General features: G+C 46.0%; 2 protein-coding genes, 1 non-coding gene and 1 pseudogene across 4 annotated transcripts; 1 reads left to right on the top strand and 3 right to left on the bottom strand.

Moving 5' to 3' along the window:
• Window positions 1-3,427: 3,427 nt before the first annotated feature.
• Window positions 3,428-29,065, bottom strand: cep152 (centrosomal protein 152). The gene is made up of 27 exons (XM_038998566.1): window positions 29,060-29,065; window positions 28,827-28,988; window positions 28,346-28,570; window positions 27,975-28,131; window positions 27,626-27,766; window positions 27,162-27,301; window positions 25,868-26,068; window positions 25,401-25,548; window positions 24,114-24,205; window positions 23,287-23,456; window positions 22,683-22,851; window positions 22,350-22,496; window positions 21,523-21,653; window positions 20,925-21,053; window positions 20,434-20,572; window positions 19,567-19,752; window positions 16,017-16,195; window positions 15,693-15,819; window positions 11,544-11,675; window positions 10,406-11,116; window positions 10,144-10,219; window positions 9,187-9,351; window positions 7,169-7,259; window positions 6,965-7,047; window positions 5,488-5,644; window positions 5,253-5,356; window positions 3,428-5,094 (listed from the first exon to the last, which is right to left on the bottom strand). Exons 1-27 carry the CDS (start codon window positions 29,063-29,065, stop codon window positions 4,106-4,108), a joined length of 5,157 nt encoding a protein of 1,718 aa, XP_038854494.1. The 3' UTR covers window positions 3,428-4,105.
• trnat-ugu lies at window positions 22,961-23,035 on the bottom strand. Its single transcript has one exon. It is a non-coding gene; the product is annotated as a tRNA-Thr (tRNA).
• Window positions 29,066-46,676: 17,611 nt separating the features above from the next.
• LOC120052333 (COP9 signalosome complex subunit 2) lies at window positions 46,677-52,221 on the bottom strand. 2 transcript variants are annotated; one of them, XM_038999182.1, is made up of 13 exons: window positions 51,963-52,221; window positions 51,444-51,557; window positions 51,277-51,354; window positions 50,905-51,030; window positions 50,679-50,768; window positions 50,407-50,484; window positions 49,678-49,852; window positions 48,805-48,983; window positions 48,539-48,591; window positions 48,271-48,368; window positions 47,995-48,077; window positions 47,836-47,894; window positions 46,677-47,518 (listed from the first exon to the last, which is right to left on the bottom strand). In XM_038999182.1, the coding sequence occupies exons 1-13, from the start codon at window positions 52,014-52,016 to the stop codon at window positions 47,374-47,376; spliced, it is 1,332 nt and encodes a 443-aa protein (XP_038855110.1). In that variant the 5' UTR covers window positions 52,017-52,221; the 3' UTR covers window positions 46,677-47,373. The 2 variants fall into 2 exon arrangements, with proteins under 2 accessions (XP_038855110.1, XP_038855109.1); XM_038999181.1 differs by having other exon boundaries at window positions 51,948-52,221.
• A 1,250-nt stretch (window positions 52,222-53,471) lies between these two features.
• Window positions 53,472-56,236, top strand: LOC120051676 (annotated as a pseudogene).
• Window positions 56,237-65,559: the final 9,323 nt, after the last annotated feature.

The raw sequence follows: 65,559 nt of genomic DNA on the forward strand, positions 1-65,559 counted from the left end.
TGACCATCCATCTTCCTCTTGATCACATTCCAGAGGTTTTCAATGGGGTTCAGGTCTGGAGATTGGGCTGGCCATGACAGGGTCTTGATCTGGTGGTCCTCCATCCACACCTTGATTGACCTGGCTGTGTGGCATGGAGCATTGTCCTGCTGGAAAAACCACTTCTCAGAGTTGGGGAACATTGTCAGAGCAGAAGGAAGCACATTTTCTTCCAGGACAACCTTGTATGGTGGCTTCCTTCATGCATCCTTCACAAAGACAAATCTGGCCGATTCCAGCCTTGCTGAAGCACCCCCCAGATCATCCCCGATCCTCCATTAGTAGAACACTGGTGAGAGACAGTTCCAGGAAGTCAGATATGCCAATAATCAGTTATGATGATCCAGTTCAAAAAGGTAAAGGAAAGGACACATGACCGCTTCACACACTTATCAGGCTGACATGTTCTGTTCTGGCTCACAATGTCTTTTCAGCTCAGATTTCTTATTGAAAACTGCAACTGGTCCGACAAATACATCTGGTGCCAGCTAACAGAGTTAGAAAAGCTAGAGGCAGGCTGGAGTTACCTGGATCATGATCAAGTTTGTTCTGACATAGGCAGGTAGGTAGTTTGAGTGTGTCGGTATAGTATTTCTATTTATTATGGATCCCCATTAGTTCCTGCTAAGGCAGCGGCTACTCTTCCTGGGGGTTTATTATGGATCCCCATTAGTTCCTGTCAAGGCAGCAGCTACTCTTCCTGGGGGTTTATTATGGATCCCCATTAGTTCCTGTCAAGGCAGCAGCTACTCTTCCTGGGGGTTTATTATGGATCCCCATTAGTTCCTGCTAAGGCAGCGGCTACTCTTCCTGGGGGTTTATTATGGATCCCCATTAGTTCCTGTCAAGGCAGCAGCTACTCTTCCTGGGGGTTTATTATGGATCCCCATTAGTTCCTGTCAAGGCAGCAGCTACTCTTCCTGGTGTCCAGCAAAATTAAAGGCAGTTACACTAGTTTACATTTCACAACATATTAAGTGCTCTACTCTAGTACTCTAGTACTCTACTAGCACATATCTACAACACAAAATATACAGTATGTACTGCTTATGAATGTGTTATGTATGTAAAGTACTTTATGTAGGTAGCCTTCGCATAGGTGTAACAACAGTTTTCATTATGTGCTTTTCAAAAAATACCATGTGCTGTTCCAACTACATTAACAATGAGATGCTGCGGGCGGTGGCCTGCCTCTTATGCCTGATGTGTAGCTGTACACTGCAGGACTATTCAATGTTCTTCCAACCCTTTTGCTGTCTACTACATATAATAGTAAATTATATCTTTACATTAAAAATCAAAAGTCTATCAGTCATTCCAATAAATGTAATACCCCTTTATCTTCAAGAACAGGACTTGGAAATATGGAAGTATAGATTAGACAAATTGTTTTACCTGAGCATAACCCCAAAACGAAGGACTAATTAGCCAGCCCTACTCTGTTGTTTATGGTTGGGTTGTCATGGAGGACTGATTGGGCTCGTTGATTCAAGATGGAAAAAATAATTGCTGCGCTCATGAAATGGCATGCTTTGAGCACTCCTGAAAAGTGCTCTTTACATGTGAAAAATGAATGCCATATGCTGCATTTGCTATTGGCCTATTGTTTACCTTTTTGTTTTGGTGACACTTTGATATCTTGATAATATGCAGCTGTTTAAAAAGACAAATCCACAGATGAAACAATAATTAAACGGCAGCCCCGCCTCTGTTTTGGTAGAAAGCTGATGGATGGACCTGGAGAAATGTAACCCCTCTCAAATGAATAGACAGAGAGATGGATGGAAGGACTGACCATCCATGATATCAACATGATAGTTTTAATCATGTTTTGAGGCTATACAGTGTTTTGTTAACATTTACATTGTTTATAAACATTGGAGAAAAACAAGCTTATATTTGGGTTTCTCATGGAGTGTGACAGGTGAACTAAACTCATGAGGCATTTCTAAGTTATATTCTTCAAGAAATCAATGGATATATAATTTATAAGTCCAAAAATGGATGTAGCAACTACAGATTACCCCTATCAAAAGTGTGTGAGTTTGAGCATGTGTCCATTAGGCCTATGGATTTATATTTTTTTTATCAGCATCAATTAAATTGAGCAATAAAAGCCTCACTTTAATTCCATAGGCTGGGATCAGCAGCGGTTTACATGTAAAACCCAGTTACTACATTTGAATATTAAAATGGATTTTATCAAACAAAACTATTCTACATTTTATCTCTGGGACCCTCAGGATGACAAATCAGAGCAAGATTACTGAATGTAAGTACATTATTTACCTTCAGAGGTGCATGTATCAAACCAGTTGCCATGATAAAAGTGTTTTGTTGTTGTGCACTATCCTCAAACAATAGCATGGTATTTTTTTGCTGTAATAGCTACTGTAAATTGGACACTGCAGTTAGATTTACAATAATTTAAGCTTTCTGCCCATATAAGACATGTCTATATCCCGGAAAGTTGGCCATTTACAACATCATTCTAGTCACATTATCGCATATTGAGCAACAACTGTTCCGGTTTAGGGACACCGATCCCGTACAGCAGGGGTGGGCAACTCCAGTCCTCGAAGGCCTGATTGGTGACACACTTTTTCTCCATCCCTAGAAAAACACATCTGATTAATCAACTTGGATTCTAAACTGAATATCGTGATTATTGGAGTCAGGTGTGTTAGCTGGGGCTGGGGAAAAACTATGACACCAATCAGGCCCCCAAAGGACTGGAATAGCCCACCCCTGCTGTAGAGGGTAAGTCATTTTTTAGGTATTTATCTTTAAAAAAAAATATATATATAACTTTTACTTTAATACATACCTAAAGAAAATGTCCTTTTTACTCCATATATTTTCCCTGACACCCAAAAGTACATTTTGAATGCGTAGCAGGACAAGAAAATTGTCTAATTCACACACTTATCAAGAGAACATCCCTGGTCATCCCTACTGCCTCTGATCTGGCAGACTCACTAAACACATGCTTTGTTTGTTAATTATGTCTGGTTTAGTTTATATAAAGGAATTTGAAATGTATACTTTTACTTTTGATACTAAAGTATATTTTAGTAACTACAGTTACTTTTGATACTTAAGTATCAAATACTTTTAGATTTTTACTTAAGTAGTATTTTACTGGTTGACTTTCACTGGAGTCATTTTCTATGAAAGTTTCTTTATACTTTTACTCAAGTATGAGTATCGAGTACTTCCCCCCCCCCCCCCCCCCCCACCACCACCACTGACAGTAGGCATGTCGAAGACACCAGGATGTGCAATATGCCTTTCATTGGCATTTTTTAAATGGGAAATAGAGACTTTGAACTGTTGATGAGTTAATAGAACCCTTTTTATTACAGTCCACATCATTAAGATCTAAACGAAAAGTTATTATAAATTAGATTAAAGCAACATCATTTGTATTATAAAGAAGTGTATTTTGTTACATGCACAGCATCTCTCACAACCTTGATATAAAAAATAGTTTAATTTAGAAAAACAAAAATAAAATAAATCCTTCAGTACAGATAAAAATCCATTAAAAGAACACAAGACAGAAGAAGTGTAACGTTTTAGAAATGTGGAAATCATTGACTAGAAAGAAGCCAGGGTCACACAAGGCTTGTATCCTACTACGTATCCATCCGTTCTTGAAGGCACATTCACTGCACACCACAACCTAAGATTGCTATTGGTCCTAACACACATGAACACGACGTTTACTTGTACACGTTTGTGGCAATTTAGAATTACCTCGGAGTAATGATTACCTCAGTCATTTCCCACATCATATCATGTGGGGCGGTAGGTAGCCTAGCGGTTGACCGTTCCAATCGCCGAGCCGACGAGGTGAAAAATCTGTCGATGTGCCCTTGAGCAAGTCACTTAAACTTAACTGCTCCTGTAAGTCACTCTGGATAAGAGCGTCTGCTAAATGACTCAAATACTAATGTAAATGTAAAGCTAAAATACAAAATTCAAGACTCACTGAAATCTCCACTTGCTCCATTTCCTCCCTTTATAAGAACAGGGTCATACAGAGTCTTAGGACTGTTAGCTCTTATTTCCGATGAGAGAATGGACCGTCAAAACCACCGTCCTGCTGTTGACTCCGCTTCAGCTCAGAGAACAGACTCGTAGAACACAGCCTGTTCTGGAGCTGGTTCTGATTCTGCCAGTCCCCCTCAGAGCCAGGGACAGGCTCTCTATGACCTGATCTACTACTACCAGTCTTCATAGAGGGGACAGACTGAGTTAAAGCTTTGGTCTGAGGCGGGACACTGGGGAAAGTCGAGGATTTGGCGCAAGACTGAACATTGACAAAGTCTTTGTAAACTGTCACGTCAGAGTTGTCAGTGGCGAGGTTATCGAAATCACCCAGGTCATCAGCTGAAGAAGATCCACGCAAAGGGAACGGTTTCACAGTTTCCATTTTTCTGCCTGGGTGAGAGGAAACTGCGAGGACGTGGCGGCCATCTTGGGACCCATTACTGGACAAACTCCAATCGCTCGATCCTCCTTCGTCTCTAACGGGAAGCTCCTCCTGGACCAGGAAGGGTTTAGCGTTACTACGGTGACACAGGAAGTTGTCATCGTCTGATCTCCCCGACTCCGCCCCCTGCAGGTACAGCTCCCTGCTGGTCTGGGTCCTCAGAGTAACGTTAGTAAAATCACCACGGTAACAGTCGAGGGAGGTTTTACCAATTTGATGAGAGGATTTGTGAGGAGGAAGTGAGAGGAAGAGTCCTGAAGAGACATGGGGTTTCCCAAGCATGTTTGCAGGGGCTCCGTTCTCCTTTCCATTGGTCAGGAGGTTCAGGTGGGTGGGTTTACTCACAGGCCTAGTATTCCAGGTGGTGTTGACTGCAGCTGAGGTGGTTTTGGAGTCAAGGTCAGAGTACGTCTTGGCCTTCAGGATCCTCCCCTCATCACCACTGGACATGGTGAACTCAGGGAAGTGGCTTCCTGGACATTGGGTTTTATTAGAAGGGGAACCTGAAGCATTGCCTGGATGGTTGTCAGTAGCGGCCTCTGTCTTTGATGACGAGCCTGTTGATACAAGAGATAATTTGGAACAATCAAATCAGATTATTTTTTTTATTTTTTTTACATCAACAGTTGTCACAAACTCCCTAGAAGTACGATTCCATTTGACGATCCTGTACCCTATTTATTTTCATCTTATATTAAAATCAACACGGTCTTACCCGGTAAGCTGTGGCTCTTTCCCGTTTTCCTCTTGGTAGGGGTCTCCAACACTTTGGCCATGGCTGCCAGCTTACTCGCAGCGTGAATTATTTTCTTCTCAGCCCTGAAGGGGAAGGAAAGAAAAGGGAGGATACACTTAGCCCTACTATAAACCTTTAATCCCAAATCACCCCCCTGGACACTAGTAGAGATCGGAGAGGATTGGACAGGTGTATGCAGGTGTACGCAGCATACCCTGTGGCCTGCCCCCCGTCCTCTAGAAGTTCCTGTAGACAGGTGAGGTAGTAGCGTCTCATCTTCCTGGCTGTGTCCTGCCTCTCTCTCAGCACCTCGACACGGATCATCTCCGCTGCTCGCTCCTTACTCTCCTTGAGGTAGCGTAGCATGTCACCTGGTCAAATGAAACAGCATGGTACATAAGGAGACCTGTAGCATGTCACCTGGAGAATGAAACATCACGGTACATAAGGAGAGACCTGTAGCATGTCACCTGGTCAAATGAAACATCATGGTACATAAGGAGAGACCTGTAGCATGTCACCTGGAGAATGAAACATCACGGTACATAAGGAGAGACCTGTAGCATGTCACCTGGAGAATGAAACATCACGGTACATAAGGAGAGACCTGTAGCATGTCACCTGGTCAAATGAAACATCACGGTACATAAGGAGAGACCTGTAGCATGTCACCTGGTCAAATGAAACATCACGGTACATAAGGAGAGAGCTGCAGCATGTCACCTGGAGAATGAAACATCACGGTACATAAGGAGAGACCTGTAGCATGTCACCTGGTCAAATGAAACATCACGGTACATAAGGAGAGACCTGCAGCATGTCACCTGGTCAAATGAAACATCATGGTACATAAGGAGAGACCTGTAGCATGTCACCTGGAGAATGAAACATCACGGTACATAAGGAGAGACCTGCAGCATGTCACCTGGTCAAATGAAACATCATGGTACATAAGGAGAGACCTGTAGCATGTCACCTGGAGAATGAAACATCACGGTACATAAGGAGAGACCTGTAGCATGTCACCTGGAGAATGAAACATCACGGTACATAAGGAGAGACCTGCAGCATGTCACCTGGTCAAATGAAACATCACGGTACATAAGGAGAGACCTGTAGCATGTCACCTGGAGAATGAAACATCACGGTACATAAGGAGAGACCTGCAGCATGTCACCTGGAGAATGAAACATCACGGTACATAAGGAGAGACCTGCAGCATGTCACCTGGAGAATGAAACATCACGGTACATAAGGAGAGAGCTGCAGCATGTCACCTGGAGAATGAAACATCACGGTACATAAGGAGAGACCTGTAGCATGTCACCTGGAGAATGAAACATCATGGTACATAAGGAGAGACCTGCAGCATGTCACCTGGTCAAATGAAACATCATGGTACATAAGGAGAGACCTGTAGCATGTCACCTGGAGAATGAAACATCACGGTACATAAGGAGAGACCTGTAGCATGTCACCTGGAGAATGAAACATAAGGAGAGACCTGTAGCATGTCACCTGGAGAATGAAACATAAGGAGAGACCTGTAGCATGTCACCTGGAGAATGAAACATCACGGTACATAAGGAGAGACCTGCAGCATGTCCGTCGTCTAAGACCATTCACACTTCAACTGGGGTGGGTTTCCTTACAGCCTTTTGTAGGTAAAGTAGTACGTTCATTTCACTCACCTCTGATTTTCTCAACAGCCGTCATGTACTGCTCCCTCATCTCTTCAAGGCCAGCATGGAGACTCTGCTCCATGTCTGTACCCCTGCAGTGGACATTTATTCATTTAGAAATATTCATTTGGTTACCAGTGACTTCGCATCCGACTAGAGATATTCATTATGGATGAGTCAACAAAAAAAAAGATATATATATTGTTTACGTACACAGAGGATTCTTTGGCTACAGAGCTTTTCAATTCTTCACGTTTCAGCAGGTTGTCCTTTTTCTCTTTCCGTAGGGCCACCTCGTGCTCATCTACGAATAGAGGGAGGGAGGTGGGCAGGGGGGGGCAAGGAAGGACACGGAATTAGACTCAGGCAATCGATGATCAATTTATCACTTGATGTAATCCTTTTTGTGAGCCTTAACACTAGAACTGCCAAACAATCAATTTGACAGTTTTCAATTTTGTAATTTCAATAACTTAATTTCAATAAAAACCTTGAACCCGTCCCTGGCTTTTTCTAAATATGTAGAATACCCGGGCCTCGACGAGTACAAATAGCCACCAATCTAATAAATCCATTTAAAATACACAATCACATAGAAATCCATTTAAAATACACAATCACATAGAAATCCATTTAAAATACACAATCACATAGAAATCCATTTAAAATACACAATCACATAGAAATCCATTTAAAATACACAATCACATAGAAATCCATTAATAGTTTGTTTAGAATAGGTCATAAAAAAACATTAAAACAATACAATTTATTTCAAAAGAACCGAATAGCATGGTTTGGTTGTATTCATCTGTACTTAATATCAGAGGCTATAGCTGATCCATGCTAATGAAATTAACTTATTGATTTAGCAGTCATCACAGGCTTATATACCCGCTGCCCTACCACAGTAAACACATATTTTACAGTAAGACTATAATGGAATATAACAGAAAGGATATTTTTTCCCCAAATGGCTATTGCTGATTGTCGCCAGTACAGACTCGGGTATTTTAACAATGAGATATTTGACAGAGACCATCCAAGCAATTTGTAGAGTTGTTTGGTAAATAAAATAGGTTTATTAGAAACCTTGGAATCGGCTCCTTCAGATAGGGTATAGAAATCAGAACGTCTGGCCTGCGGGGACCTCTGATAGGGTATACCAATCAGAACGTCTGGCCTGCGGGGACCTCAGATAGGGTATACCAATCAGAACGTCTGGCCTGCGGGGACCTCTGATAGGGTATACCAATCAGAACGTCTGGCCTGCGGGGACCTCTGATAGGGTATACCAATCAGAACGTCTGGCCTGCGGGGACCTCTGATAGGGTATACCAATCAGAACGTCTGGCCTGCGGGGACCTCTGATAGGGTATACCAATCAGAACGTCTGGCCTACGGGGACCTCTGTAGGACGATATGGAAGAAGTGCTATTTCCTTAGCGCCGTACCCATCTCTGTTCATCAGTCTCTTCATTCTCTATTTGATTAGATTGTCTCCCATCACACTAGTGTCAATTTAAATGTTGTCCGTAGACCACAACTAATATTATTATTAGTTTCAATATAGTTTAGTGGGAGCATCTGTTGTCTTACAGCCCGAAAATACACCGTCTTATTTTAATAGTTACAGTCTACCCGCTTCTGGATCAAATCAATACATTTTCTGACTGATTGGAATACACATTTGGTTTCCAGAGGTTTCTTAGGACCTATTTTAACATAATAAATGCATTTATTTAGCCAGTTATTATGGAATATCAATGGAAATATCAAAACCGTTCAGAATGACCGTCATGGCCATTCTAGTAGTTTACCCCCTAGCTCCTATCACCTGAGCACGTCTAACCAATTCTTTCAGATCTGAATGATGCAAGCAATATGGTCATATTTCTCCTTTTCTCTTTGACAGGCGAAAGATTTTCCAAATAGTGTACACCTATCGAGTCTTGTTAGATCTCCAGACGACTCCCAAGTACCCAAGGCAGCGTTTCCCAAACTTGGTCCTGAGGCCCTTTAGGGGTGCACCTTTCGATTTTTACCCATAGCCCTACAGAGCTGATTCAAATAATCTTTATAATAAGTTGGTCATTTGAATCAGCGGTGTAGCGCTAGGGCAAAAACAAAAAATGTACACCCCTTTTAGTCCCCAAGTCCAGGATGAAGAACCACTGGACTAAGGAATAGGAGCCATGGGTAGATTTGGGATTCAACAGGGAGTTTGTTACCTTTGAGGCACTGCATTGAGGCCTTGTGGTCCTTGACGGTCATCTGTAGCTGTCTGCAGGCCTTCTCTAGATGCCTCTGGAGGTCCCGACTCTTCTTCTGCAGCTCGGACACGGTCTCAACACACTGCTTCCCACAACCACCCTCTTCCGTCTGAGCAGTGGAGCCTGAATAAGTGGAAAAACAACATATTAAAATCAGACTTTTCTTTTCCTTTTTCTCTCTCACTCAAATTGGGACTTCAATTCAGCATGGAATCATATACACACTGTACTGTAGGTTTCTGTGGATAACAGTGGGTTTCTGTGGATAACAGTGGGTTTCTGTGGATAACAGTGGATAACAGTGGGTTTCTGTGGATAACAGTGGGTTTCTGTGGATAACAGTGGGTTTCTGTGGATAACAGTGGGTTTCTGTGGATAACATTCTGTGGATAACAGTGGGTTTCTGTGGATAACAGTGGGTTTCTGTGGATAACATTCTGTGGATAACAGTGGGTTTCTGTGGATAACAGTGGGTTTCTGTGGATAACAGTGGGTTTCTGTGGATAACAGTGGATAACAGTGGGTTTCTGTGGATAACAGTGGGTTTCTGTGGATAACAGTGGATAACAGTGGGTTTCTGTGGATAACAGTGGGTTTCTGTGGATAACAGTGGGTTTCTGTGGATAACAGTGGGTTTCTGTGGATAACATTCTGTGGATAACAGTGGGTTTCTGTGGATAACAGTGGGTTTCTGTGGATAACAGTGGGTTTCTGTGGATAACAGTGGGTTTCTGTGGATAACAGTGGATAACAGTGGGTTTCTGTGGATAACAGTGGGTTTCTGTGGATAACAGTGGGTTTCTGTGGATAACAGTGGGTTTCTGTGGATAACAGTGGGTTTCTGTGGATAACAGTGTCTGCCACATTCCATTCACAGTACATCAGTGAATAGAAAAGACTTGAGAAGAAACATACTATGAATCTGGTTGAGTTCTTTCTCATGACGCTCCCGAGTTTCCTTCAGCACCCGGCCAAGCCTCTCCTCACTGATCTGGAGAACAACATGAAACGAGTATTAGTCAGACCGGGTCAGAGAGTCACCTCGAGATTAAACTATCAATGTCTTACACAATACAGAACCCCTGCTTCCATGTCACGGCTCTAAAGTCTAATGATACTAGTTATCACACTGTCGGTAGAATGTGAGAGAGAGAAGGAGAAAGAGAGAGACAGCCACCTTCTTCCACTCCTTCTTGGCCTGGGATACAGCTTTAAGGAGGAGGTCTTTACAGGTAGACATGAGGAGTTCCCTGACGCTCCCACTGGCTCTCCTCCTCCCCTCCACCTCTCCTCCGTTCTCCTTCTGTTTGTGGGCTCCTCCTCTGAGGAGCACAGACTGCACCTCCTTCAGCCCAGCCTTAAGCTCCTGGAGCACCTCCTCCCGTTCCTCCGCTCTGCCCTGCCTCCTCTCCTCCTTGCCCCTTCTATCCTCCTGCCTCTTCCAGTCCTCCTCTCGGTCCCTCAGAGCCTGCTGCAGCTCAGCTTCCTTCTGCAAAAGGAGCTCTTTCCTTTGGCGCTCCGCCTCCCCATTCGCCTCCTTCCGCACATCCTTCTGCGCCTGTTTCAGTTTCTCCTCCTGGAAGGCCTGCAGGGAGGAGATCTCCTGCTGTTTCTCTCTGTTCCAGGAGGCTCTGGCTGCAAGTAGCTCGGCTTTCAGCAGGGCAGCCTTCTCCTCCCTCTCATGGTCTAGCTGGCTTTGCAGATCATCCACCTGGCTCTGCAGATGTGCCACCTCCTCCACCTCGGTCTTCAGGTCCTCCTCCAGCTGCCTCCAACGCCGCACCTCCTCTTGGAGCTCCTCAACCCTCTGGTCTCCTCCTGCTCCTCCCTGCTCGTCCTCTTCCGAACTCCTCAGCCTCTCCTCTGCTTCCCTCAGGGCTAGGGACACCTGACACAATCAGAGAGAAAGTAGAACTACAAGATGCTTTGGAGTGAAGCAGAAGAAGTGCTACGTTTTGTTACCATCTGACTACTGGGATTAAGTTAGTTAAAAGGACCATTTGACCGCTAATCTTTCAATTCGTCCATTGTTTAGATGTTAAATACTGTATAACTTAGCGACAAAGATGAGATGTATTTGATCCAGGGATGATGTTAAATACTGTATAACTTAGCGATAAAGAGAGATGTATTTTATCCAGGATTGATGTTAAATACTGTATAACTTAGCAACGAAGAGAGATGTATTTTATCCAGGGGTGATGTTAAATACGGTATAACTTACAGACAAAGATGAATAGTATCCCCAATATTAGCAACATTCAAACTGATTCAGACAAGAACACAGTAAAACACAGTGAAACAGTCAATTGTACCTGTTGTTGAACGTGTTGCTCCTGTACTTTCTCCCACTTCTCTCGTTCTCTCTGGAGCGCTGCCTTGTACTCCGGCAGGGAGGGGAGGTCCTGGAGCCAGCGGCTGTAGGCTCTGCTTACTGCTCCTTCAACCTGTAGGAGACAATCAGAGACATTCACCAAGCGTCTTAGAGTAGAGGAGTGCTGATTTAGGATCAGTTTTGTCTTTTAGATCAGAATGAATAAGAAGACATGGACAGGAGGCATCTGATCCTAGATCAGGGGGTGTATTCACTAGGAACCAAAAAGGAAGCAAACTGGGAGGGACATACACACCATGAACAAAAGTATGTGGACACCTGCTCGTCGAACATTTAATTCCAAAATCATGGGCATTGATATGGAGTTGGTCCCGCCGTTACTGTTATAACAGCCTCCACTCTTTTCGGAAGGCTTTCCACTAGATTTGGGACTTGCTTCCATTCAGCCACATGAACATTAGTGAGGTCGGGCACTGATTTTGGACGATTAGGCCTGGATAGCAGTCGGCGTTCCAATTCATCCCAAAGGTGTTCGATGGGGTTGAAGTCAGGGCTCTGTGCAGGCCAGTCAAGTTCTTCCACATCGATCGACAAACCATTTCTATATGGACCTCGCTTTGTGCATGGGGCCATTGTCATGCTGAAACAGGAAAGGGCCTTCTCCAAACTGTTGCCACAAAGTTGGAAGCACAGAATCGTCTAGAATGTCATTGTATGCTGCAGTGTTAAGATCTCTCTTCACTGGAACTAAGGGGCCCGAACCATGAAAAACTGCCCCCAACACTCTGCTTAAAATCATTAGGAGCCATAAGTAGTCAGTTAACTAACTGGTCAGTCAAGTCATATAGGGAGGGATTTCATTGCCACCTTCTGGATCAGAAGTAATGTTGCCAACACCGGGTTTAAATTTATTAAGGAGCTATAAGGAATATGTCAACTCATCATTCTTCATTTTAGAGTAAGGCTGTAACATAACAAAATGGACGAAAAAGTCAAGGGGTCTGAATACTTTCCCGAATGCACCGTTTTTACTGTGTAAGTCTATGTAAGGGAGTGAGAACCATGAGCCTCCTAGGTTTTGTATTGAAGTCAATGTACCCAGAGGAGGACGGAAGCTAGCTGTCCGCCCAGACCATTATTCCTCCTCCACCAAACTTTTCAGTTGGCACTACGCATTCAGGCAAGTAGCGCACTCCTGGCTTCCGCCAAACACAGATCTGCCCGTCGGACTGCCAGATGAAGTGTGATTCGTCACTCCAGAGAACACGTTTCCACTGGTCCAGAGTCCAATGGTGACGAACAGTTCTTGTGTTGACGTTGCTTCCAGAGGCAGTTTAGAACTCAGTAGTGTGTGTTGCAAACCGAGGACAGATCATTTTTACTCGCTGCGTGATTCAGCACTCGGAGATCTGGTTCTGTGAGCTACCACAAATCACGGCTGAGACGTTGTTGCTCCTAGACGTTTCCACTTCACAATAACAAGCACTTACAGTTGACTGGGGAAGCTCTAGCAGGGCAGATATTTGACAAACTGACTTATTAGAAAGGTGACGTCCTGTGACGGTGCCACGTTGAAAGTCACTGGGCTCTTCAATAAGGGCCATTCTACTTCTAATGTTTGTCTATGGAGATCGCATGGCTGTGTGCTCGATTTTACACATCTGTCCGCAACGAGTGTGGCTGAAATAGCCGAATCCATTAATTTGAAAGGGTGTCCACATACTTTTGTATCTATAGCGTACCTGAATGTGTTCGAAGGAAACTTGTTTTCAGTTTGGAGTTAACGGTTTCATAGCAAAAGGTTTTGGGCTAATGATTACGCTGCAGAACTACTTTCCTGAGACGCTCTATGAATATGGAGCCAACTCTGTTATAGTCAGTTAGGGCCAATGTCCCTCCCTCCCCTCTGTCCCGACCTGGGCTCCCATGTTACAGAGTAGATCCCTCCCCTCTGTCCCGACCTGGGCTCCAATGTTACAGAGTAGATCCCTCCCCTCTGTCCCGACCTGGGCTCCAATGTTACAGAGTAGATCCCTCCCCTCTGTCCCGACCTGGGCTCCAATGTTACAGAGTAGATCCCTCCCCTCTGTCCCGACCTGGGCTCCCATGTTACAGAGTAGATCCCTCCCCTCTGTCCCGACCTGGGCTCCCATGTTACAGAGTAGATCCCTCCCCTCTGTCCCGACCTGGGCTCCAATGTTACAGAGTAGATCCCTCCCCTCTGTCCCGACCTGGGCTCCAATGTTACAGAGTAGATCCCTCCCCTCTGTCCCGACCTGGGCTCCAATGTTACAGAGTAGATCCCTCCCCTCTGTCCCGACCTGGGCTCCAATGTTACAGAGTAGATCCCTCCCCTCTGTCCCGACCTAGGCTCCAATGTTACAGAGTAGATCCCTCCCCTCTGTCCCGACCTGGGCTCCAATGTTACAGAGTAGATCCCTCCCTCCCTGTCCCGACCTAGTCTCCCATGTTACAGAGTAGATCCCTCCCCTCTGTCCCGACCTGGGCTCCAATGTTACAGAGTAGATCCCTCCCTCCCTGTCCCGACCTAGTCTCCCATGTTACAGAGTAGATCCCTCCCTCCCTGTCCCGACCTGGGCTCCCATGTTACAGAGTAGATCCCTCCCTCCCTGTCCCGACCTAGTCTCCCATGTTACAGAGTAGATCCCTCCCCTCTGTCCCGACCTAGTCTCCAATGTTACAGAGTAGATCCCTCCCTCCCTGTCCCGACCTAGTCTCCAATGTTACAGAGTAGATCCCTCCCCTCTGTCCCGACCTGGGCTCCAATGTTACAGAGTAGATCCCTCCCTCCCTGTCCCGACCTAGTCTCCCATGTTACAGAGTAGATCCCTCCCCTCTGTCCCGACCTAGTCTCCCATGTTACAGAGTAGATCCCTCCCCTCTGTCCCGACCTAGTCTCCCATGTTACAGAGTAGATCCCTCCCCTCTGTCCCGACCTAGTCTCCCATGTTACAGAGTAGATCCCTCCCCTCTGTCCCGACCTGGGCTCCAATGTTACAGAGTAGATCCCTCCCCTCTGTCCTGACCTAGTCTCCAATGTTACAGAGTAGATCCCTCCCTCCCTGTCCCGACCTGGGCTCCCATGTTACAGAGTAGATCCCTCCCTCCCTGTCCCGACCTGGGCTCCCATGTTACAGAGTAGATCCCTCCCTCCCTGTCCCGACCTGGGCTCCCATGTTACAGAGTAGATCCCTCCCCTCTGTCCCGACCTGGGCTCCCATGTTACAGAGTAGATCCCTCCCTCCCTGTCCCGACCTGGGCTCCCATGTTACAGAGTAGATCCCTCCCTCCCTGTCCCGACCTGGGCTCCCATGTTACAGAGTAGATCCCTCCCCTCTGTCCTGACCTGGGCTCCCATGTTACAGAGTAGATCCCTCCCTCCCTGTCCCGACCTGGGCTCCCATGTTACAGAGTAGATCCCTCCCTCCCTGTCCCGACCTGGGCTCCCATGTTACAGAGTAGATCCCTCCCCTCTGTCCCGACCTGGGCTCCCATGTTACAGAGTAGATCCCTCCCTCCCTGTCCCGACCTAGTCTCCCATGTTACAGAGTAGATCCCTCCCCTCTGTCCTGACCTGGGCTCCCATGTTACAGAGTAGATCCCTCCCTCCCTGTCCCGACCTGGGCTCCCATGTTACAGAGTAGATCCCTCCCTCCCTGTCCCGACCTGGGCTCCCATGTTACAGAGTAGATCCCTCCCTCCCTGTCCCGACCTGGGCTCCCATGTTACAGAGTAGATCCCTCCCTCCCTGTCCCGACCTGGGCTCCCATGTTACAGAGTAGATCCCTCCCCCCTGTCCCGACCTGGGCTCCCATGTTACAGAGTAGATCCCTCCCTCCCTGTCCTGACCTAGTCTCCCATGTTACAGAGTAGATCCCTCCCCTCTGTCCCAGGCTCCAACCAGGGATCACTCTACAACACCTCATACTCAAGAAGCACCATCAATACTACTGACCCAGAAAAGCCACGGCACAGGCATTTGATTTCACATTAACACACCTCACAAGTGGATAGGTCTCGCATGCAAAAACATGGCGATGTGATCACCTGTATAACTAAAAGATGAAAACATATGATTCAGAAGACTTGAATGGTCCCTCCCCCTGACCTGTTTGGACATGTCCTCCAAGTGTTTCTCCTGTAGTTCTTTCTGGACTCGTTTCCCAGCATCCTCCACTGCTCTGCGTCGTGCCGTGTCTGCCTCTCGCTGCAGCTGGAGCCTCTGTTCCCGGAGCCTGTGTAGTAGTAATGGTTATTGGTTGTTCACAGTCATATACATCCTATGCTTCTCATTGGAGCCAAGGGCTTAAGTCAAGCAAGTCAATCAATCATACTGATTTGTACACAATTTACAACCATAGATTATCATGAAGAAAATAAATCCTACAAAAAAAATCACAATCATTTCAACAGAATAGAATGTGTAAAATACCTGGTGTCCAGCTCCTCCATAGTGCAGCCTGGAGCAGCCTTGGTCCTCTCAGGGCTGGGTGTCTGACAGGCCTTCTCCTCCTCAGTTAGGTCCGTCTGAGACTCCTGGGTATCTGTGGGTCTTGGTCCTCTGGCGTCTGCTACGGCTGCCTCCAGCCTCTGAGTCCAGAACCTGTCCATCTTCACAGGGGGGAGGGGGGGGGGGGGGGGGGGAACCATAGAGATATATTATCCAGGAAGTGATCGGAACAATGAGTATGTTTACATGAACACTAATAATTAGACATAAAACTGATTACGGCAGAAGGCAGAGTATGCCATTACTCATGTAAACAGCATACAAAGCTTATCTGCGTAAAATCATAAAATTGGAAGAAAACATACACGGATTAAAAAGACCTGGTTTTCTAAGTAATCTTTCAAATTCTTAGGACACGTAAACAGCTTAGTAGGTGTTGGAGCGGGTTATTTCATCTGCGCATGTGCTAGCATCAGCAGCGCAAGCCTCCCGTTTACGTGCGAGTGAAGTGAGTTCGGGGGGGAAAAAACTGAAAGTATGTATCTTAGAAATAGTTCACATACAAAACTTTATACGTACGAACTCAAGACTCAAATCCCGCTTCCCCCAAAAAATAACACGGTCGCTTTGCTAGAACGGTTATTTAGATCGCCGATTTTCTACATGTATCTATGTGTCCCATAAAGTAGCTTGATTTCAGATGTGTACATTGTCGTATGCACAGGATACAGCCAAAGACAGTACAGTATGAAGATGGGCAGAGTGGCTTCACTATTGGTTTCATCAGACGAGAGAATCTTGTTTCTCATGGTCTAAGTGTCTTTAGGTGCCTTTTGGCAAACTCCAAGCGGGCCGTCATGTGCCTTTTACTGAGGAGTGGCTTCAGTCTGGCCACTCTACCATAAAGGTCTGATTGGTGGAGTGCTGCATAGATGGTTGTCCTTCTGGAAGGTTCTCCCATCTCCACTGAGGAACTCTAGAGCTCTGTCAGAGTGACCATCGGGTTCTTGGTCACCTCCCTGACCAAGGCCCTTCTCCCCCGATTGCTCAGTTTGGCCGGGCAGCCAGCTCTAGGAAGAGTCTTGGTGATTCCAAACTTCTCCCATTTAAGAATGGAGGCCACTGTGTTCTTGGGGACCTTCAATACTGCACAAATGTTTTTGGTACCCTTCCCCAGATCTGTGCCTCGGCACAATCCTGTCTCGGAGCTCTATGGACAATTCCTTCGATCTCATGGCTTGGTTTTTGCTCTGACATGCACTGTCAACTGTGGGACCTTATATAGACAGGTGTGTGCCTTTCCAAATCATGTCCAATCAATTGAATTTACTACAGGTGGACTCCAATCAAGTTGTAGAAACATCTCAAGGATGATCAATGGAAACAGGATGCACCTGAGCTCAATTTAAAGTCTCATAGCAAAGGGTCTGAATACTTATGTAAATAAAAGGTTATGTTTTTTATTTTTAATACATTTGCAAAAATTTCTAAAAACCTGTTTTCGCTTTGTCACGGGGTAATATGTGTACATTAAATGAGGATTTGTATTTTATCCAATTTAGAATAAAGCTGTAACGTAACAAAATGTGGAAAAAGTCAAGGGGTCTGAATACTTTGCGAAAGCATTGTGTGTGTGTGCGCACACCCAGAACAAAAATATAAACAATATGTAAAGGTGTTGGTCCCATGTTTCATGAGCTGAAATAAAAGATCCCAGAAATGTTCTATACACACAAAACGCTTATTTCCCTCCAATGTTTATGCACAAATTTGTTTACATCCCTGTTAGTGAACATTTCTCCTTTGTCAAGATAATCCATCCACCTGACAGGTGTGGCATATCAGGAAAGCTGATTAAACAGCATGATCAATTATACAGGCGCACCTTGTGCTGGGGACAATAAAAGGCCACTCTAAAATGTGCAGTTTTGTCACACAACACAATGTCTCAAGTTGAGGGAGCGGGCAATTGACCTTCTGACTGCAGGAATGTAAACCAGAGCGGTTGCCAGATAATTGAATGCTAATTTCTCTACCATAAGCCACCTCCAATGTCATTTTAGAGAATTTGGTAGTACATCCAACTGGCCACACAACCGCAGAACACGTGTATCCACGCCAGCCTAGGACCTCTACACCCGGGATCGTCTGAAACCAGCAACCCGGACAGCTAATGAAACTAAGGAGTATTTCTGTCTGTAATAAAGACCTTTTGTGGGGAGGGGGGACTCATTCTGATTGGCTGGGCCTGGCTCCGCAGTGGGTTGGCCTATGCCCTCCCAGGCCCAACCATGGCTGAGCCCCTGCCCAGTCATGTGAAATCCATAGATTAGGGTTTATTCATTTGTTTCAATTGACTGATTTCCTTATATGAACTGTAACTCAGTAAAATCGTTGAAATTGTTATATGTTGTGTTTATATTTTTGTTCAGTATATATACACACACTTCACAACACTGTTGTGGAGAGCTCGCAAGTAAGCATTTCATTGTATCTTTTACACCCCGCTGTGTCAGCGTTTTCAAACCCAGAGGTGCTACATCACGATACTTCCGGGAACGGGTCGCGAAGCAAACTCGACAGACAAGACCGAGGTTTAGGGTTTGGCAAGTCAACAGGAGAAGTCAAATATTATTCCTTAGGTTGTACAGATTAAAGGCACGCCCTACAGATTAAAGGCACGCCCTACAGATTAAAGGCACGCCCTACAGATTAAAGGCACGCCCTACAGATTAAAGGCACGCCCTACAGATTAAAGGCACGCCCTACAGATTAAAGGCACGCCCTACAGATTAAAGGCACGCCCTACAGATTAAAGGCACGCCCTACAGATTAAAGGCACGCCCTACAGATTAAAGGCACGCCCTACAGATTAAAGGCACGCCCTACAGATTAAAGGCACGCCCTACAGATTAAAGGCACGCCCTACAGATTAAAGGCACGCCCTACAGATTAAAGGCACGCCCTACAGAGGCACGCCCTACAGATTAAAGGCACGCCCTATAGATTAAAGGCACGCCCTATAGATTAAAGGCACGCCCTATAGATTAAAGGCACGCCCTACAGATTAAAGGCACGCCCTACAGATTAAAGGCACGCCCTACAGATTAAAGGCACGCCCTATAGATTAAAGGCACGCCCTACAGATTAAAGGCACGCCCTACAGATTAAAGGCACGCCCTACAGATTAAAGGCACGCCCTACAGATTGACTCCAATGTCTAAGTAGCTGAACCTGTTATTACTACAACTTTGTGAAAGTGACAAGCTGACACGTTTTCGCGACACGACCGCTAGACCAGATGACGTGTTTCTGCACATGAGTTTAGCTAGCTAACGTCGCCTAGAAAAGGTGATTGGGGATTTATATTGGAGAAGCAGTTTCTGCCCATCTTCATACTGTACCGTCTTTGGCTGTATCCTGTGCATACGACAAATAAACTTTGATTACATTTTTTTGTCCATGGGGTGGCAGTACTGATCCGTTCATAGAGCAAGACGAGCTCACAGATGGAACACAAGTCAACTCCTACCTCCTCCTTCTCCTCCCTCCAGGTAGCCTTGGCCTTGGTCAGCTGGGTTTGGACCTCTTGTCTGAGCTCCTTGTCCTTCTCTTCGGACCACAGGGCTCTGAGCTTGGTGACATTCTCCTGATGCTGGCTCTCCAGGTCTGACCTCAGCTTCTCCAGAGCAGCTCTGTTCTCCTCTAGAGTATCCAGCTGAGAAAAGGATACAAATCATCAAAATTACATTTTTCAATTAATTATTCGTTTGAGGTGGGAACTTTTCACAGACATCAGAAAACAGCCCTTATTTCCCTTCTAAAAATGGGTAAAGAGCCTCCGGGAACGCCCCAGCCGCGGGGCCCCTCCGGGAACGCCCCAGCCGCGGGGCCCCTCCGGGAACGCCCCAGCCGCGGGGCCCCTCCGGGAACGCCCCAGCCGCGGGGCACCTCCGGGAACGCCCCAGCCGCTGGCACCTCCGGGAACGCCCCAGCCGCGGGCCCCCCTGGGAACGTCCCAGCCGCAGGCCCCCCTGGGAACGTTCCATCTTCGGACAAGGTCTGTCATTAACTACATATTGACGCTGTTAAGCAGCAGCCCGGTGCAGTCTATTATTTGGATGCAGTCAGAGAAGGCCTTCGACTGTGTGGAGTGGGACTATCTATTCGTAGTTTTGAAGCGGTTTTCTCTCCTGGAGACTTCTTATCTGTTGTCTTATATAGAAAATAATTATAAAAATAATCCTTCGCAATAAATAAAAAGCCATTCTCTGCACCAGGGTTCCGAGCCCGTTTCCAGACCTGTTTGTGCTCTATAGCTAAATCCACATGACAACACAAACAGATCTGGGACCAGGCTATTGTTCATATAGCATCTTCATAAAATGTGTGTGTATACCTCATTCTCCCTCTTCATCTTCTGCTCCTCCTCCATTCTTCCCTGCAGGTTTTCCTCCAGCCTGTCTTTGTCCTTGCAGAGTGAGATGTAACACTCCTGTACTGCCACCATCTCTCCATTCACCTCACACAGCTTGGCTCTAACCAGAGAAGAAAGGATTGTCATTGTAGACGAGGTTATACAGGAGACCTCTTAAAAAAACGGTTCCTGACTGAGATGGCAGAGTATGGTTTATATGCTGCCTAGCAGATACTTTTACTCAAAGCGACTTACATGCAGGCGGCAGGTAGCGACTTATAGGCGGCAGGTAGCCTAGTGATTAAGAGCGAAAAGGTCGCTGGTGTTCAGATCCCCAAGCTGACTAGGTCAGAAATCTGTCGATGTGCCCTTGAGCGAGGCACTTAACCTCAATTGCCGTAAGTCGTATGCGATCACTGCGGGAATTGACCCCAGCGCCAAGCCGTTGTGAAGCCACACACAGGAGCCCTTACTGTAGCTGTTGTATCTGCAGCTGGTGGTCTGCCGTGATGTCATCTATCTGAGCTGTGTGTTCCAGGGTGAGTTCTGAACGAACACGGTTCACTACGTCGTCTCTGAACTGCTGCTGGGTCCGCTCATACCTGGAAAACACACACACACACACACACACACACACACACACACACACACACACACAGTAGTAGTCCAATGAGTCATTACACACCTGCACAGTCGCTCATTTTCCCATATGATGACTAGTATCCATTAGGAAATTATCTGTGTTATACAGCACACCAGCTATATATAGATACAACTATTATGTGTGTTATACAGTACACCAGCTACATATATATATATATATATATATATATAGATACAACTATTATCTGTGTTATACAGTACACCAGCTATATATATATATATATATATATATATATATATATAGATACAACTATTATGTGTGTTATACAGCACACCAGCTATATATAGATACAACTATTATGTGTGTTATACAGCACACCAGCTATATATAGATACAACTATTCTCTCTCTAGGGATGCCAGGACACAGACCTACACATATCTGCCAACCACAACACCCCAGACTAACCTCTGAGCAGCCTCCTGCTTCTCCTGGTCCAGCTCCTGGATCATCTCTCTCATCTTGGTACACAGCTCAGAGTTGGCTCCCTTCACTTTCTCCTCCCTCTGCCTCAGCTCCACGTTCTTCATCTCCAGCGTCTGGCAAGGGAGACAGACAACTACGAGAATGTAACACTGAGGGGTGTGCTGGAAAAAGCATGTTGATAAATCATAATATTAACGCCATTTAGGATACACTTTTATCCAAAGCAACTCAACTGCATACATAATTTTTTTTTATACATATGGCTGGTCCCGGGAATCGAACCCACTAAATCAAATCAAATTTTATTGGTCACAAACACATGGTTAGCAGATGTTAATGCGAGTGTAGCGAAATGCTTGTGCTTCTAGTTCCGACCGTGCAGTAATATCTAACAACTACCTCATACACACAAGTGTAAAGGAATGAATAAGAATATGTACATATAAATATAAGGATGAGCGATGGCCGAACGGCATAGGCAAGATGCAGTAGATGGTATAAAATACAGTATATACATGTGATGAGTAATGTAGGGTATGTAAACATTATATAAAGTGGCATTGTTTAAAGTGACTAGTGATACATTTATTACATCCAATGTTTTGTATCCTGTCGTTGCAAAAGCACCGTGCTCTACCAACTGAGTTGTCATGTATTGGGACTTCAGTTCAAACAGAGATACCATCTTCACACTAACGTGTCAAACCAGAACTACACTTTCTGGGCTCATCACAGATTGGTTGAGCTCAGCTTGGCACAGCTTAATAGTGTGAAAAGTCTTCTAGAATCTTTATCAAATGATGAATAACCTCGAGGCGTTCTTGCAGGCGCTGCCTGTCCTCCTGCAGCCTGGACAGCTCTTTCTGGGAAGCTACATCTGGATGTGTGTCCATTGGTCTGGTTTCTGCTGTGTTGCTGGTCTGTTCCTGGTCTAGCTTGGTCTGTAGCTGGTCCACCTGCAGGGATGGGATCCGGACAACAAAGAAAATAGGAACTTTGACTATGTGAGTTTTAACTATACACTCGAGGATGAAGCAGAAGAGGGAATTATTTTTTATTTCACGTTGATTTATCCAGGAAAGAGCCTTGAGTTTAGAAACCTATTTTGCAAGAGCGACCTGAAATAAAATCCCATCACTAACCCGTCCCTGTGAGTCCCGTAGCTGGTCCTGCAGCTGACCGATCCTTTGCCTCTTCCCCTTCAGACTGGCCAGACAGCGCTGTAACTCTGCCCGGAGCTCCTTCACAGCCCCGTCCTCCTTCTCTCTGGGCAGCTTTGAGTTGGGCTCAGACATTTCCACCAGAGGAGTACTACGGGACAGAAGGAAAACATTATACGTGAAATTATACACGTGCCACGTAGCAGACGCTTTTAATCCAAATCAATTTACAGACAGTGCAGACGTTTGTATTATGTTTGTGGTCCTGGCGGGATTTGAACCAACAACCCTGGCGTTACAAGCACCATACTCTACCAACTGAGCCATTCAGGACCACTAACAATACACCTGAAAAAAATCTGTTAATAGATAAGACTGGCAGTCTGGAGCTTAAACTGAACAGGGTCGGGGCCTCAATTCCTTTTCAATTCAGGAAAATAAACTGACATTTTAACTTCTCATTTAGTTAACTTCCTGAATTTGACTGAAATGAAATGGAATTGACCTCAACCGTGAAACTGAAACAAAAATAGATACAATGAAGTTCATGTCTAAGGGTACAACAGTCAATTGTTACATTGCGTACCTGTGAATTTGTCCGTTCTTACAGTGAGTCTTCTTGATCCCCAGGTCTACATAGGAGTCAGACAGCTGGTTCTCCCAGATATCTCCTCCGGTCACCTCAACAGAGAGGACTCCATGTTTCACAGCAGACTCATACAGACAGATCTGCTCCTTCAGCTCAGACAACTCCTCCTGAGGTGGAGAAAAAAAGGGGACATAACATAGTATAACTGCTATAATAAGGCATTATAAAGCCTTATATATATAAACAGGTATTAAATGGTTGATTTGCCCCGTCAGCTCCGGTAGACACCAAGAGGTGAGAGACGTGTTATAACCACTAAAGTAGGCATTATAAAGTCTCATGAATGCTTATAACAGGTATTAAAGGTTGATCTGCTGTAGAAACCAAAGAGAGCGGTTTTACATTACATTTTACATTACATTTTAGTCATTTAGCAGACGCTCTTATCCAGAGCGACTTACAGTAGAGTGCATACATTTTATTACATTTTACATACTGAGACAAGGATATCCCTACCGGCCAAACCCTCCCTAACCCGGACGACGCTATGCCAATTGTGCGTCGCCCCACGGACCTCCCGGTTGCGGCCGGCTGCGACAGAGCCTGGGCGCGAACCCAGAGACTCTGGTGGCGCAGCTAGCACTGCGATGCAGTGCCCTAGACCACTGCGCCACCCGGGAGACCCGGGTGATACGTTTTACATGATTCGTTTACATTATTTAGTTACATTTAACTCAACAAGTGAAATAGAAACAAGTAAAGTGTTTGCGTGATACACATTTTTTAAAATATTCTACATTTCTGGATACAAACCACGGGAATACCTGCAAGGCTTTGTTCATGTTGTCACTCATGGTCTTGGCTGACTGAGTCTGTTGTAGTTTCAGTTGCAGCTGGCCCATCTCCTGGACTGAACCTGAACGACAAACAGGTGATGGACAGAGGGGGCTTTGACAAACAAGTGATGGACAGAGGGGGCTTTGACAAACAAGTGATGGACAGAGGGGGCTTTGACAAACAAGTGATGGACAGAGGGGGCTTTGACAAACAAGTGATGGACAGAGGGGGCTTTGACAAACAAGTGATGGACAGAGGGGGCTTTGACAAACAAGTGATGGACAGAGGGGGCTTTGACAAACAAGTGATGGACAGAGGGGGCTTTGACAAACAAGTGATGGACAGAGGGGGCTTTGACAAACAAGTGATGGACAGAGGGGGCTTTGACAAACAAGTGATGGACAGAGGGGGCTTTGACAAACAAGTGATGGACAGAGGGGGCTTTGACAAACAAGTGATGGACAGAGGGGGCTTTGACAAACAAGTGATGGACAGAGGGGGCTTTGACAAACAAGTGATGGACAGAGGGGGCTTTGACAAACAAGTGATGGACAGAGGGGGCTTTGACAAACAAGTGATGGACAGAGGGGGCTTTGACAAACAAGTGATGGACAGAGGGGGCTTTGACAAACAAGTGATGGACAGAGGGGGCTTTGACAAACAAGTGATGGACAGAGGGGGCTTTGACAAACAAGTGATGGACAGAGGGGGCTTTGACAAACAAGTGATGGACAGAGGGGGCTTTGACAAACAAGTGATGGACAGAGGGGGCTTTGACAAACAAGTGATGGACAGAGGGGGCTTTGACAAACAAGTGATGGACAGAGGGGGCTTTGACAAACAAGTGATGGACAGAGGGGGCTTTGACAAACAAGTGATGGACAGAGGGGGCTTTGACAAACAAGTGATAGACAGAGGGGGCTTTGACAAACAAGTGATGGACAGAGGGGGCTTTGACAAACAGGTGATGGACAGAGGGGGCTTTGACAAACAGGTGATGGACAGAGGGGGCTTTGACAAACAAGTGATGGACAGAGGGGGCTTTGACAAACAAGTGATGGACAGAGGGGGCTTTGACAAACAAGTGATGGACAGAGGGGGCTTTGACAAACAAGTGATGGACAGAGGGGGCTTTGACAAACAAGTGATGGACAGAGGGGGCTTTGACAAACAAGTGATGGACAGAGGGGGCTTTGACAAATAGGTGATGGATATCAACAAGCATTTCGCAAGGTGGTGACACAGACACAGACCGGACACACACGGACACACACCAGTCTGTAGCAGTTTGGCACACTGCTGTTGGCTCTCCTGTAGGCGCTGTGTGAGAGTGTTGATGATTCCTGCTCTCTCCACCTGCTCCTCCTCTCTCCGTCTCTCCTGCTGCCTCACCTGGTCACGCAGACCCTGAACCACCTCCGCCTGGATGATACCACAGCCACTGAAGTGGTTAGTCTGGGATTCACTGACAGCAATGTGACAACTCTTAGGTTCACAGTCTATCGTGACCAGAGATTACCCAGGACCAACACAGCAAATTTCACCACGGATTCATTTAAAGCCTTCGGTTATAATACATTCATTACATTGTCATAAGCATGTATGAACCTCTTACAATGTCTCATTGGCTCAAGATAATCTAAATAATCAAGATAATCAAGTGTGATACCAAAGAACAAACGCTAAGTGATCATGTTTACTGGTTAATATGAGGTCAACGTCAATTCCACTGGGTCCTGACCTGTTCTTCCAGGGCCTGATTGCAGGTGTCCAGTCTCTGCTGTAACACCAACAGCTTGGCGTCGTGCTGCTCTCTGACCACTGTAAGGTCTCTGTCGTGTTGCTCTCGGAGTCTAGACAGACTGTCTGACCGACACAGTTCTGTCATCTGTTGCTGCATGCTGTCCACCGCCGCCTCCGCCACACGCTGCTTCTTGGTGTTCTAGAGGGAGACACACATACACTTGTATTCCGCAGGCTTTTCTCACCTCCTCTCCCAAAGTGTGCACTGCACACTCCCCATCGTGGCTCTACAAGCGTTGGCGAAAGCGTGAGTTAGGTAGGTTCCCAACATTGTTAAATCCATGAAAAGGAGCACATTTTGGGAGAAGGGTAGAGAATTGGGGGGGCAACCATAGTGTCTATAACAGGGCTCTCCAACCCTGTTCCTGGAGAGCTACCCTCCTGTAGGTTCGGAGTCAAAACCTACAGGAGGGTGTCTCTACTGTAAGTGTCTCTGGATAAGAGAGTCTGCTAAATGACTCACTACTGTTAGTGGCTCTGGATAAGAGAGTCTGCTAAATGACTCACTACTGTTAGTGGCTCTGGATAAGAGAGTCTGCTAAATGACTCACTACTGTTAGTGGCTCTGGATAAGAGAGTCTGCTAAATGACTCACTACTGTTAGTGGCTCTGGATAAGAGAGTCTGCTAAATGACTCACTACTGTTAGTGGCTCTGGATAAGAGAGTGCTAAATGACTCACTACTGTTAGTGGCTCTGGATAAGAGAGTCTGCTAAATGACTCACTACTGTTAGTGGCTCTGGATAAGAGAGTCTGCTAAATGACTCACTACTGTTAGTGGCTCTGGATAAGAGAGTCTGCTAAATGACTAAAATGTAAATAAAATACGGTAGGCCGACTCATTAGGTTCTTTCGAAATAAATGTTGATTCGTATCATGTTTCTTTTGACCTGCCTAAAATGAATAAACGATTTATGGTGAAGATGTAGACTATATTACAAGGATTTATTAGACTTGTTCAAATTTAGATGTTCCAAAGGTCTGCATTAGTGGCTTGTAGGCTGTGTGTGGAGGCCTGTAGATGCTAAATGTGTTTGTTAATTAACGGTCAATTACCGTGAGACCAGGACAATAACCGGCTGACAAAATGTCATGACAGCCACAGCCCTAATCCAACGGACTAGAATTTGAATACAGGTCTCCCATCAAGTGCAGGGTGTTCTACAACCCAGGTGTAATCCAACCCAAAAATACATGATCGTCATGGTAACATCAACAGACATAAACCGTACCTCATGATCTCGGTCGGTAAGAGCCTGAACCTGCAATTCCAGAGACGTAACGCTAGTCTGCAGCAGCACCTCTCTCTCCTTGGCCTCCTCCATCACTCTGCAGGACTCCTTCAGACTCACCGCCAGACCCTCCTTCTCATCTGGGAGGAGAGGGGGAAAACAGGAGAGAGAAACATCTAGGTGTAACAGAGTGCATTCAGTTCTGCCATGAGACGGCCTAGAGGTCACGACCTTCCGCACCAAAACACACCGCTCAAAGCCGACCCCATCTTAGCCAACAGAGCAAGAGACTAGTCCGTCACTCCGTTGAGCGTCAGTTGTCTTTTTAGGTTTCAGATCTAAGGGAAACATGTTACGGGTGAGTTTTCACTTCCACTTCACATGCTCGTGACAGTTCATGAAGTGGGTCAGTAGACTGAGCTAGCTAGCTAGCATGCTAGCATGTGATTTCAGTGTCCACACACCTCTCACGATGGCAAACTGATGCTCCAGGTATCTCATATTGCGTCTTGAATCCTCCAGTTTCTGCTCCAGGTCTTCGATCTGTCTCAGCTGGGCCTTGTTGAGGATCTGAAGCTGGGCTAGCTGCTGAGTGTCTGCAGTACCTGGGACACACGTAACAACAATTAAAATGTATCTCCTATCTTATCAATAAACAACAACAACAGAACCGGTCAAATTTTCCATATATCCAAGTAAAATATCAGAAACAACAACAAAAAATTTAAATAAAATGTAAATAATTCATGTAATTCTTTGGCCAACTGTCAAAAGATCATGAACATCCAACCAAGACGATGTGAAAAGACTTACTCTGTGCCGAGTCCAGGAAGTCTCTCTGCAGCTGGTCATAGTGGTCGTCGAGGTGCTGGTGGGGGACCTCCGAGTTGAACATCTTGGGCTGAACGGCAGGCTGGTAGGGGTTGTAGTTGGCCTTATAATGGTCTCCTGAGCCCCCGCTGTCAAACTTCTACAGGAAGACAACATAACAACAGTGAGACAATAAATCAGTTTGATCGGCCCGGAGACTAACGGATTTCAATGCATTAATACTGGTAACATGATTCTAATTTTCAGTCACATTACTGTCCTTAAAAACTTTTTTTTTTTTATTAAAAAAAATCGACTCATCAAAATCTTGTTGAAGTAAAATAAAAATACAAATCAAATATGACCTCACTCACTTGGACATGTTTCCTGGTGCTGTTCTGATCCCCACCAGCGTAGTGCTGCTCGTCCCCACGGCCCCCCACTACTCTCTGGTACTCCACCCCAGGGAGAACAGCTCCACGTGGGTACAGATCATCGCCATACCCCCCTTCCTCCGTGGAGAAATCAGGGCCGGCTGCTGCAGACTGCTCAGTACCCACGCTGGTGTATGTGTATCCCTCACCATACTGCTGCTCCTCCTGTTTGGAGAGGACATGAAGGTGTTTTTTTAACCCCGCGTGACTTCAGTTGCAACTGAAATATCATAAAGGGCTGCATTTGAAGAGAATAGACATGTCTCTGGCTCATAACTAAAAACCTTGGGGCTGGTTTCCCAGACACAGATTAAGCCTAAGAAGCGTTTCCAATGGAGATGAAGATCCTTCGAACATCCTTTTAGTTCAGGACTCGTCTTGATGATTTATTAGGGCATTTCAAGTTAAAAACATGACGTACATGCTGGTACTCAGTCAGTCCTTGCTGGTTCCAGGCCTGGGGGTGGCCCTGTTGGGGGACACTGGCATGGTTGGCATGGCCGTTGAGCTGCCCAACCACAGCAGCCTCCTCGTAGGGGTACTCTTCATGGTAGGAGCCGTGGTCATAGTCCTTCTCATAGTTCTGCAAAGGACAAGGACAATATAATATTTCCCTTTAAAATATGTTGGAAATAACACGTCCCTAAATATTACACTCATCACAAGACCTGGATATGAACCCAGATCACACATTCAACACTGACAAGGAAGGTATTGTTGTTGAAATGCTTACTTCTTCATGTGAGGCAGGTGTTTGGTGATCGGACCATTCAGTTTGTTGGTGATTCCACGTCGGCTGTTGTGATCTGAGAAATCAATACAACAACAAAAGTAAGTCCTACTAAAAAGGTGTATGGAATGATCATCGATACAAACATACAACTCATCTATTTACTATTTATTGTTTGAACTATTTATTGTTTGAGAAGGACAGAACATTTGGATAACTTTGTTAAAAAATAATGTCCATGAATGTACAAATGGAAATGTGTGTTCTGCATTATCCCATGATGGCTATTAGCCTAAATGTACCAACATTCAACCGTGTGTATTGTGCCACCGGCTGGGCAACGCCACAGGCTGGCCTAGCGGGCAACGCCACAGGCTGGCCTAGCGGGCAACGCCACAGGCTGGCCTAGCGGGCAACGCCACAGGCTGGCCTAGCGGGCAACGCCACAGGCTGGTGCACATATACTACACCATCTGTGTGAGTACAAATCCATACTCCACCTCCACTCCTCCTCTGCTGCTCCTGCTCCTACGACTATTCTCCCTCTGCTGCAACTACTATTCTCCCTCTGCTGCTCCTACGACTATTCTCCCTCTGCTGCTGCAACTACTATTCTCCCTCTGCTGCTGCAACTACGACTATTCTCCCTCTGCTGCTGCAACTACGACTATTCTCCCTCTGCAACTACGACTATTCTCCCTCTGCAACTACGACTATTCTCCCTCTGCAACTACGACTATTCTCCCTCTGCAACTACGACTATTCTCCCTCTGCAGCTACGACTATTCTCCCTCTGCAGCTACGACTATTCTCCCTCTGCAGCTACGACTATTCTCCCTCTGCAGCTACGACTATTCTCCCTCTGCAGCTACGACTATTCTCCCTCTGCAGCTACGACTATTCTCCCTCTGCAGCTGCGACTATTCTCCCTCTGCAGCTGCGACTATTCTCCCTCTGCAGCTGCGACTATTCTCCCTCTGCTGCTGCGACTATTCTCCCTCTGCTGCTGCGACTATTCTCCCTCTGCTGCTGCAACTATTCTCCCTCTGCTGCTGCAACTATTCTCCCTCTGCTGCTGCAACTATTCTCCCTCTGCTGCTGCAACTACTACTATTCTCCCTCTGCTGCTGCAACTACTACTATTCTCCCTCTGCTGCTGCAACTACTACTATTCTCCCTCTGCTGCTGCAACTACGACTATTCTCCCTCTGCTGCTGCAACTACGACTATTCTCCCTCTGCAACTACGACTATTCTCCCTCTGCAACTACGACTATTCTCCCTCTGCAACTACGACTATTCTCCCTCTGCAACTACGACTATTCTCCCTCTGCAACTACGACTATTCTCCCTCTGCAACTACGACTATTCTCCCTCTGCAGCTACGACTATTCTCCCTCTGCAGCTACGACTATTCTCCCTCTGCAGCTACGACTATTCTCCCTCTGCAGCTACGACTATTCTCCCTCTGCAGCTGCGACTATTCTCCCTCTGCAGCTGCGACTATTCTCCCTCTGCTGCTGCGACTATTCTCCCTCTGCTGCTGCGACTATTCTCCCTCTGCTGCTGCAACTATTCTCCCTCTGCTGCTGCAACTACTACTATTCTCCCTCTGCTGCTGCAACTACTACTATTCTCCCTCTGCTGCTGCAACTACGACTATTCTCCCTCTGCTGCTGCAACTACGACTATTCTCCCTCTGCTGCTGCAACTACGACTATTCTCCCTCTGCTGCTGCAACTACGACTATTCTCCCTCTGCTGCTGCAACTACGACTATTCTCCCTCTGCTGCTGCAACTACGACTATTCTCCCTCTGCTGCTGCAACTACGACTATTCTCCCTCTGCTGCTGCAACTACGACTATTCTCCCTCTGCTGCTGCAACTACGACTATTCTCCCTCTGCTGCTGCAACTACGACTATTCTCCCTCTGCTGCTGCAACTACGACTATTCTCCCTCTGCTGCTGCAACTACGACTATTCTCCCTCTGCTGCTGCAACTACGACTATTCTCCCTCTGCTGCTGCAACTACGACTATTCTCCCTCTGCTGCTGCAACTACGACTATTCTCCCTCTGCTGCTGCAACTACGACTATTCTCCCTCTGCTGCTGCAACTACGACTATTCTCCCTCTGCTGCTGCAACTACGACTATTCTCCCTCTGCTGCTGCAACTACGACTATTCTCCCTCTGCTGCTGCAACTACGACTATTCTCCCTCTGCTGCTGCAACTACGACTATTCTCCCTCTGCTGCTGCAACTACGACTATTCTCCCTCTGCTGCTGCAACTACGACTATTCTCCCTCTGCTGCTGCAACTACGACTATTCTCCCTCTGCTGCTGCAACTACGACTATTCTCCCTCTGCTGCTGCAACTACGACTATTCTCCCTCTGCTGCTGCAACTACGACTATTCTCCCTCTGCTGCTGCAACTACGACTATTCTCCCTCTGCTGCTGCAACTACGACTATTCTCCCTCTGCTGCTGCAACTACTACTATTCTCCCTCTGCTGCTGCAACTACTACTATTCTCCCTCTGCTGCTGCAACTACTACTATTCTCCCTCTGCTGCTGCAACTACTACTATTCTCCCTCTGCTGCTGCAACTACTACTATTCTCCCTCTGCTGCTGCAACTACTACTATTCTCCCTCTGCTGCTGCAACTACTACTATTCTCCCTCTGCTGCTGCAACTACTACTATTCTCCCTCTGCTGCTGCAACTACTACTATTCTCCCTCTGCTGCTGCAACTACTACTATTCTCCCTCTGCTGCTGCAACTACTACTATTCTCCCTCTGCTGCTGCAACTACTACTATTCTCCCTCTGCTGCTGCAACTACTACTATTCTCCCTCTGCTGCTGCAACTACTACTATTCTCCCTCTGCTGCTGCAACTACTACTATTCTCCCTCTGCTGCTGCAACTACTACTATTCTCCCTCTGCTGCTGCAACTACTACTATTCTCCCTCTGCTGCTGCAACTACTACTATTCTCCCTCTGCTGCTGCAACTACTACTATTCTCCCTCTGCTGCTGCAACTACTACTATTCTCCCTCTGCTGCTGCAACTACTACTATTCTCCCTCTGCTGCTGCAACTACTACTATTCTCCCTCTGCTGCTGCAACTACTACTATTCTCCCTCTGCTGCTGCAACTACTACTATTCTCCCTCTGCTGCTGCAACTACTACTATTCTCCCTCTGCTGCTGCAACTACTACTATTCTCCCTCTGCTGCTGCAACTACTACTATTCTCCCTCTGCTGCTGCAACTACTATTCTCCCTCTGCTGCTGCAACTACTATTCTCCCTCTGCTGCTGCAACTACTATTCTCCCTCTGCTGCTGCAACTACTATTCTCCCTCTGCTGCTGCAACTACTATTCTCCCTCTGCTGCTGCAACTACTATTCTCCCTCTGCTGCTGCAACTACTATTCTCCCTCTGCTGCTGCAACTACTATTCTCCCTCTGCTGCTGCAACTACTATTCTCCCTCTGCTGCTGCAACTACTATTCTCCCTCTGCTGCTGCAACTACTATTCTCCCTCTGCTGCTGCAACTACTATTCTCCCTCTGCTGCTGCAACTACTATTCTCCCTCTGCTGCTGCAACTACTATTCTCCCTCTGCTGCTGCAACTACTATTCTCCCTCTGCTGCTGCAACTACTATTCTCCCTCTGCTGCTACTTCTCTCCCTCTCTATTTCATCTCTGTCTCAAAAAGAAATAACCTTACCTGTTCCGTGTGTCTGGGTTGCTGCAGGCAGAGCAGTCCAGCTCAGGAGAGGAAGAGTCTCTGCTGTCCTCCAGCATGTCATCAGGCAGGTCAGTGAGCAGCTTGTGGAGCTAGAGAAGAAGAAACAACACGTCATCAGGCAGGTCAGTGAGCAGCTTGTGGAGCTAGAGAAGAAGAAACAACACGTCATCAGGCAGGTCAGTGAGCAGCTTGTGGAGCTAGAGAAGAAGAAACAACACGTCATCAGGCAGGTCAGTCGGCAGCTTGTGGAGCTAGAGAAGAAAAAACAACACGTCATCAGGCAGGTCAGTCGGGAGCTTGTGGAGCTAGAGAAGAAGAAACAACACGTCATCAGGCAGGTCAGTCGGCAGCTTGTGGAGCTAGAGAAGAAGAAACAACACGTCATCAGGCAGGTCAGTCGGCAGCTTGTGGAGCTAGAGAAGAAAAAACAACACGTCATCAGGCAGGTCAGTCGGGAGCTTGTGGAGCTAGAGAAGAAGAAACAACACGTCATCAGGCAGGTCAGTCGGGAGCTTGTGGAGCTAGAGAAGAAGAAACAACACGTCATCAGGCAGGTCAGTCGGCAGCTTGTGGAGCTAGAGAAGAAACACAACAAGTGGATATGGCTCACTGTGCTGTAGTTACCTTCGTTACAGAGTTATACAGTGACACAGTCTAGGAAAACAGTGGGGGCAACCACTCAAATAGTTCAACAAATTCCCTCAGCCAGGAGTTATGTTCACAGGACTGCTTAAGAGGTATTTATTTCTAAACAAACAAATGCCAATTTGTAAAGTGCATCTCTCCTCCAAAATCCAACATGTGAAAAGCATTTTTTCATTTTCACTGTAGTCATTTCTGATTTGACACAAACTGTATGAAGCAAATAACCTCCAGCTTTGAGAAAAACAAGCCAGCGGTGAGGAAAAACAAGCCAGCGGTGAGGAAAAACAAGCCATCGTGGAGGAAAAACAAGCCAGCGTGGAGGAAAAACAAGCCAGCGGTGAGGAAAAACAAGCCATCGTGGAGGAAAAACAAGCCAGCGGTGAGGAAAAACAAGCCAGCGGTGAGGAAAAACAAGCCATCGTGGAGGAAAAACAAGCCAGCGTGGAGGAAAAACAAGCCAGCGTGGAGGAAAGACAAGCCAGCGTGGAGGAAAGACAAGCCAGCGTGGAGGAAAAACAAGCCAGCGTGGAGGAAAAACAAGCCAGCGTGGAGGAAAGACAAGCCATCGTGGAGGAAAAACAAGCCATCGTGGAGGAAAAACAAGCCAGCGTGGAGGAAAAACAAGCCAGCGTGGAGGAAAGACAAGCCATCGTGGAGGAAAAACAAGCCAGCGTGGAGGAAAAAACAAGCCAGCGTGGAGGAAAAACAAGCCAGCGTGGAGGAAAAACAAGCCAGCGTGGAGGAAAAACAAGCCAGCGTGGAGGAAAAACAAGCCAGCGCTGAGAAAAACAAGCTTAGCTCCTCCTCACCTAATGTCCAACAGAAAGACAGCAACTCTTCACTATGTCAGGCGTCATGCCCAGGCGAACAGACTCCCACGACAGGTTTCCCTGACAGCCATCAACATAAATACACGTGCTCTACACGACCGAGAGCGACAGGGAGCCCTGAGTGTAGAGTAAGGCTGAAAACGCACCCTTTTCCCTTTAGTTAACTTACTTTCTGACCAGCCATGCTCAAAAGTAATGCACTTACTATACAGGAAATAGGGTGCCATTTCAGTATGGAGCCTGAGTAGCCTGAAGTAGACTGTAGCATGAAGTAGACTGTAGCCTGAGGTAGACTGTCGCCTGAGGTAGACTGTCGCCTGAGGTAGACTGTAGCCTGAAGTAAACTGTAGCCTGAGGTAGACTGTCGCCTGAGGTAGACTGTCGCCTGAGGTAGACTGTCGCCTGAGGTAGACTGTAGCCTGAGGTAGACTGTCGCCTGAGGTAGACTGTCGCCTGAGGTAGACTGTAGCCTGAGGTAGACTGTAGCCTGAAGTAGCCTGAGTGAAGGGAACAGGAAAAGGCAGACAGCTACTTACTTCCCATAAGGACTGTTGGATGTGCCTCACATCTTCCACTGTGTCCTCAATCATAGGATGGATGTTCCTCACATCTTCCACTGTGTCCTCAATCATAGGATGGATGTTCCTCACATCTTCCACTGTGTCCTCAATCATAGGACGGATGTTCCTCACATCTTCCACTGTGTCCTCAATCATAGGACGGATGTTCCTCACATCTTCCACTGTGTCCTCAATCATAGGACGGATGTTCCTCACATCTTCCACTGTGTCCTCAATCATAGGACGGATGTTCCTCACATCTTCCACTGTGTCCTCAATCATAGGACGGATGTTCCTCACATCTTCCACTGTGTCCTCAATCATAGGACGCATATCCCCAACCAGACCAGGACTCACTAAATGTCCCAGTCAGGGAGTTATCAACAGAAGTGAGGAAACGCATCTCCTTCAGGTCCTGAGCCACATGATTCCAGTCTGGTCTCGTCACACAGAGAGGATCATTCTTGTGCGACGATGAAACATTCGAAGGCAATGCGGCCAGACATGTTCTAGGCTAGCCTTGTGTTCCCAGTCAGATGGCTCTATTGTTGGTTCTCACACACACATCATACAGCCTGGTGAACTGGAGCAGACCAACTGTTTTCACATGACTGACTTGTTGTGCAGAACAGCCTCCTGTACGTACAGCATAGAAGCAAAAACGTAGTCAGTTCCCTGTAGAATAAATCCAGTGTTTTAACGCAATGTTAATCCAATGAAAATCCAGTCGAGTCAGGGCTTCAATAATCCAGCCATGCTTGATCTAGTCTAGTAAAATGCAACTCTACTGTTTTATAATCCATAGAGTGAGCGGTCTGGTCTAGTCAAATCTAGTTGAATGCAACCCTGCTCTAGCTTCACACCACTGAGAGTGTGAGAGAGACATTATGACGTTTAACTTTAAAAAAAAAGAGAAAATACAGAGCAGAGCTAGCTTCACTATGACAACAGGCTGACAGCCTTTCACCTGCGCTGCCTGCCTGGGTCAATAATATCCCAGCACAGCACAGGTAACAGGTTCAGGGTTGAGCAGAGCAGATGGCTGAGAGGTGAGTAACACACTGACATCTGATTGGAGCAGGCGGTGTGTTAAAAACACAAAAGCGCCAGGCTACATCCTAAGGGCTTACCCTCCTCAATGTTCCCACTGTACACTGTACAAATACACTACTAAAGAGGTTCCCACTGACCCACTGTACAAATACACTACTAAAGAGGTTCCCACTGACCCACTGTACAAATACACTACTAAAGAGGTTCCCACTGACCCACTGTACAAATACACTACTAAAGAGGTTCCCACTGACCCACTGTACAAATACACTACTAAAGAAGTTCCCACTGACCCACTGTACAAATACACTACTAAAGAGGTTACCACTGACCCACTGTACAAATACACTACTAAAGAGGTTACCACTGACCCACTGTACTAATACACGACTAAAGAGGTTCCCACTGACCCACTGTACAAATACACTACTAAAGAGGTTCCCACTGACCCACTGTACAAATACACTACTAAGAGGTTCCCACTGACCCACTGTACAAATACACTACTAAAGAGGTTCCCACTGACCCACTGTACAAATACACTACTAAAGAGGTTCCCACTGACCCACTGTACAAATACACTACTAAAGAGGTTCCCACTGACCCACTGTACAAATACACTACTAAAGAGGTTCCCACTGACCCACTGTACAAATACACTACTAAGAGGTTCCCACTGACCCACTATACAAATACACTACTAAAGAGGTTCCCACTGACCCACTGTACAAATACACTACTAAAGAGGTTCCCACTGACCAAATACACTACTAAAGAGGTTCCCACTGACAAAATACACTACTAAAGAGGTTCCCACTGACCCACTGTACAAATACACTACTAAAGAGGTTCCCACTGACCCACTGTACAAATACACTACTAAAGAGGTTCCCACTGACCCACTGTACAAATACACTACTAAAGAGGTTCCCACTGACCCACTACACTACTAAAGAGGTTCCCACTGACCAAATACACTACTAAGAGGTTCCCACTGACCCACTGTACAAATACACTACTAAAGAGGTTCCCACTGACCCACTGTACAAATACACTACTAAAGAGGTTCCCACTGACCAAATACACTACTAAAGAGGTTCCCACTGACCCACTGTACAAATACACTACTAAAGAGGTTCCCACTGACCCACTGTACAAATACACTACTAAAGAGGGTCCCACTGTACAAATACACTACTAAAGAGGTTCCCACTGACGCACTGTACAAATACACTACTAAAGAGGTTCCCACTGACGCACTGTACAAATACACTACTAAAGAGGTTCCCACTGACCCACTGTACAAATACACTACTAAAGAGGGTCCCACTGTACAAATACACTACTAAAGAGGTTCCCACTGACGCACTGTACAAATACACTACTAAAGAGGTTCCCACTGACCCACTGTACAAATACACTACTAAAGAGGTTCCCACTGACCCACTACACTACTAAAGAGGTTCCCACTGACCAAATACACTACTAAGAGGTTCCCACTGACCCACTGTACAAATACACTACTAAAGAGGTTCCCACTGACCCACTGTACAAATACACTACTAAAGAGGTTCCCGCTGACCCACTGTACAAATACACTACTAAAGAGGTTCCCACTGACCAAATACACTACTAAAGAGGTTCCCACTGACCCACTGTACAAATACACTACTAAAGAGGTTCCCACTGACCCACTACACTACTAAAGAGGTTCCCACTGACCAAATACACTACTAAGAGGTTCCCACTGACCCACTGTACAAATACACTACTAAAGAGGTTCCCACTGACCCACTGTACAAATACACTACTAAAGAGGTTCCCGCTGACCCACTGTACAAATACACTACTAAAGAGGTTCCCACTGACCAAATACACTACTAAAGAGGTTCCCACTGACCCACTGACCAAATACACTACTAAAGAGGTTCCCACTGACCCACTGACCAAATACACTACTAAAGAGGTTCCCACTGACCCACTGTACAAATACACTACTAAAGAGGTTCCCACTGACCAAATACACTACTAAAGAGGTTCCCACTGACCCACTGTACAAATACACTACTAAAGAGGTTCCCACTGACCCACTGTACAAATACACTACTAAAGAGGGTCCCACTGTACAAATACACTACTAAAGAGGTTCCCACTGACCCACTGTACAAATACACTACTAAAGAGGTTCCCACTGACCCACTGTACAAATACACTACTAAAGAGGTTCCCACTGACCCACTGTACAAATACACTACTAAAGAGGTTCCCACTGACCCACTGTACAAATACACTACTAAAGAGGTTCCCACTGACCCACTGTACAAATACACTACTAAAGAGGTTCCCACTGACCCACTGTACAAATACACTACTAAAGAGGTTCCCACTGACCCACTGACCAAATACACTACTAAAGAGGTTCCCACTGACCCACTGTACAAATACACTACTAAAGAGGTTCCCGCTGACCCACTGTACAAATACACTACTAAAGAGGTTCCCACTGACCAAATACACTACTAAAGAGGTTCCCACTGACCCACTGTACAAATGCACTACTAAAGAGGTTCCCACTGACCCACTGTACAAATACACTACTAAAGAGGTTCCCACTGACCCACTGTACAAATACACTACTAAAGAGGTTCCCACTGACCCACTGACCAAATACACTACTAAAGAGGTTCCCACTGACCAAATACACTACTAAGAGGTTCCCACTGACCCACTGTACAAATACACTACTAAAGAGGTTCCCACTGACCCAATACACTACTAAAGAGGTTCCCACTGACCCACTGTACAAATACACTACTAAAGAGGTTCCCACTGACCAAATACACTACTAAAGAGGTTCCCACTGACCCACTGTACAAATACACTACTAAAGAGGTTCCCACTGACCCACTGTACAAATACACTACTAAAGAGGGTCCCACTGTACAAATACACTACTAAAGAGGTTCCCACTGACCCACTGTACAAATACACTACTAAGAGGTTCCCACTGACCCACTGTACAAATACACTACTAAAGAGGTTCCCACTGACCCACTGACCAAATACACTACTAAAGAGGTTCCCACTGACCAAATACACTACTAAAGAGGTTCCCACTGACCCACTGTACAAATACACTACTAAAGAGGTTCCCACTGACCCACTGACCAAATACACTACTAAAGAGGTTCCCACTGACCAAATACACTACTAAAGAGGTTCCCACTGACCCACTGTACAAATACACTACTAAAGAGGTTCCCACTGACCCACTGACCAAATACACTACTAAAGAGGTTCCCACTGACCAAATACACTACTAAAGAGGTTCCCACTGACCCACTGTACAAATACACTACTAAAGAGGTTCCCACTGACCCACTGTACAAATACACTACTAAAGAGGTTCCCACTGACCCACTGACCAAATACACTACTAAAGAGGTTCCCACTGACCAAATACACTACTAAAGAGGTTCCCACTGACCCACTGTACAAATACACTACTAAAGAGGTTCCCACTGACCCACTGACCAAATACACTACTAAAGAGGTTCCCACTGACCAAATACACTACTAAAGAGGTTCCCACTGACCCACTGTACAAATACACTACTAAAGAGGTTCCCACTGACCCACTGACCAAATACACTACTAAAGAGGTTCCCACTGACCCACTGTACAAATACACTACTAAAGAGGTTCCCACTGACCCACTGTACAAATACACTACTAAAGAGGTTCCCACTGACCAAATACACTACTAAAGAGGTTCCCACTGACCCACTGTACAAATACACTACTAAAGAGGTTCCCACTGACCCACTGTACAAATACACTACTAAAGAGGTTCCCACTGACCCACTGACCAAATACACTACTAAAGAGGTTCCCACTGACCAAATACACTACTAAAGAGGTTCCCACTGACCCACTGTACAAATACACTACTAAAGAGGTTCCCACTGACCCACTGACCAAATACACTACTAAAGAGGTTCCCACTGACCAAATACACTACTAAAGAGGTTCCCACTGACCCACTGTACAAATACACTACTAAAGAGGTTCCCACTGACCCACTGACCAAATACACTACTAAAGAGGTTCCCACTGACCAAATACACTACTAAGAGGTTCCCACTGACCCACTGTACAAATACACTACTAAAGAGGTTCCCACTGACCCACTGACCAAATACACTACTAAAGAGGTTCCCACTGACCCACTGTACAAATACACTACTAAAGAGGTTCCCACTGACCCACTGTACAAATACACTACTAAAGAGGTTCCCACTGACCAAATACACTACTAAAGAGGTTCCCACTGACCCACTGTACAAATACACTACTAAAGAGGTTCCCACTGACCCACTGTACAAATACACTACTAAAGAGGGTCCCACTGTACAAATACACTACTAAAGAGGTTCCCACTGACCCACTGTACAAATACACTACTAAAGAGGTTCCCACTGACCCACTGTACAAATACACTACTAAAGAGGTTCCCACTGACCCACTGTACAAATACACTACTAAAGAGGTTCCCACTGACCCACTGTACAAATACACTACTAAAGAGGTTCCCACTGACCCACTGACCAAATACACTACTAAAGAGGTTCCCACTGACCAAATACACTACTAAAGAGGTTCCCACTGACCCACTGTACAAATACACTACTAAAGAGGTTCCCACTGACCCACTGACCAAATACACTACTAAAGAGGTTCCCACTGTACAAATACACTACTAAAGAGGTTCCCACTGACCCACTGTACAAATACACTACTAAAGAGGTTCCCACTGACCCACTGTACAAATACACTACTAAAGAGGTTCCCACTGACCCACTGTACAAATACACTACTAAAGAGATTCCCACTGACCCACTGTACAAATACACTACTAAGAGGTTCCCACTGACCCACTGTACAAATACACTACTGAGGTTCCCACTGACCCACTGTACAAATACACTACTAAAGAGGTTCCCACTGACCAAATACACTACTAAGAGGTTCCCACTGACCCACTGTACAAATACACTACTAAAGAGGTTCCCACTGACCCACTGTACAAATACACTACTAAAGAGGTTCCCACTGACCCACTGTACAAATACACTACTAAAGAGGTTCCCACTGACCAAATACACTACTAAAGAGGTTCCCACTGACCCACTGTACAAATACACTACTAAAGAGGGTCCCACTGTACAAATACACTACTAAAGAGGTTCCCACTGACCCACTGTACAAATACACTACTAAAGAGGTTCCCACTGACCCACTGTACAAATACACTACTAAAGAGGTTCCCACTGACCCACTGTACAAATACACTACTAAAGAGGTTCCCACTGACCCACTGTACAAATACACTACTAAAGAGGTTCCCACTGACCCACTGTACAAATACACTACTAAAGAGGTTCCCACTGACCCACTGTACAAATACACTACTAAAGAGGTTCCCACTGACCCACTGTACAAATACACTACTAAAGAGGTTCCCACTGACCCACTGTACAAATACACTACTAAAGAGGTTCCCACTGACCCACTGTACAAATACACTACTAAAGAGGTTCCCACTGACCAAATACACTACTAAGAGGTTCCCACTGACCCACTGTACAAATACACTACTAAAGAGGTTCCCACTGACCCACTGTACAAATACACTACTAAAGAGGTTCCCGCTGACCCACTGTACAAATACACTACTAAAGAGGTTCCCACTGACCAAATACACTACTAAGAGGTTCCCACTGACCCACTGTACAAATACACTACTAAAGAGGTTCCCACTGACCCACTGTACAAATACACTACTAAAGAGGTTCCCACTGACCCACTGTACAAATACACTACTAAAGAGTTTCCCACTGACCCACTGTACAAATACACTACTAAAGAGGTTCCCACTGACCCACTGTACAAATACACTACTAAGAGGTTCCCACTGACCCACTGTACAAATACACTACTAAGAGGTTCCCACTGACCCACTGTACAGATACACTACTAAGAGGTTCCCACTGACCCACTGTACAAATACACTACTAAAGAGGTTCCCACTGACCCACTGTACAAATACACTACTAAGAGGTTCCCACTGACCCACTGTACAAATACACTACTAAGAGGTTCCCACTGACCCACTGTACAAATACACTACTAAAGAGGTTCCCACTGACCCACTGTACAAATACACTACTAAAGAGGTTCCCACTGACCAAATACACTACTAAAGAGGTTCCCACTGACCCACTGTACAAATACACTACTAAGAGGTTCCCACTGACCCACTGTACAGATACACTACTAAGAGGTTCCCACTGACCCACTGTACAAATACACTACTAAAGAGGTTCCCACTGACCCACTGTACAAATACACTACTAAGAGGTTCCCACTGACCCACTGTACAAATACACTACTAAAGAGGTTCCCACTGACCCACTGTACAAATACACTACTAAAGAGGTTCCCACTGACCAAATACACTACTAAAGAGGTTCCCACTGACCCACTGTACAAATACACTACTAAGAGGTTCCCACTGACCCACTCTACAGATACACTACTAAAGTGGGGCAGTGTGACCATTCAGATCACATAGATGATTTCTGCCTAAAAATACCACACTATTAGAGATGATGTCATGACACATTTGCCGGATGAGAAGACCGACCCAGACCCTCTTCAGTAAATCTGAAGATCATGTCTATCTACGTTCGACAATCATTTAAAAAAAAAAATAATAATTATCAGACATTTCACTGTCTATGCTCAACCTTGGCAAAGTCTGTGCATTTCAAAGAGGAGTTAATTAACATCACTTCAGATGAGCCCTGACTAGCGTGGTTACTAAATATGCTGATTAAGTGCGTCGGCATAGCTACTGTTTTTCGGTGTCCACATCACTAAGGATCTATCATGGTCCACAGCACACACACACACCAACACAGTCCTGAACAGGGCACGACAACACCTCTTCCACACTCAGGAGGCTGAAAAGATTTGGCATGGGCACTCAGATCCTCAAAAAAGTTCTACAGCTGCCCCATTGAAAGCATCTTGAATGCCTGCATCATCACCACCTGGTATGACAACTGCTTGGCATTAAACCGCACGGCGATACAGAGGGTTGTAGTGCGTATGGCCCAGCACATCACTTGGGCCAAGCTCCCTGCCATCCAGGACCTCTATACCAGTCGGTGTCAGAGGAAGGTCCAAAAAATTGTCAAAGTCAATCCAATTCATAAACTGTTCTCTTTGCTACCGCACAACAAGCGGTACCGATGCACCAAGTCTGGAACCAACAGGACCCTGAACAGCTTCTACCCACAAGCTAGCTAAGCAAGATATATATATATATATATACACCAGTCAAAAGTTCGGACACACCTACTCATTCAAGGGGTTTTCTTTATTTTTTCAATTTTCTACATTGTAAAACAATAGTAAAGACATCAAAACTATGAAATAACACATATGGAATCATATAGTAACCAAAAAAGTTAATAAAATCAAAATATATTTTGATTCTTCAAAATAGCCACCTTTTGCCTTGATGATAGCTTTGCACTCTTGGCATTCTCTCAACTAACTTCACCTGGAATGCTTTTCCAACAGTCTTGAAGGACTTCCCACATATGCTGAGCACTTGTTGGCTGCTTCCCCTTCACTCTGCGGTCCAACTCATCCCAAACCATCCCAATTGGGTTGAGGTCAGGTGATTGTGGAGACCAGGTCATCTGATGCAGCACTCCATCAGACTCCTTGGTCAAATAGCCCTTACACAGCCTGGATGCGTGTTGGGTCATTGTCCTGTTGAAAAACCTGATAGTCCCACTAAGTGCAAACCAGATGGGAAGCCTTAACGCTGCAGAACACCTGTGGTAGCCATGCTGGTTAAGTGCCACCAGCAAAGCACCTCCACACCCCCTCCTCCATGCTTCACGCTGGGAACCACACGTGGAGATCATCCGTTCACCTACTCTGCCTCTCAAAGACACAGCGGTTGGAACCAAAAATCTCAAATTTGGACTCGTCAGACCAAACAACAGATTTCCACCAATCTAAATGTCCATTGCTCGTGTTTCACGGCCCAAGCAAGTCTCTTCTTATTATTGATGTCCTTTAGTAGTGGTTGCTTTGCAGCAATTCGACCATGAAAACCTGATTCACACAGTCTCCTCTGAACAGTTGATGTGAAGATGCGTCTGTTACTTGTAGAGGTGTTGGAGAAGTAAAAGTGCAATATGTGCCATGTAAAAAGAATTACGTTTAAGTTCCTTGCTCAGAACATATGAAAGCTGGTGGTTCCTTTTAACATGAGTCTTCAATATTCCCAGTTAAGAAGTTTTAGGTTGTAGTTATTATAGGAATATTTCTCCCTATACCATTTGTATTTCATATACCTTTGACTACTGGATGTTCTTATAGGCACTATAGTAATGCCAGCCTAATCTCGGGAGTTGATAGGCTTGAAGTCATAAACAGCGCTGTGCTTCAAGTATTGCGAAGAGCTGCTGGCAAACGCAGGAAAGTGCTGTTTGAATGAATGCTTACGAGCCTGCTGCTGCCTACCACCGCTCAGTCAGACTGCTCTATCAAATAGTAGACTTAATTATAATAAACACACAGAAATACGAGCCTTAGGTCATTAATATGGTCAAATCCAGAAACTATCATTTCGAAAACAAAACGTTTATTCTTTCAGTGAAATACGGAACCGTTCCGTATTTTATTGAACAGGTGGCATCCCTAAGTCTAATATTGCTGTTACATTGCACAACCTTCAATGTTATGTCATAATTATGTAAAATTCTCCTCGTGGAGTGCAATGTAATCGGCGTCCAAAAATGCCGATTACCGATTCTTTATCGGCTCCTGCCGATTAAATCGGTCGACCTCTAACTACTTGAACTCTGTGGAGCATTTATTTGGGCTGCAATTCCTGACGTGCAGTTAACTCGAATGAACTTATCCTCTGCAGCAGAGTTAACTCTGGGTTAACTCGGACTACCTCATGAAGCTGGTTGAGATAATGCCAAGAGTGTGCAAAGCTGTCTTCAAGGCAAAAGGTGACTACTTAGAAGAATCTCAAATAGAAAATATACAGTATTTAGATTTGTTTAACCCTTTTTTGGTTACTACATGACTCCATATGTGTCATTTTATAGTTTTGTCTTTACTATTATTCTACAATGTAGTAAAAATAGAATATGAGTAGGTGTCCAAACTTTTGACTGGTACACCTACTCATGCCAAGGTTTCATAGTAGCAGCTACACTTCGACAAATAAGATCACCATGATCACGAACAGATAAAATAAGGTCGACTGAATAATCTGCTTCCTACTCCAAGGATTCAATAATCTTAGCTAGACAAGGAAGCCTTGAAATGGGCCGATTATTATAAATATCACTACGATCCCTGTCCTTACGGAGTGGCAGCACAAGAGCTGTCTACTATCTGCGAAAACACTCTGAATTGAGGTCACACTGAAACCATTGGCAGAAAACATAATAGCAACACTGTTTCATATGTATCATGTGCCTTTCTGATCCACTGGTCTTGCAGAGGTACGTTACTACCCTAGCAACAAGCAAGTTTATCAACAAAAATAACGGTCTGTGTGTGTTAGAGAGAGAATGACAGAGTAATTCGTACCTCTTGCTCTCGGGCATAGTCCTCTGGATCGTATTCCTCCTCCTCATGTTGAGTTTGCAGAGCAGCACTATCAAAGTCGATGGACATGATGATCAGTACTAATACTGAGAGAAGAGCTGAGAAGGCACAAGAGAGCGCAGATGTTCATGACGTGGTGTGTATTTGATTGACAGTGAGAGCTCACACAAACCACACACCTCGTATCAGAAACATTGTCATTATGCCCTTAGTACGACTCAAAACAACACCGAGCTAGCTAACGTTAGTCAATTAGTTAGTTGTAACGTTAGCTAGAAGAAGAAACAGTTAGTTTGAAGAGTGATCAAAACAGTCACCTCACTGATCACTTTACCTTTTGATTTGAAGTACAAGTGGATATCCGATGATAAATGTTGTCAGCGAGGACAAAAAAAAAATCTAATTTTAAACGTTATAAAACAGCAGATGCACATGATGCTGGGCAATAAATGATCGGACTGGTTAGCTAACATCAGCTAGCTAACATAGCAACCATTTACCAGAAAACAAACAAAGCATCGAACGACTGGCATGACGGGCACTGCTACCTAATAACGTACTAGCCTGACGAGTACAGTTTTGTTAACAGTTGCCAATCAGAACAAAACGTCTGCGTATATATCATCAACAACAAAAGTTAGCTATCAATCTGTCTGGCTAATAATAGTAATGAACTTCCTGTGTTTCGACTCGCCGCCCCGTTGAAAGCTCGCGCGCCCAAATAGCGGCATAAACTCTCCGTCGCTGATTGGTGAATTCAACACGCGTCATCAAACGACCCCCACCAATGGCCATGCTCAAACACAGATGGGTTGTTTAGTTGTTGTTGCCGACAACCAAATCACCTACCTGGAGTTGAAAGAAAATAGTGCTTTGGGACGATTTGTAGAGATGGTTGCTGATTCATGATATTTACAGAAGATGAGTTACCTCCACGTTATTCGCAAAAATATGTTAAAAATATTTAAGAAGTGACACCATAGGAAGGTACAATTTTGTCGTTTATTATTCATCAATAAAACAGAAAAGCTCAAATTGTTCGATAACATAGTCAAAACAACATACCATATGAAACATGAACCTACATTGATGAAATACTGTATAGAGAGCGCTGGCTATTTTACAGAACATGCTCAACATTAATAATATTAGAAGTAATTTGGTGTTTTCACATTTCCATGGAAGGCGGTAATACAGTGGGAGAACAGACATGTCCTTTCACTATAAGAAATGTACATAAGTGGGATTTTACAATCCTCTATCTGTACAATGGCCATCGTTTTCTAATATAAATCGGTTGGTTTTAGGCCACAAGGTCCGATTTCCCAGACACAGATTACGCATAGTCCAACACCTAAACCCCATAAAAGCATTCTCATTGAGCATGCTTCTAAATCCAGGACTAGGATTTATCGGTGCCCAGGAAACTGGCCCAAGGCCATGAAACACAAGCTGGCAACTGGCACCTCTGATCTCCATCTTAAATGATCAGTCACATAATAAGTGACAGTACGTTTGCCATTGGAAGCTTTGAACATCATCAATCCTATAGATGACAATAATGAATGTAGCCTACTGCTACTGTAACCCGAGATGAATTGGGTTAACTCGCTCCTTCAAGTTGAAATACAACCCACCATCGAATTGTTAACTTTTCAGTTACACTACTGACTAGTCTGATTAGGCCAGTTTGCTGACGATGGCCTGGTTGAGAGTATTCAGCTGATTCGTCCATTTATCTAAAGCCATGTATCGGGCTCCGTTCCTCTTCTGGTGATCCAGCTCCAACAGTTGGTTGACTTGGTCGATGCGGCCGTTGATCGTGCTGACAGGTATAAGAAGAAAAGTTCAATAGAAGGTCAATGATGGTAAATTCACAAAACTGTGGTGCATTATTGTTTTATTTAACCTTTATTTAAGTAGGCAAGTCAGTTAAGAACAAATTGTTATTTACAATGACGGCCTACCCTGGCCAAGCCCTAACGACGCTGGGCCAATTGTGCGCCGCCCTATGAGACTCCCAATCACGGCCAGATGTGATACAGCCTGGAATCGAACCAGGGTCTGTAGTGATGCCTCTAACACTGAGATGCAGTGCCTTTAGACCGCTAAGCTACAATGATGTAACAACATGCAATTTACCTGTCTAGAATGCACTGAACAAGAAGGCTTTCCACGTCGCAGACATCAATGTTCAATTCCTGAAAAGAGACAAAAAATGTTATAATGACCTTCAAATTTAGAGAAAATATTTGCTTTTTCAACAAAAACGCCAGAGACAGATCTTTGTAGTGATCTCACCTTGGAAATAAAAGGTATGTGTATTCTCGTGTAAGGCTTAATTAATTTGACAAGCACTTGTGTTCTTATGTTTCGTAATAACTCTGAAAGACAAAAAAGCAAGGAAATAAATTATTAAATAGAAGGAATTTTCTGTAACACTTTTACATGCCACTAGGCATAAGGATTTTTTAAACTTGCTTATAAAGCATGTTACTACTTACTAATATGTTTGTGTTTTGTGACGAAGTAACATTAACCAAATACATCAGTCTGAAAGTGATGTCTAGACCATACCTTCTATATGTTCCCTTATGAACGGATCATCCATTATGTTACTGTGATTGGTCTTCAGAATCTTCTCAAACTCTGTGATGTCATTGTTCTGGTAGGAACTAGATGGGGAGTGGGGGGGGGGGGGGCAGAATAGAACATTGGTTTCCATTCAGTAATCAGACAGTGTTCATACAACACAATGTAGACAAACAGTGTGTAGACAAACAGCCAAAGTCAAACTCTTCCCACAAAAGGTTAGATTGTAATAGTGAATGAGATGCAGTCTTACCTGACCAAGTTTGTCATTGCAAGAATGTCTGGATCATTTTTATAGGGTTTAGCCTAAGAGAAACAAATGTCAGCATGAGTAAAGATACTCAAACGTTATGAAAGATGCACCAATACAAAGCACATCACCATGTTCACTAAAATATCATTTCATTTACTGAATTAGCAGGTTATAATATTGTGACAGGGCCCTCCGTTTTCAATCTGGGTCTGGGAAACCATCCCTAAGAGAGATTCATCTCTTATCACTAATGAGAGCTTTCATACCTCCTGTGAGTCGAAGGGGTTGATTCCAGACTTCATCAGCATGTTGGCCAACACCAGGTACTTCAGACAGGTGGTCCGTCGAGGACTTCCTGATTCATCGTAGTTCTTAAACGCCTCGAAGAAGTCTGTGTGAGCCTTCTCAAACTCCCCTTCTCGCAAATGCATTTTCCCTCCACATTCTTGAGAAAACAAAACAAGAGAGAGACCAAACAACATGGTCAGGGATAATTTCCTAGAAAATCATCCATGGTCCTGAAAAAGGATCCTCTGTACTTGCCTCCTACTTAAAATACATTAGAGGACTAGGTCAGAGGGGAGGGACCTTGGGTCTTCTCCTCCAATGCGTTTTGAGAACGAAGCAAGAACACAAGAAAAAGGGAAAAAACCCTTGACAAAGAGCCCATGAATGTGTGTCTGGGTTATATTTTTATTTATTTAAACTAGGCAAGTCAGTTAAGAACAAATTCTTATTTTACAATGACGGCCTACCCCGGCCAAACCCTCCCCTAACCCGGACGACGCTCCCAATTGTGCGCCGCCCTATGGGACTCCCGATCACGGCCGGTTGCGATACAGCCCGGGATCGAACCAGGGTCTGTAGTGACGCCTCTAGCACTGAGATGCAGTGCCTTAGACCGCTGCGCCACTCGGGAGCCTAAGTTATATAGTTAAGGCGTAGGTAGAGATGTGTCTACCTCTGATGACTCCCATGATGAGAGGGTGAGGGATGGCAGACTTGATGTGTAGAGATGTGGTTATATAGTTAAGGTAGAGATGTGTCTACCTCTGATGACTCCCATGATGAGAGGGTGAGGGATGGCAGACTTGATGTGTAGAGATGTGGTTATATAGTTAAGGTAGAGATGTGTCTACCTCTGATGACTCCCATGATGAGAGGGTGAGGGATGGCAGACTTGATGTGTAGAGACTGTTCATACAGCGCCTTCAGCTTCTTGTTGTTCTTCTGGGCCGTGTACATCTGGATCTCCAGAGCATAGATCTCCAAGAGCTGGGTGCCTTTCTTCAGGTCATCCTCACCGTCATCCGTCTATACACCAAGACAGAACATGGGACAAATACTAATCATCCGTCTATACACCAAGACAGAATATGGGACAAATACTAATCATCCGTCTATACACCAAGACAGAATATGGGACAAATACTAATCATCCGTCTATACACCAAGACAGAATATGGGACAAATACTAATCATTCGTCTATACACCAAGACAGAATACGGGACAAATACTAATCATCCGTCTATACACCTAGACAGAACAAATACTAGAGATATAATTCCACAGACACTTGAGGAGGAACAGGGAATTCTAGATTTCCACAATCCACAGCCATACTAGCCTGGCCCCAGATCTGTTTGTGCTGTCTTGACTCCTGTGGTCATGACAACAGCTATAGAAGTTGTCTATACAGCGCAAACAAAACTCGGACCAGGCTACAATGATACAATACAGTTCCATTCTACTGTCACTAAGAACACACAAGTATGTTTTTCATTATGATGTTATAATGCGGAATTAGATTTGGTGGTAAAACCTCTGTGAAAACCTCTGATTGCATTGATGAGGAGTGTTTCTTCACCTGACAGGACTGGTGCAGCTGCCTCAGGATCTTCTGAAGCTTACCATACTCTTCTCTCTCCAGGTACAACTTCCCAAGCTAAACAACAGACAGGACAAACCGAGGAGGAAACCAAATCACACAAGTATCAAAGTCAGTGTCTCCATATAAATTATATGCCACTAGCCACATATGTTTTTGCGTTGTATAAAATGTTAATTATGATATTATGGATGGAATTAATGACATATGTAAAGTTTTATATATTTTTTTATCTTTAAAATGAATCATACCTTAGTGTTGGTTTTAAACCAAAGCCTGTCATTTTTGGCATCCTTTAATGCGTCCAATGTGGTTTCATAAAACTCTTGCAGCAAGTCCATCTTTAAAAACATGTAAAAAGTATTTGCCTTCACTTCAAACATTCAGTTTGTGGACTGTTTTCCAAAATTGTACAGCTCAGATGATCACAGAATCAACATTGTTTATTGATTGATAATTTGATGTTGCAAACAATACCTGCTTAGACGTAGAGATGTAATCAAGGATGGAGTTGATGGATTTCTCTGAGTAGTTTCGTGTAACTGCACTCCGGATGTATGTTAACAGCTGCTTGTACCTGTTCATCATTTCAGGGAAATTCGTCTGGGGGGGGGGGACAAATTAAAGAAATGTAATTCAAAATACAATTTTATGCTCCCATAATATGGCATTTCTTTACAAAATATTATCACATTTGATCAGAGATGTCGCATAAAGTAGGCTGTTCATATTTATGAATACCTAGGCTACTCCTACAGTATGCCTGTCAGACAATTGTTGTAGGTAGCCTACATGTAATATTTCAGAGACCATTTTTGGAGACTTGTGAGACTAATGTCTAATGCTTACCAGTTTGAAATTCATCTTAATCATCTGTTTGAGAGCTTTGAACCCCCATTCTCCTTTCTCGCCCTCTAGCTCCAAGACCTGGGGTTCAGAAAGACGCATTTAACAAATGGACAGCCATTGACATGGTGTGTGTGTGTGTGTGTGTGTGTGTGTGTGTGATAACTAACTTTCTGGAAGCTGCTGAGAGCTGCTTTGGGGTCATCCTCCTTCAGGGCCTTTGAATTGTAGTACTGATTCTCCAAATCAACATTGGGCTCAGAGTTGCTGTCCTCTGAGTATTCCTGAAATCACACAATTCATCATCAATGCAGTTTACAAGATCAACACCCACTGTTGTGTTGACATTCAGCTAGCTAGCTCATGATGATGTGTGTTGTTTTGCTATGGTGATTTGTACAGCAAACAGCTGGATCATATAACGGTGCAAACGTTATAGCAACTGTATGTGAACAAATAATTGCAGACAAAGCTAGCTAACAAACTACGCAATTTAGCTGTCAATGATACGAGCACCAATAACAGCTACAGTAACGTAGCTGAGAGTAATACGGTAGCTAGCAAAAGTTAGCGGAGTGGAGTGCAACGTGGAATTTTTACGCTGGTTATCTAGCTAGCTAGCTAGCTAAATACGATGTATATGGTAATCAGCTACAATATCCATATATATTTACTTCGGAGGAGTTTACCAGATCATAATCCTCTTCATCATCGCACATAAAGTCATCTTCCATATCAGACATCTTGACTACAAAGCTAGCTAGTTAACTCGACAGCAAACTTGCTAATGGTACAAGCGTAGGTGCATCGCTGGAGTGACTCTTAATAGGAGTGTGGAGAGAAGTAGGGAGCACTGCTGAGAGGATCATTGCTAGCTAGCTAGCGGTAGGCAGCAGGGAGTCGCAGTTTGTTCAAGCTCCAACGTTATCCGCCACCAATGCCTTTCTGCGCAGCGTAAACATCGGCGTGAATCGTGATTCCTATGAACTGGAACCTTTTTTTTCTCTACTCTTCCGTATTGTTACGTTTCGTTACAGTGAATATGTCAACATCTGGTCTAGAAACAGTTTTTTGTTTAAATGAAGGTGTTTGAGGTTGCGGTTTTGGTTTTGGTAGGAAGAGCTGGTCGTAGAGCAGCAGTTCAAAAATATCCAGGACCCGGGTATAAATGTCAGCAGATAAACACAGCAAAAAAAGAAACGTCCCTTTTTCAGGACCCTGTCTTTCGGGACCCTGTAAATCGTAAAAATAACTTCACAGATCATCATTGTAAAGGGGTTAAACACTGTTTCCCATGCTTATTCAATGAACCATAAACAATTATTGAACATGCACCTGTGGATCGGTCGTTAAGACACTAACAGCTTACAGACGGGAGGCAATTAAGGTCACAGTTATGAAAACTTAGGACACTAAAGAGGCCTTTCCACTGACTCTGAAAACACCAAAAGAAAGATGCCCAGGGCTGCAGATGAGGACTGCAGATGTGGCCAGGGCAATAAACTGCAATGTCCGTTACTGTGAGATGCCTAAGACAGCGCTACAGGGAGACAGGACAGACAGCTGATCGTCCTCGCAGTGGCAGACCACGTGTAACAACACCTGCACAGGATCGGTACATCCGAACATCACACCTGGTACAGGATGGACAGGTACAGGATGGCAACAACAACTGCCCGAGTTACACCAGGAACACACAATCCCTCCATCAGTGCTCAGACTGTCCGCAATAGTTGGGTAACATCTCACAGCAAGAACTGGCAAATCTGGTGCAGTCCATGAGGAGGAGATGCACTGCAGTACTTAATGCAGCTGGTGGCCACACCAGATACTGACTGTTACTTTTGATTCCCTCCCCCCCCCCCCTTTGTTCAGGGACACATTATTCCATTTCTGTTAGTGACATGTCTGTGGAACTTGTTCAGTTTATGTCTCAGTTGTTGAATCTTGTTATGTTATATACAAATATTTACACATGTTAAGTTTGCTGAAAATAAACTCAGTTGACAGTGAGAGGACGTTTCTTTTTTTTGCTGAGTTTAGTATTGGTGCGTTTCAATATTTATCTTTAGTATAGTAGGCTACCCTGGCTAGATTTGGTGATTTACCAATAGTCTAAAAACAACCGGTTAGAACTGGTATTTGGTTTGAAAAAATGGCAGCGCACCCTCCAAAGACAAAGATTCTGATAAGTGCAAATGAAAGGTGAGTTATGATCGTGATAATTGTCTAAATACTATATTGGTCATTACAGTTGCTAAAACTATCAATGCATGTATTATACATGTATAGTAAGCAACAGTAAGACAGTTTTGTACTCAACTCACTCCCTGAATTGTGCATTCATTTTCCCGATGTGTTGTATTCCTAGGTTGCAAAATCTGAAAGATGCCTTTGAGAAAAAGTATGAAAAGTATGGTGAATCTCCTCTTTTATGCACGAGCTCCTGGAAGAGTCAATCTAATAGGTATGTAAACAAAGTTCATATGTATAGATGCTACTATAAGCAGAAGGCATTTCACTGTGACATTAACTTGAAACTTGATGTACAGTAAAACATAAATCAATGTTATCCCTTATAAGGGCTATAAACCGTAACTGTATGTCAAGCATTGTCTTCATTCATTACTGCTAGGAGAACACATTGACTACTGTGGTTATGCTGTGCTCCCAATGGCTATTAAGCAGAGTATTCTGGCTGCTGTCACTGTCAATGATTCCAAGAAAATCCACCTGGCCAACACAGAACCTAAATACAAGTAAGAGCTGACGGTGAATCTCCACACAGTCCTTCCTCCTGCTTTTTATGCCCGTGCAATTCACCTATAATCTGCATGTAAGCATCTTCTTGAATCCGTCTTGAATTGCTGCCCTAGATGCATTGGCGACTGCATAAGATCACCAATCTAATTGTATTTACCTGGAGACATCCCCCTCAGAATAACAACATTGTGTTTTCTTTTACAGGGATTTTCAAACTGTCTTCAGAAGTCATTGAGAAAGACAGAGACAATTCTCAGTGATATTATTACTTTCTCTGTGGAGTGAAAGGGACTCGGATGCTGGCCAAGGTGCGTGGGCTGGAGTGGGGACAGCTGCTGAAGCTGTCCCAGGTGCAGGCAGAGCTGGAGGACTCTCTGGAGAAGATGCTGCGGCTGGTGGCTGAGGTGCTGCACCTTGAACCCTACAGCAGAGAGGAGGTCTGCAAGGCCCTGGGAATGACCACAGAACAGCTTTGTACAGACCTCCTTAGCCCCAACACACAGCACGGTAAGACACCAGTATTACTACTGTATAACTAGTACAGTGTAACTGGTAGACTAGCAAAGAGGAGGTCTGCAAGGCCCTGGGAATCACCACAGAACAGCTCTGGACAGACCTTAGCCCTTAGAATCCAAACTGTACTGTGTGTGCAGACTGGGATATGTTCTTTTCAGCACAGTTCATTCTCCACATCTGCCGTTCCTGCTGTCCCTCCTTGCGACCCGTCTCCTCCATATATTTTCATACTGTCTACTAAAGGTAAATGACCAATTAAATAACAGGTTTGACCTGCTATACCTGTCCTCTCCTCCCAGTGACCCAGTTCAAGCTGTACCAGCGGGTCAGGCATGTATACGGTGATGCGGGCGTGGTGCTGCGGTTCAAGAGCGTGTGTGATGAAGCTCCCTCCGCCCCGAACGGCGTGCAGCGTCTAGGAGACCTGATGAAGCAGAGCCATGCTAGCTGCAGAGACCTGTACGAGTGCAGCTGTCCAGAACTGGACTAGCTGGTGAAGATATGTCTGGGAGTCCAGCATCAGCGGAATTACTTCATTATCTTAGCAAACAGGCAAAACCGGTTGACATTACAACGACGTCCTTTCAACTAAATGATGTGACAGTTTCTAGTTGTAACAAAGTCATGTCAACCAGTTTTCACTGGGTAATTATTACAATGAAAATGTTGCAGATTTCACAGGCTATCTATCCCGTAGTTGTTTGCCAAATGAATGCTACCAACTTATATGCATTGTGCATAACATTACTGTTGATGATAAATGGGCTTTATGCATAAAACTTGGTTCAATTATTGATTGATTGATTGATTGATTGACATACACTGATGACACAGATGTAGCCGGTTTGCTGGAACCTTACGGTACTTCCTGTCTCCTCTCTCTCTCCACTCCAGGCAGTCAGGCGCGGTGGGATCTCGGAACCAGCAGGCTGGGGAGGCTGACCGGAGCAGGCTGGGGAGGCTGACCGGAGCAGGCTGGGGAGGCTGACCGGGAGCAGGCTGGGGAGGCTGACCGGGAGCAGGCTGGGGAGGCTGACCGGGAGCAGGCTGGGGAGGCTGACCGGGAGCAGGCTGGGGAGGCTGACCGGGAGCAGGCTGGGGAGGCTGACCGGGAGCAGGCTGGGGAGGCTGACCGGGAGCAGGCTGGGGAGGCTGACCGGGAGCAGGCTGGGGAGGCTGACCGGGAGCAGGCTGGGGAGGCTGACCGGGAGCAGGCTGGGGAGGCTGACCGGGAGCAGGCTGGGGAGGCTGACCGGGAGCAGGCTGGGGAGGCTGACCGGGAGCAGGCTGGGGAGGCTGACCGGAGCAGGCTGGGGAGGCTAACCGGAGCAGGCTGGGGAGGCTGACCGGGAGCAGGCTGGGGAGGCTGACCGGAGCAGGCTGGGGAGGCTGACCGGGAGCAGGCTGGGGAGGCTGACCGGAACAGGCTGGGGAGGCTGACCGGGAGCAGGCTGGGGAGGCTGACCGGAGCAGGCTTGGGTGGCTGACCGGAGCAGGCTGGGGAGGCTGTGCTGTCTCCATGGTCCGTGCTGTCTCCATGGTCCCCACTGTCAAGGTGGAGTCTTTTCTGAAGTGCGTCAGAGAGTTGTATTACACACCAGACCCACGCAGAGCCGAGCTAGAGAAACACAGTCTGTTTGTCACCAAGCCTGGTGGAAGGGCGGCCATCTTCCTTGAAGACTGAAATCAAAGATTCTTGTATTTACAATTTGACGTGAAATGTGTTTCCTCAGGTTTCACCTTTTCAGTATTGGCATGCAAAAATTACACTTTGATGATTCTGGAGTTTCAATAGCAATGATAATCAAAGCTAGCCAGGTCCCAGACCTGTTGCCTCCTTCTATAGCCTGGTCCCAGATCTATTGTCTCCTTCTATAGCCTGGTCCCAGACCTGTTGTCTCTTTCTATAGCCTGGTTCCAGATCTATTGTCTCCTTCTATAGCCTGGTCCCAGACGTGTTGTCTATTGCCTGGTCCCAGATCTGTTGTCTCCTTCTATAGCCTGGTCTCAGATCTATTGTCTCCTTCTGTAGCCTGGTCTCAGATCTGTTGTCTCCTTCTATAGCCTGGTCCCAGATGTGTTGTCTATAGCCTGGTCTCAGATCTGTTGTCTCCTACAATAGCCTGGTCTCAGATCTATTGTCTCCTTCTATAGCCTGGTCTCAGATCTGTTGTCTCCTTCTATAGCCTGGTCCCAGATCTGTTTGTGCTCTTGCCAGCTTCATTCTCAAGCCAAACATGAGGAGTTGGCATGATAGCACAAACAGTCTGGCACTCAGGCTAAATCAAAGCCTTCTATTTTGAAAACAGAAAAAATAGAGGGTTGTAACTAGGAACTAGAGTTGAAACTAGGAACTAACTTTTTTACAAGGGGAATTTGCTTTGTACTGTGAGTGTGCAGATATTTTCATTTAGTAAGGGACTGTGCTATAGATACATACAATTATAACCCACTACACACATTGCTGTGTGTGTTGTATGTTTGAAAGGATTAAGAAGGGATGTTGTTTACTTTGTCTGGCTGTTCTATTTGCCTTGTTTCCACAGAAACAGACTATGAACACAATATGAACAGCTGTATAGTTGTATAAAAATGCACTGCCATTGAAAAACATTATTTCCAAAGCAGCGGACATTAATAAATAAAATGACGCTGTTTCAGTTTGTCGGTAGAAACAAATGTAAAATAAAACAATACATCAGCAATACAAGAAAACAATGAATTTATTTAACTCAAAAATAAAATAAAACATTCCAATTAATTATTTTCAATGTTAACAAATGTACATGACAAATTATTGAATAGAATTATAGCGCATAAAGTATCGGCCTAATGGGGAAAAAACATATTTCCTCTTTTCATTGTGGAAACAGCATGTCCTCTGATCTGGCAGACTCACTAAACACAAATGCTTTGTTTGTAAATGGTGTCTGAGTGTTGGACTGTGACCCTGGCTATCCGTAAATAAAATAAAATTGTACCGTCTGGTTTACTTAATATAAGGAATTTTTAATTACTTTTGATACTTAAGTATATTTTAGCAATTACATTTACTTTTGGTACTTAAATATATTTAAAACCAAATACTTTTAGACTTTTACTCAAGTAGTATTTTACTGGGTGACTTTCACTTTAAGTTGTCATTTTCTATTAAGGCATCTTTACTTTTACTCAAGTATGACAATTTAGTACTTTTTCCATGTAACGGTGTTCCTCCTCGAGGAGGAGCATGGATTGAACCAAGGCGCAGCGTTGTGAAATGACATAATTTATTAAACAAGACGAAAAAACGAACTACACTTGAATAATAAACAAAACAAATAAACGACGTAGACAGACCTGGACGACGAACTTACATGAAACACGAAGAACGCAATAACAGGAAAACTGACTACACAAAAACCGAACGAACAAACATACCGAGAACAGTCCCGTGTGGCGTAACATACAGACACTGACATAGGAGACAACCACCCACAACAAACAGTGTGAAAACACCTACCTTAATATGACTCTCAATCAGAGGAAACGACACACACCTGCCTCTAATTGAGAGCCATATTAGGTACCCATTAACCAACATAGAAACAGAAAACATAGACTGCCCACCCAAACTCACGTCCTGACCAACTAACACATACAAAAACTAACAGAAAACAGGTCAGGAACGTGACATAACCCCCCCCCCTTAAGGTGCGAACTCCGGGCGCACCAGCACAAAGTCTAGGGGAGGGTCTGGGTGGGCATCTGACCACGGTGGTGGCTCAGGCTCAGGGCGAGGTCCCCACCCCACCATAGTCAATCCCAGCTTACATCTCCCCCTTAGAATGACCACCCTCTCTCTCCACCCACCTAATATAAGGGGCAACACCAAGACAAGGTAGCTCAGGACAGCGAGGTAGGTCGAGATAGAGAGGTAGCTCAGGATAGAGGGGCAACTCCGGACTGAAAGGCAGCTCCGGACAGAGAGACAGCTCTGGACTGAGGGGCAGTTCTGGATTACTGGCAGCTCATGGCTGGCTGACGGCTCTGGACGCTCATAGCTGGCTGACGGCTCTGGACGCTCATGGCTGGCTGACGGCTCTGGACGCTCATGGCTGGCTGACGGCTCTGGACGCTCATGGCTGGCTGACGGCTCTGGACGCTCATGGCTGGCTGACGGCTCTGGACGCTCATGGCTGGCTGACGGCTCTGGACGCTCATGGCTGGCTGACGGCTCTGGACGCTCATGGCTGGCTGGCGGCTCTGGCAGATCCTGTCTGGTTGGCGGCTCTGGCAGATCCTGTCTGGTTGGCGGCTCTGGCAGATCCTGTCTGGCAGATCCTGTCTGGTTGGCGGCTCTGGCAGATCCTGTCTGGTTGGCGGCTCTGGCAGATCCTGTCTGGCGGACGGCTCGGGCTGATCCTGTCTGGCGGACGGCTCGGGCTGATCCTGTCTGGCGGACGGCTCGGGCTGATCCTGTCTGGCGGACGGCTCTGACGGCTCGGGACAGACGGGCAGCTCTGACGGTGCTTGGCAGACGGGCAGCTCTGACGGTGCTTGGCAGACGGGCAGCTCAGACGGTGCTTGGCAGACGGGCAGCTCAGACGGTGCTTGGCAGACGGGCAGCTCAGACGGTGCTTGGCAGACGGGCAGCTCAGACGGTGCTTGGCAGACGGGCAGCTCAGACGGTGCTTGGCAGACGGGCAGCTCAGACGGTGCTTGGCAGACGGGCAGCTCAGACGGTGCTTGGCAGACGGGCAGCTCAGACGGTGCTTGGCAGACGGGCAGCTCAGACGGTGCTTGGCAGACGGGCAGCTCAGACGGTGCTTGGCAGACGGGCAGCTCTGACCTGCTGAGGCGCACAGTAGGCCTGGTGCGTGGTGCCGGAACTGGTGGTACCGGACTGGAGACACGCACCTCAAGGCTAGTGCGGGGAGCAGGAACAGGGCACACTGAGTTCTCGAGGCGCACTATAGGCCTGGTGCGTGGTACCGGGACTGGTGGTACCGGGCTGAGGGCACGCACCTCAGGGCGAGTGCGGGGAGAAGGATCAGTGCGTACAGGGCTCTGGAGACGCACTTGAGGCTTGGTGCCGGAACTGGTGGTACCGGGCTGGGGACACGCACCTGAAGGCTAGTGCGGGGAGAAGGAACAGGGCATACTGGACCCTGGAGACGCACATTAGGCCTAGTGCGTGGTGCCGGAACTGGTGGTACCGGGCTGGGGACACGCATCTCAGGGCTAGTGCGGGGAGCAGCAACAGGACGCACAGGACTCTGGAGACGCACAGGAGGCTTGGTGCGTGGTGCCGGAACTGGTGGTACCGGGCTGGAGACACGCACCATAGGGCGAGTGCGTGGAGGAGGAACAGGGCTCTGGAGACACACTGGAAGCCTGGTGCGTGGTGTAGGCACTGGTGGTACTAGGCTGGGGCGGGGAGGTGGCGCCGGAAATACCGGACCGTGCAGGCGTACTGGCTCCCTTGAGCACTGAGCCTGCCCAACCTTACCTGGTTGTATGCTCCCCGTCGCCCGACCAGTGCGGGGAGGTGGAATAACCCGCACCGGGCTATGTAGGCGAACCGGGGACACCATGCTTAAGGCTGGTGCCATGTATGCCGGCCCGAGGAGACGCACTGGAGACCAGACGCGTTGAGCCGGCATCATGGCACCTGGCTCAATGCCCAATCTAGCCCTACCAGTGCGGGGAGGTGGAATAACCCGCACCGGGCTATGAACACGTACAGGAGACACCGTGCGCTCTACTGCGTAACACGGTGTTCGCCCGTACTCCCGCTCTCCACGGTTAGCCTGGGAAGTGGGCGCAGGTCTCCTACCTGCCCTTGGCCCACTACCTCTTAGCCCCCCCCCCCCCAAGAAATTTTTGGGGTTTCTTCACGGGCTTCCGTGCTAGCCGTGTACCTTCATAAATCCGGTTTTGAGCTTCATTCTCCGGTTTCCAGCCACGTCTCTTTGCTGCCTCCTCATACCACCGCTCCTGGGCTCGCGCTGCTTCCATCTCCTCACGAGCGCGGCGATATTCCCCAATGTGCGCCCAGTGTCCTTTTCCCTCTAATACTTCCTCCCAAGTCCATGAGTCCTGATCTCTTGGCCGCTGCTCGAACTCACGCTGCTTGGTTCTGGATCGGTGGGTGGTTCTGTAACGGTGTTCCTCCTCCTCTTCATCCGAAGAGGAGGAGCATGGATTGAACCAAGGCGCAGCGTTGTGAAATGACAATTTATTAAACAAGACGAAAAAACGAACTACACTTGAATAATAAACAAAACAAATAAACGACGTAGACAGACCTGGACGACGAACTTACATGAAACACGAAGAACGCAATAACAGGAAAACTGACTACACAAAAACCGAACGAACAAACATACCGAGAACAGTCCCGTGTGGCGTAACATACAGACACTGACATAGGAGACAACCACCCACAACAAACAGTGTGAAAACACCTACCTTAATATGACTCTCAATCAGAGGAAACGACACACACCTGCCTCTAATTGAGAGCCATATTAGGTACCCATTAACCAACATAGAAACAGAAAACATAGACTGCCCACCCAAACTCACGTCCTGACCAACTAACACATACAAAAACTAACAGAAAACAGGTCAGGAACGTGACATTCCACCACTGGCTGTTCTACAGAAGGCTTTTTCGATCCTCTAACACAGGACTAGTAAAGGCCCAGTGCACCACTTTTGTGGGGGTAAAAAAAGTTTTTTTTCTATTCCGATTTTTTCAGGGGGTGCTGCAGCACCCTCAGCACCGCTAGTTCCCGCAGCTATGATCGCTTCAACTGAGAAATACTATAGCAGTAAATTAATAAATGACATTCACTACGATAACGCTGTCTCTAATAATCGAATAGCTTACACTGATCTACCGCGGACCTTTGACAAATAAATCTCTGTGTGAAAAAGGCATCCCATGGTCTGTTTTAACAACAAGCTTAATCTATTCCGATCCCAATAATTTAGGTTGTCGAGTAAACGATGCCCCCCCCCCCCCCCCCCTCTGGTATGTTCTATTGCCAACTGTTTGTGACTCGTCGTTGTTTCCCTGTTTACTACTCAAAGATATTTTACTTATTAAGTCAAAGACTAAATTAACTTGCAATAGAGCCCCACAGTGGAGGTGTCATAATATCCATAAAACCTAGCGGTCAAACAAGGAAATGGTTCTAATAATTTTTCCACCATTCATTTTTCCCCATAGGGAATTTCATAAACACTCAAAATAAGGGCTGTGTCGCATGTAGGCTTACCCTGGCATGACATTTTGATAACCATGTAAATCTCTCTTGGACAAGGTGACATTGATCAATATTTGATCAATATTCTGTATTTTTTTGTGTTATCTGTAATCGTTTTGTTTGTCTTGTGTAGTTTCTTAAGTATTTCTAAAATGCCCTATGGGGAAAATGAATGGTGGAAAAACTATTGGAACCATTTCCTTGTTTGACCGTTAGGTTTTATGGGTATTATTACTCATAATGTGGTAGTCTATACATTGATCTCAAATATATTAGCATAACTAGGCTACACAGAACCATGGTGGACCCGTTGTAAAACGAGAGGCTTTTTTCACTATATTAAAACGTGTCCCAGTGCAACATGCCTTGCTCTTCCTACATAGACGTGGCTTACAGAGCAGCGCATGTATCGTCATATACCAACTGATCGACTTATCTCACCACACCGGCAATTAAGGAGAATGAGAGGCTCAATTAAAATATGTTACAAAACTGCTGTATTTGAAGCACAACAGCCCAGTTTTCCTGATGTTGCTATGGCAATCAAGCTGTTTTTTTACCATTCCTCATCATTAAAGTGAAGGAGGTAGATGTAGACTCATCTGCAGCTCTGGAGAATCTGTGCGTTTCTCTCACTACTGCTAGCGGAACTAACGATAGTGTCACTTTCCTATGGTAATGAGGAGCCCTTCAAAATAAAAGCCCACATTTCAAAACATTGCAAGGTGGATAACGCATTCAAAAATACAGTATATTACATTTTAATCAATGTCAATTTGTATGGTGCTTATAAACAAATACAATAAGTCATTTTTGTTTCAAAAAATCAGATATGGAAAAATACAACTATTATTTGTGCTGATGTAAAAGTGGGGTTGGGAGTAGTCAGTAGATCCTAGATATGGTGTCATTTCATGGGGCACTGAATAATACAGAGTGTTGCTGGCTTTTCAATTCATTTTCCCATTCACTGTGTTGGCGGTGCTCATAAAATGTATCATAACTTCAAAATGAATAAAGGAGCCCTCTTTGGAAATGTGTAGTGCTTGTAGAGTATATTGTTCCAGACGTATACGGTTGTAAGATAATGAAGGACAGCAAAAACGTATTGATTTGAGGGATCTTTACTTTAGTATCTGTCCAGGCAGCAGAGCAGAAGACAACAGCAGCAATGAAGCAGTGTAACCATGTTCTTAACTCTGGCTCCAGTGGAGGACACTGAACCAAGAGCCGAGTTTGCCCTCAGCTCTGGGTAGTGTTTTAACTCTTTGATCTCTGCCCCAACCTTGAAGAACCATTTTAATCATTAGCATATGCATGTCCTACTTGTATGTTAATTGATTTGAGAGTTCCTGTCACACCAAACTTGATTCCTCACCATCACTGGGTATGGTGAGATGTTCTCCAAATGAATTACCTGATAAAGCAAACTGATGTTTACTTACACAGTAGCGGCTTCATGAGCTTAGTTCAACTGTCGATACCCTATCAAAACCCAACATATAAGCTTGTTAAACTACACATTTTTGTAAACAAAGTAAATGTAAACAAATACTGTAAAGCCCCCCAAAAACATGGTTAAAACTATCATTTTGATATCATGGATGGTCAGTCCTTGCATCTATAACTCTGTCTCTGAATTTGAGAGTGATACATTTCTCCAAGTCCAAAACCCAAGTCCTAGAGGCAAATATTGTATTTGTCAGGTTAAGTGGTTGACCTGATTAGAAATTTTTGCACATGTCTGTAACGCTCGTCTAATGCCTCCTCCTCGGACGAGGAGGAGGAGTAAGGGTCGGACCAAAATGCAGCGTTGTATGCAGACATAACGATATTTATTTAAACAAGACGAAACACGAAGAACACTTGAAATGATTACAAAACGACGTAGACAGACCTGAACATGTGAACTTACATAAAACACGAAGAACGCACGAACAGGAACAGACTACATACACGAACGACAACGAAACAGTCCCGTGTGGTGCGACATACACAGACACGGAAGACAATCACCCACAAACAAACAGTGAGAACAGCCTACCTTAATATGGTTCTCAATCAGAGGAAACGTCAAACACCTGCCTCTAATTGAGAACCATATCAGGCAACACATTAACCCCAACATAGAAACACAACACATAGAATGCCCACCCCAACTCACGCCCTGACCAACTAAACACATACAAAACAACAGAAAACAGGTCAGGAACGTGACAGAACCCCCCCCTCAAGGTGCGAACGCCGGGCGCACCCCTAAAACTCAAGGGGAGGGTCTGGGTGGGCATCTGTCCGCGGTGGCGGCTCCGGCGCAGGACGAGGACACCACTCCACCATTGTCTTTGTCCCCCTCCTTAGCGTCCTCCGAGTGGCGATCCTCGCCCCCGACCCTGGTCTAGGAACCTTAACACCGGTCCCCCCTAGATAACTCAGGACATAGAGGTAGCTCAGGACAGAGAGGTAGCTCAGGACAGAGAGGTAGCTCAGGACAGAGAGGTAGCTCAGGACAGAGAGGTAGCTCAGGACAGAGAGGTAGCTCAGGACTACTGGCAGCTCCGGGCTGAGGGGCAGCTCCGGGCTGAGGGGCAGCTCCGGGCTGAGGGGCAGCTCCGGGCTGAGGGGCAGCTCATGACTGGAGGGCAGCTCATGACTGGAGGGCAGCTCATGACTGGAGGGCAGCTCATGACTGAAGGCCAGCTCATGACTGAAGGCCAGCTCTGGCGGCTCCTGACTGGCTGGCGGCTCTGGCGGATCCTGGCTGGCAGGCTCTGGCGGATCCTGGCTGGCAGGCTCTGGCGGATCCTGGCTGGCTGGCGGCTCTGGCGGATCCTGGCTGGCTGGCGGCTCTGGCGGATCCTGGCTGGCTGGCGGCTCTGGCGGATCCTGGCTGGCTGGCGGCTCTGGCGGATCCTGGCTGGCTGGCGGCTCTGGCGGATCCTGGCTGGCTGGCGGCTCTGGCTGCTCATGGCTGGCTGGCGGCTCTGGCTGCTCATGGCTGGCTGGCGGCTCTGGCTGCTCATGGCTGGCTGGCGGCTCTGGCTGCTCATGGCTGGCTGGCGGCTCTGGCTGCTCATGGCTGGCTGGCGGCTCTGGCTGCTCATGGCTGGCGGCTCTGGCTGCTCATGGCTGGCTGGCGGCTCTGGCAGCTCATGACTGGAGGGCAGCTCATGACTGAAGGCCAGCTCATGACTGAAGGCCAGCTCTGGCGGCTCCTGACTGGCTGGCGGCTCTGGCAGATCCTGGCTGGCAGGCTCTGGCGGATCCTGGCTGGCTGGCTCTGGCGGATTCTGGCTGGCTGGCGGCTCTGGCGGATCCTGGCTGGCTGGCGGCTCTGGCTGCTCCTGGCTGGCTGGCGGCTCTGGCTGCTCCTGGCTGGCTGGCGGCTCTGGCTGCTCATGGCTGGCTGGCGGCTCTGGCTGCTCATGGCTGGCTGGCGGCTCTGGCTGCTCATGGCTGGCTGGCGGCTCTGGCTGCTCATGGCTGGCTGGCGGCTCTGGCTGCTCATGGCTGGCTGGCGGCTCTGGCTGCTCATGGCTGGCTGGCGGCTCTTGCTGCTCCTGTCTGGCGGAAGGCTCTGGCTGCTCCTGTCTGACGGGCGGCTCTGAAGGCTCATGGCAGACGGGCGGCTCTGGCTGCTCATGGCAGACGGGCGGCTTTGCAGGCTCATGGCAGACGGGCGGCTTTGAAGGCTCAGTACAGACGGGCAGTTCATGCGGCGCTTGGCAGACGGACAGTTCAGACAGCGTTGGGC

Source organism: Salvelinus namaycush, chromosome 8 (genome assembly GCF_016432855.1).
Source record: "Salvelinus namaycush isolate Seneca chromosome 8, SaNama_1.0, whole genome shotgun sequence".
Taxonomy (NCBI): Eukaryota; Metazoa; Chordata; class Actinopteri; order Salmoniformes; family Salmonidae; genus Salvelinus; species Salvelinus namaycush.

Coding starts and splice junctions, on each gene's coding strand:
- cep152 (XM_038998566.1), bottom strand. Junction 19,753..20,433: donor AGATGAAGAGGGAGAATGAG/GTATACACACAC, acceptor TCCTTTTCTCAG/CTGGATACTCTAGAGGAGAA. Junction 10,220..10,405: donor CCAAGAAGGAGTGGAAGAAG/GTGGCTGTCTCT, acceptor GTTGTTCTCCAG/ATCAGTGAGGAGAGGCTTGG.
- LOC120052333 (XM_038999181.1), bottom strand. CDS start 52,016: ATGTCTGATATGGAAGATGACTTTATGTGCGATGATGAAGAGGATTAT. Junction 51,558..51,947: donor ATCTGGTAAACTCCTCCGAA/GTAAATATATAT, acceptor GTGTGATTTCAG/GAATACTCAGAGGACAGCAA. Junction 48,369..48,538: donor GCAATGACAAACTTGGTCAG/GTAAGACTGCAT, acceptor CTCCCCATCTAG/TTCCTACCAGAACAATGACA.